This window comes from Pleurodeles waltl, chromosome 3_1, assembly GCF_031143425.1.
Source record: "Pleurodeles waltl isolate 20211129_DDA chromosome 3_1, aPleWal1.hap1.20221129, whole genome shotgun sequence".
NCBI lineage: Eukaryota > Metazoa > Chordata > Amphibia > Caudata > Salamandridae > Pleurodeles > Pleurodeles waltl.
The window spans coordinates 1,131,795,945-1,131,868,033 of record NC_090440.1 but is presented as its reverse complement, the minus strand read 5'-3'; positions in this window follow the sequence as shown (position 1 = coordinate 1,131,868,033).

The window sequence follows — 72,089 nt, the reverse complement described above, 5'->3', positions numbered from 1 at the left end:
TAATGGCGAATCCTAATGTAGTGAATATAGCGCTTAATATGCACCAACCGCTCACAGGACATCTGATAGCACATGGTCTGACGAACCAGAGGGGTCCGGTCATGTTTGTGGTGGACGCCCATGCAGCTTACAGAACAGAGCTTTTTTCTTCTTGGGTCGTATTTCCAGCAGTTGATGGGGGTACAAATACTTTTCATGAATACACTATTGCGAATGTCCCTGGACAATACAGGGCATATGCATACTTAGAGATACCTTTATCTTATCAAGAACACAATAATTGGCTTGATGGCGCCCTCCCACACACAGTTGCACAAGTTAGGTTAGGTCCACTGAGTAATGATGGTCCCACCTGGCCTTTATTGGCTACATACACACCATATCCTGCGGTTGCTAACTTGACGGTGGCTGAAGTTCGTCATTTATATTTAGACTTAGCTACTACATACAGAAGACTGGTTCAATTTGTGATGTAGACTTTAAATACTAACGCAGCGCATGTTGCTCCGGCGCACCCACATGTAGTGGTTCCGGGTATCAATCCGGCCACTGTACACTCAGTTATGGGTAAAGTACCGGCTAAATGAGAGGAAACTCCATTTTGGCTGGCGCAAAAAATGAATACGCTGGAAGCAGTATTTCCCCATACGGGACCTCAGGATAAACATAGAATATTGACGATGTGTTTGCCGTATGGAATGGTTCCTACTGTGGATCATTGTAATACTTGGGGCACGGTGTTTGCCGCGCTCTACACTACAGCACACGGTACACCAACATTGGCTAATCTACCGGAAGTGCTAAAACAAATTCAAGATGAATATGGGGCTGCCCCAGCTTTAGATTTAGGGATGCTGCTGATGGGCAATTTTGCCGCGGTTTCTTCTATTATTTTGAGTAATCTCAAAGGAGAGGCAGTAGTGCTAGCGGTGCGTATGCTTCTTCGAGATGTCCCGCAAATTAATCAAGAGCGGGAGCTGCCGAGAATAATAGCAGAAACATATTTGAGTATCGGTCGTGATAGCCCAGGGGCTAGACCGCTAAAACCACAGTTACAGGGTAACAGTAGTAAAGATACTACTAAACAACAACAACCTGAGGGTACCAAAAAGCGCTAAGAGAAAAAACAACAGACACCTAAATAAGACAGGGGACAATCTCTGCAACCGGAGACCCCGCAGAATAGGTATAATCTCAGGAATAGGGATAATTTGAAGACGCCTGATAGATATCAATATACTGATACACGCCAATCTCGTTCCTTTCAGGGCTCATCGGAAAAGAGAAATGAGAGAGGTGGGTGGTCAGAGAGGAGAAAAGAAACCGAGACAGGAATCACAACGCTCAACGGAGGTTTCTGTCAAGACAGAAGAGAAACCGATCCAACAAAAACAGCAATTTAAAAAGAAGAAGGTGGCGGCAGTCTCAGTTAGACATGCCACTCAAGAAGAGAGTTCTCTTGAAGAACAAGACATGGGTGATAGCACTGTTAGACAGCGCGGCAGAGGTCACAATAGTTCGCTGGAATCTTCTAGAGCATCTGGAGGTGAAAGCAACTGATGACTTCATACAAGTCGAAACAGCAGATATGCGTGTCTCTGATCCCGATAGAGTTTATACAGTAACTTTACAATTAGAAGGGGACATTGAGCGCACTATAAACGCCATCTTTTGGGACCATGTGGTCAAATTGTATGACATTCTGCTGGCCGAACAGAATTGGCCCCCGGACTTTGTTTGTGACTGTCCAGTTGAGGAGGAGGTTATTAAACCTTCGTTCTCACCACTTGTTCCGGGAGAACTAGCAGAGTCCTATAGTAAAACATGGGCTCTGGCACAGGCACCCGCCTTGTATAGAAATAATGTGGGGTGGGATAGGGATTCACCTTATCATGTAATTCCGATAAAGGGCGACCCTCAGCCACAACCGCAATATCCTATCAAATTTGAAGCAAGGGCATCAGTAAGGAAAATACTTACACAATTGGAGTACCAGGGGTTAACTGAACCCTGTGTCTCGCCAATGAATAATCCCTTATTTCCAGTTGGTAAACCAGACCATTCTTATAGGATAGTAGTGGATTACAGACATCTAAATGGACATACACGCACATATGCAATACAAAATTCACACAGCGCAGCGCTCATGAATAACATTGTGCGTAAGAAGTACAAAACAACATTAGATATCTCGAAGGGATTCTTCTGCCAAAATATAGCGCCCGAAAGTAGGGACTATACGAGCTTTAGTGCGTTTGGTTCTCAAAAAAAGTTTTGTCGTCTGCCTCAGGGGTATTAGAATAGCCCAGGACTATTTTCGGCTTGTGTAACTGAAATTCTGCACGAGTTGGACCCTGAAGCTTTATCATATGTTGATGATATATATCTGACGGACGATGAGTTACTGCAACATTTAAGGTGGGTTGCGCGCATTGTTGTGGGATTTGCTGAAATTGGCTACAAATTTTATTTAAAAAAATCGAAGATTGCCTTCCTCAGCGTCATTTTCCTGGGATATGAGTTGTCGAATGAGGGCAAGAGCTTAGCGCCACACTTTTTGGAAAAACGTGCACAGTTGCAACCTCCTTATACGATTCGGAAACTCCAGTCATTATTGGGGTTTCTTAATTTTGGCAGAACTTACATTCCTGATTACGCTACACGTATAAAACCATTATACGAGTTGATTCGCCCGAATTTTTTGGGTAGATTTTGGACGAATGAGCATACACATATTCTTCGCGATTTGCAAATTGATCTCTTAGCAGTAAAGCATTTACACACACTGGACAATAAGACGCATCTAGTCATCAGGGTAATACCTGGGGCCGTTGGGTTTACATATGTCACCTTTAATGAGGGTGAGACAGTCCCGATAGCATACAAGTCCCACTTGTATTCGGCTGCAGAACAACGTTTTGCACAAATTGAGAAAATACTCACTGCTGTACAGATGGCTGTGATTAAAGAAAGACCTCTTGCCCAGGTCCAACGCATCATTGTTGTTTCCCCGATTCCAGCCTTAGAGGCTGTTACAAAAGCGAGTGTTCCTAATTCGAAAGCTTTACACCCGCGATGGATACAATGGGCAACGTCTTTGACAGCCACTGATGTAGATTACGTATTTGACCCTAAACTGCAGACTCAAGAATTTCTTCAAAATGAAATGGAGTACCCAGTTCCCGCTGGCACATTGCCTATTGACCAATATCAGGTGGTCATCTATACCGATGGCTCTGTGCAACCAGCAGTTGGACTAAACAACAGTATTCTGCTGTATGTGCGGTGGTGAGCAGCTATATGGAGGGGGAAGTGTTCTGCCCCAACATACTCACACACAGACCTTGGGAGATTGTACAGCACAGTTGGCTGAGCTAAAAGCTCTATTGTTAGCCTTGGAACATGCGGATCCAGTAATATTTACATTGCTGGTTTGTGATTCCTATTACTGTGTTCAGTCTTTCAATTAATATTTACACTACTGGAGGTTGAATGGGTTCAGAGATTCCAAAGGTAACACCATTAAACACAAATTGCTGTGGGGGAAGGTTGCGGATCTGAAGGAAACGCTTCCTAAAGTTCATGTTGTGCATACACTTGGACACCAGCGCATTGGAATACACGTTGCTGGGAATACTTTGGCTGATGAAGCCGAGAAATCAGCAGTGGCAGTTGCCACTGTGGTCACAGTAACTCGTTCGAGTTCCAAACCAGACACGGAGATTTTGGCTACCATAAAGGCTACGGCTGATGGCACGCCCTTTCCTAAAGGATTCCCTTCTAAATATAGTTACAGCATGGGGGGTATACTAAACGCTGTAGTTAAAATCCCAGGCGTTGGTGTACGTGAAATGCCCAATAAAATTGAGCGACCTCGATTAATTACTGCAGCACATGAGGGAGCGGCATCTGCACATGCCGGCGTGGCAGCCACCATTTCACTGTTACAGGCTCGTTATTGGTGGCCTGGTCTCTATAAGGAGACAAAGCAGTATGTCCTTTGTTGTGATGTCTGCCAACAAATTTAAGTTTCAACGGCTAGACGCCCGCAGCAGACGCCCCTTCTGATATCAAATAAACCTTTACAGTGTGTGTACTTGGATCATTGTGGTCCGCAGACACCAGATAGCGCATACAAATATATCTTGGTTGCTATAGATTTGTGCTCCAGATTAGTGTGGGTCTGGCCACAGCGCTCGGCTGACGCTCGAACTGTTATTAAAGATTTGTGCATCTTTGTCAATACATATGCAGTTGCGGCTTTTCATTCGGACCAGGGCCCTGCTTTTGCCTCTAAGGCATTTAGGGAAACCATGGCTTCGTTGGAGGTCCAGCTCCAGTTCTCGTCTCCATTTCATCCCGAGGGAAATTCTGTCGTGGATCGTTTAAATCGTGATTTAAAGCAATCCTTAACGGCCAGAGTTATAGGTACGGGTCGTAGTTGGCTAGCCCACCTGTATGGAGTACAGAGAGCACTTAATAACTTGCCTAGAAGGTCCCTGGGGGGTCGTACTTCATATGAGTGCCTGTTTGGAACACAAATGTATGTTTCTGATCTAGATGGTCCTGCTGTGGAGACGGCAGATACGCCCTTTGACATAAATGATCGTGTCACTATTTTGCAGGATTTACAACAATTCCGTGAAGATAACTCTTCTGCCAGTGCTGCCTCCACAGGAATTAAGGATGAACAAGTAAGGCCTACTGGTTGGATTCCCAGGATTGGGGATCTTGTGCATGAAAAGGTTGCAGTGAAAAAAGAATTTGGTCCATCCTATCGGGTGCCTGTCCCTGTGCTAGGGATCCACGGCACAAGAACTGTAATTTTGCCACCGTTGCAAGGGGCCAAAGGAAATCGCTTTGTTTCCATTGAAAATGGAAGTTACAACATGTGGCCGATTCTGCACAGCAGACCAAGAGGGACGCCCAGTAGTTCCGGAATCCCTATCACTACTGGGGAAGAAGTTCCGCTGCAGGTGATTTGCATCAACGCTATTTCCTCTCCGAGCTTGGGGAGGGTGGAAGCTGATCTTGTGATTGTTCCACTGACGGCACATAATTTGGAATCTTTTGATCAAGTTGCTGTAAGTTCTACTGATATTGCTGAACATGTGGTTTACAGTGTGCCAAGGCGAGAGCCACCATCTGCTTCTTTGTTTACGGTTGCACCTTTTGTGAGAACTACCACTGGCTGCTTTAACACCACTGAAGATACGGTGTCGGACTCCTCGTCCTCTTCAACATCAGCCCTGGGTCCACGTACTCTGCTGTGTTGGCTCAAACTTACATATTTTGTTGTTCCTTGGAACTATCTGTGGCTTTTTATGACTGTGATGACTCTTTTCCTATGGCTGGGGTTTGTAGTTACCTTTTTTCTGGTAATACATGGTCATTTTCTTCCTGAACGATCTGAAATTGAGCACGTGGAGAAGGTGTTGAAACCACATTTTTCATCACATATGGTTCGAAGAGACTTGTCCTTTGTGAACATTTCTGCTGTACCGATTCCGGATGGGATTGTGTGGGATAGAGTAATGTTTGATATATATGGTCCCACTGAGATGATTCAGATACCGCATGTTCTCAAATTGTCAATGAATGATATTGTTATTCCAGGCATTGTTTCTGATTATTGGGACGTAAAGACAGTAGATTCTATGTTGACAGAATTGCAATATTATACTGTCTATGAAAATGAAGATGCTTACCAATTTAGAGATAATTATGGTGACATGTTTTGCTACAATTATTATGGACACCACTTTATTCATAAAGCTAGTAGCCCTAAATCGATATTTGAGTATATGCAATGGGAACATTGCCCGACTCCTCCACAGGTGAGTTCTAAAACTTATTCTGATAAATTTGCATATTTTTCTGGGCATAATCAACAGGGTGCTAAGCCTTACTATTATAAGGTTGCTCCGCATACTAATAAGCAAATGTTATTGACTGATACTAAATTACTGTATTCAAATTTGCTTGTATCCAAACTTTCAGTTGAGGGGTATGAATACTGGTCCAAAACTGTTGATTTGAAAAGTGTCTGGAGAACGAAGAATTGGCAAATGCAGGGTAGGGACACATTGTTTAGGGCATGTATTATTCCTGTCCAAATGATTTTCCTAAATGACACTGTACAACAGACTAGTTGTTTGGGCTTAGCAACAATTAGAGATTAGAATTTTCCTAGCATACCTGTCCCTTCCAAATTGAAAAAGTGGCAGCAATATATTAATGCCACGTTTAGTGAGCTTACGGACTGGGTCCAGAATGGTACGCTTAACACTTCGTTGATACGTCCGGGCGGGTGGTTATTGTGGCACATGGACACTAATGGGTGTCATCAGCGTTTTGTCACCTCTTCGGGGGGGTTCAGGACTAGTAGGGCAGACCCTCGCTATATAACACCAGAACATGCTGATATCATTACTACATACAGCGCACGCTGGATGCAGTTAAGACACATCTCACGTTACTGTCTAATGATACTGACTTGCAAGATTTTTTGTCAGGACCAAGTGTACCACGGAAGAAACGTTTTTTGTATGAAGTATATAATGAGATATGGAAACTTTCACAACAGGAGGCAGCGGCCCGGTTGAGGGAAATTGATCAGGAAAATTTGATACACGCTTTGTCTGTTGTGGATAATGGGATGCATACTCTATCAGACCGTGTATACACAATTGACAACATTGTTTCCTCTGCTATAGACATTATTAGATCAGATATGTCTTCTTTATATCATGGGCAGATTCAAACGTGGTCCATCATGCAGTTGGGTTGGACTCTACAGACATTGAAGGCAGGTCGCTTTCCGTGGCAGCACATTCGAGCCAGGGAGATATTTATTTCCTTTAATTTGACAAGTCAACAACAGCTGATGGCTAAGAAGGAAGCAACGCATGTTATGTTAAATATTGAAAAGTTGGAGAAGTTGCCTTTTACTGTAGCTGAGATTCCGTCAGCTGAGTGGTTGATTCACGGGATTATTAATTTGCCTATCTCCACTCTGAAATGTACTTCTTGTTTAAAGCACATTCCGGTGGGCAGATATGAACAGTTGGGAGACAGTTACATACATGAGGTGTGGGAGCTTCCCTTTCTATACAGATGTCTTAGTGGTATGAGGAAGGTTTTTCTTAAAGGTAGCGAATGCGAAACTTCTGTCAGCCATTTGATGGTTTGTAAACAGCTGTCTTTGCACGGGCCGTGTAACGCCTCGATTGCTAACTTAGCTTGTTATCTTAAGGGAGTTCCAGTCCCGGTAATTAAAAACACTTTCCAGGTGCTTTCACACGGCAGTTACGTCCTTCTTAACAGTGAACCCTGTTGTGGCATGCGTGCCGGAATAGTTTACGTAGTCATTGTCACCAAGGCCGTTACGTGCTGCGGGAATGTGTTGTTTCCCCCCACTCAAATTAGGGAGGTAGCGGACATCTGGCCTCAAATTGCTACTTCCAAGGTGAATTTCGACAAGTTGAGTCAACTGAAAGCTCTAATGTTTTGAAAGCATGTGGCCCTTACATCTGCAAGCGAGACCTACGCACTTCAGGCGGCAAGGTCATCAGCGGAAATACAGTCCCTATTAAATACTAACTTTCCGAGCCACTTTGGTGAACTCGTGGGAAGTATATTTAAGGCATCCAGCACTGCTGGAATGCACATTTTTTTAAAGCCGTTGGTGTTGGTTTTGCTCATACCTTCTCTTCCATATTCGGTTTAATACCTTCGGCTATTCATTCTATTTTCTGAAGCATTTTTGGGGGATTTCCGATTACTTTGGCTTTGTTGGCTGGTGTTTTGCTGTTGCTGTTGTTCTTCCGCAGTGGCTGTCCCACCGCGATGAGATCCCATATTGGCGCTCCCGTCAGCGCAGATGTGTTGTGAACGCATGATGCAGCATTTTGGAGCAACACTCCTAGGACAGTTGGAGTGTGACTGGTCTCTGTCATTCCGACCGGTTTTGGATTGTGTGCAACCCGTGTTTCGGTGCATTTGGTGCTCGTTTGAACATGCACTGGCTCTCTGTCTCTCACTGCAGCGCCCCCCAGTGGTCGATACTGATCTGTTGGAGTTCCCGATTAGGGCTCATTCCCAGACTTGTGCACTACAGTTGCGTTTGCTTCGTGAGGCAGTTTATGAGATTCCCTTCCTGGAGGAAGATGGTATTGTCTCATTCATAGGCCCTGCACGGGGTGCTGCGCTGGATGGTTTTGGGGCTTTGGAACACACCTGCTCCATGATCATTTTTGGTGCAGATTTTCCGATATTGACATCTGTCGCAGTGGAGGATCTCCTGCTTTCCGTGGCTTCCGTCTAAGAATTGGATGTTTTTTGTTTGTTTTTTCAAATTGACATTGTATCAAATTTGGCTTTAACATCACATGCTTCCCAATTTAAATTAGTTTTCTGCTTTGCTGTCTTCTGGACTTGTCGAAATATATTTGGTGTATTTTTTGTATCTGGGGCATATTTTTATATTGTTAGAACCACTTGCTACCGACAAGGGGAGGGTGTAGTGTGGTCAGTTTTATGTATCCTTTGCGCGTTAGCTTCAGGCTTTAGGCCTTTGTGCACTTTTCCCTGAATGTATTTTATTCCTTTGCTCGCAGCTTAGAGCCTCTGTGCACTTTGCTTTAAATGCCTTTTATTCGGCTTCGTACTGTTATTTTTCAAATAACCAGTTCTACGGTCTAGTTTTATTTTTTATATCACACTGTTTAGCCTACTTCAGCACTGGAGTTCTCAATAACACATTCTTGTTCACTCTGTGCCTCAGTCAAGGATACAGTCTGGTACATTGCCGATAGACGTGGTAGGAGTTTAGTCTTTGGCATTCTTGCGTAGGGACATTTTGTGATCACACTGACATGTTGGTTATAAAAACACTTCCTTGTCCTAATACAGGCAAGAGGGAGATTCCGACCAGGGAACCACAACTAGACGCTGACTGCCTTGTTGCAGATGCTGAACCAGATCATAGGCCTTTGCTCAGGTATGAGGGTTGATGGCTTCCTAGGGAATCTGAAAGGCAAGTTAGAAGCTTAACATGCTGTGCTCGAAATAGAACTAGCTGAGAGAGAGAAGAAATTATTAACACCATGATAGCGTTATTCTTATGTTTCACGCTCCTCGTGACTATTTCAATCCTACTGTGTTGTATGGTTCTGGTTATTGCAGCTCATGCCTTAATATCTAAAATGCAGTCATTTTATTAAAACAATCAATAAAACTCAAACTGCCTTTGTCATTTGTATATGAGATCATACTGTAAATGAGAGAGCTGGTTTGGATCTGAGTGACCACGACTTCCCTGAGAAGTTCCAAAGATGCCATGCGCTTGGCTGCCCAATCATCCCTTCCCCTTGGGAGAGATGAGGCACTGCTAGTTAGCCGGAGCAAAACCAGATTTAGGGTGACAGAGGTCCTTCCAAGTGGGTCAGACTCAGTCCCCCACACCGTGAACGATCCTGCTATCTGGAAATCCAGTAGTCTCATTTAGGATAATGAGAGCCCACGTGACACATCCACCCCCATACCATCACCGCCCTCCCAGTTGCTCCCCACTGAGTTGCCAGTGCCCCTCTCACCCAGAAGGGTGGGCGACTCCTTCACCCCAGGCACCTCCTCCCCTGCACCAGTCAGCCCTGCTGCCCTCACGGAGGAGGCTATTGACCTCCTGAGAACCATCTCTGTAGGGCAGACAACCATCGTCAATGCCATCCAGGGGCTAGCATCAGAGGTGCAGCAGACCAATGCCTATCTGGATGGAATTCACGGTGACGTGTCTGGTCTACAGAGATCTTTTCAGGATCTGACCTTCTCTTGGATGGCAGCCAGTGTCCCTGGTCATTCCGTTCCCCCCTCCAACTATCTCTACCCCTTCCAGCACCCCACTTCCTTCACCCGTCCAAAGCACACATTCCGACACGCAGGCACACACCTCAACACACAAGAACCACACTTCAAAACACAAGCACCACACCTCCAACCACAAGCATACCCACAGCCAACATTCACATGTGCACACACCAACATCTACTTCCCCCACTGTGTCCACCTTTTCTTCCTCCTTGTCTTTCCCCTGTTCATGCACACCCACAGGCACTGCACCCACATTCTATTTCTCCAATTTTGTCACATCTTTTCTTTGTGGCAAAGAAATCCGGAGATTTGCAGGCTTGTATTGATTACAGAATGGTTAATAAAGCGACCTTCTAAAATTATTACCCCTTACCTCTGATACCAGTCCTGTTGGACCAAGTCCGGGGGTCCACCATTTACACCAATCTAGACTTGCACGGTACATATTACCTGATCCGTGTCAAGGAAGGAGACGAATGGAAGACCCCTCTCGAACAAAGTTTGGTTTGTTCAAATACACTGCAATACCTTGTGGGCTTTGCAATGTCCCAGTGACATTCCAGTACTTTATCAGTGATGTGTTACATTAGTTCCCAGATGTCTGCGATGTTGTCTATATAGCTGACATCTTGGTATTCTCTAAAAATAAGCAGAAACAAACTCAGCACATTAGGGTCATTCTGCAATGTCTACATGAACAGTCCCTGTATGGCAAATTAGAAAAATGTACCTTAAACACTGACTCAGTAGAGTTCCTTGGATATTACTTATCACAGCATTACCATGGACCCCAAAAAAGGAAGACACTATTCTTTTGTTGGACAACCCCTGCATCTGTTAATGATGTTCAAAAGATTCTTGGTTTCACCAATTTTTACAGGAGCTTCATCCACCAATTCTCGCAAATAGTGGTCCCTATAACCGACTTATTAAAGAAGGGACAACCATTTATCTGGTCTCGAACAGATGGTCAAATGGAAAAAGTTCACCAGACATTAGAAAAAACACACAGGTGCCTCCTGTCCTCACTATCAGGGTCTTGGGACCAAGCCCTACCATTGGTAGAATTCACATATAATAACTCGATGTGCTCAGTGTTAGGGTGCTCACCGTTTTATTTTCTCACCAGCACCCATACCCTTAATCTCCAGGTAACCCTGTCAGAGTTAACCCTATCATCCCCTCCGCCAGTGAAAGATTAAATGTTTTACAGGACATCCAATGTAAAGATAAAAACAAGCCAGCTAAACACAAGACCTAACTAAAATTACAATCTGACAAAACACAGAAGCCCTGAACCCATGTACCAAAATGGAGATTTAGTATGGCTCTTGTTAGACCTGAGAGCCTGAGAATGGTCATCCCCCAACCTTTTGCTTGCCTCCCTCCACCTTTTTGACACTGTTTTTGCTGGCTTTAGGACTCTACACTTTACCACTGCTAACCAGTGCTAAAGTGCATATGCTTGCCCCCTTAAACATGGTTACATTGGCTCACACCCAATTGGCACATTTAGTTTACTTACAGGTCCCTGGTAACATGCACTACATGTGCCTAGGGCCTGTAAAGTAAATGCTGCTAGTGGGCCTGCAGTACTGGTTGTGTCACCCACATATTTACCCCCTTAACCATGTCTCAAGTCTGCCTTTGCAGGACCTGGGTGTGCAGTTTCACTGCCACTTTGACTTGGCATTCAAAAGGACTTGCCAAGACATAAACGTCCCTTTTTCTACATATAAGTCACACCTAAGGTAGGCCTTAGGTAACCCATAGGGCAAGGTGCTGTGCAGTTAAAAGGCAGGACATGTACATGTGTGGTTTATATGTCCTGAAAGAGGAAAACTCCTTAATTGTTTTTCTGCTACTGTGAGGCCTGCTCCTTTCATAGGATAGCATTAGGGCTACCCTCATATGCTGTTTGAGAGGTAGATTCAGATCAGAAAGGGGTAACCAGGTCAAATTTAGTATGGCCATAGTGGTAATACAAAATCCTGCTTATTGGAGAGGTTGGATTTTATATTAATATTTTGGAAATGCCACTTTTAGAAAGTAAGTACGCATTTCTCTGCACTTAAAATCTATCTGTGCCTTACATCCTGCCTCCAGTGTATGCCTCTGCTGGTTGACAGCTCCCTAGTGCATTTCACTCAGACAACCATAAACAAAGGATACTCAGTCACACTTGCGCTCCTCTGCATACTGAATGGGTCTTCCTGGTCTGGGAGGGAGGAAGGCCTGACACTTACATTTCAAAGGCTAATGGCCTGTCCTCACACATGGAGTGCCAAACCCCCTACTGGGATGCTGGCAGACAGACCTGTACTGAAAGGGGACCTTGTGCACTTCAAACCCACTCTTTGAAGACTCTCCCACTTCAAAGGCATTTTGGGGTATGTAAACTGAAACCCTGACCCCACCAAACCAGACACTTCTGGACACAAACCTGCAACCTGTCAAAAAGAACTGCCTGGCTGCCCAAAGGACTCATCTGGACTGCTTTGCTGAGAAGGACTACTGCCCTGCTGTTGCCCTGCTGCTTTGCTGCCCTCTGACTTTGCTGAGAAGTGCTCTCCAAGTCAGAAGGGGAAGGACTCGGGGTGGGGGGTGGGGGAGACCCCTATCAGTGCCAGGGAAGGAATTCCCTGGCACTGATAGTGCTCATCGCCATGGATTTCATGGCGGTTCCCAACCCCATGAAATCCATGGCGGTCAGCCGGGTCATGATACCGCCGGCGGTATTGTGATGGCCGCCGGGCTGAAGACCCAAGTCTCCAGCCCAGTGGTCATCTCCGCCCTGGCGGTCTGATTGGAGAAGGGGCGGATGACCATTTTCTTTACCGCCACCCTCTTGGCAATAAGACCGCCGCTTCTCCGCCAACCACCAGGGTTGTTATGAGGGACTTAATGTCTGCATACATGAAGTTCATGTGGGATGCATGTGGGGTGACCTATAAGCTCACCACACCCTATCATCCTTAATCCAATAGTTTTGTGGAGAGATTTAACAAGACCTTGAAAGGCATGATCATAGACCTCCCTGAGGCCATGAGGCATAAATGGGACCTCCTCTTACCATGCCTTCTCTTTGCTTACAGAGAGGTAAGGGGGTAGGGTTCAGTCCCTTTGGGCTTCTCTATGGATACCCTGTCAGGGGACCCTTAAGCATTGTAAAAGAGGGGTGGGAGAAAGCTCCCAAGTCACCCCCTCAGGATGTGGTTAGCTACATGATAGGCCTCCGCAACCAGATCCAAAGCTTCTGGAAGACCCCCAAGAGCAACCTTGAGGCCAGTCAAGAGGTCATGAAACGTTGGTATGACCAGAAGGCCACCCTGGAGGAGTTTCAGCCTGGAGACAAGAATTGAGTAATGGAGCCAGTAGAGCCTAGAGCTCTCCAGAACCGCTGGACTAGCCAATTTGAAATTAAGGAATGTAAAGGGGACGCCACTTACTTTGTGGACCTCCAGTCCCCTAGAAACCCCTCAGGGTGCTCCATGTGAACCGACTAAAGCATCATTTTGAGAGGACTGAAGTCAGCATTATTCTGGTGACAGATGGGGGTGGGGAGGAGGAGAGTGAACCTCTCCACGACCGCCTCTCTCCCAAGGGAGGTGATGTGTCAGTGGACGGTGTCTCTCTCTCTGACTCCCTGACCCTGGATCAGAGAGGGGACGTCTACCAGTTACTGTAACAGTACTCCTCCATGTTTTCCCTCACCCCTGGACTCACACACTTGTGTGTCCTTGAAATTGACATGGAGACAGACACCCTATAAAGAAAAACATTTACCGGTTGTCAGACAGGGTAAAGGCCAGCATCAAGAGAAAGTTGCCAAGATGCTGGCTCTTGTGGTGATTGAGAAGTCCAGCAGACCCTGGTCCAGCCTGTGGTGCTGGTTCCCAAGGCTGCCGCACCCGGTGTTAAGCCAGAACGTAGGGTCTGCATGGACTTCTGAGGTCTCAATTCTGTCACAAAGACAGATGCTTACCCCATCCCCGACCTGATGAGCTCATCGACAGGCTAGGTGCTGCCAAATTCCTCAGTACTTTTGAGCTCACATCAGGGTACTGGCAGATCGCATTGACTAAGGGGTCTAAAGAGAGATCCACTTTTTCTACTCCTGAGGGACATTACCAGTTCAGAGTAATGCCCTTAGGATTAAAAATGTCCCAGCTACGTTGGTTAACGGGGTCCTAGCTGGTAAGGATGTGTTCTGTGCAGCCTACCTAGACAACATTGCAGTCTACATTTCTAGCTGGGAGGAACACTGATGCACCTCAAGAGGTGCTCTATGACGTGCAACAGGCTTGCCTGACAATTAAGGCCAGTAAGTGCCAGATTGGGCAGGGTTCCGTGGTGTACTTGGGACATCTAATTGGTGGTGGCAAGGTGCAGCCCCTCCAGGCAAAGATAGAGACAATCATGGCCTGGCAACCACCTAGAACCCAAACTGAGGTGAGAGCCTCACTGGGTACTACTGCAGATTTGTTTAGGGCTATGGCACCATAGTGGCCCCCTTAACATAACTCACTTCTAAGAAACAATCTAGGTTGGTGAATTGGACAGAGGCTTGTCAGAAAGCCTTTGACTCTCTAAAGGAAGCCATGTGCTTGGCACCCATCCTCAGGGCTCCTGACTACTCCAAGGAGTTTATTGTGCATACAGATGCTTCAGAGCATGCCAAAGGGGTGGTTCTAGCACAGCTGAATGAGGATGGCCTAGACCAACCAGTAGTCTTTATTAGCAAAAGACTATTACCATGGGAACAGAGGTGGAGTGCCATAGAAAGAGAAGTATTTGCTGTGGTCTGGGCACTGAAGAAGGTTAGACTCAACCTCCTTGGGACTCACTTCCGGGTTCAGACAGACCACAGGCCCCTCAGATGGCTTATGCAGATGATGGGTGAAAATCCTAAACTCTTGAGGTTGTCCATTTCCCCACAGGGGATGGACTTTGCGGTGGAGCATCGCCTGAGGACTGATCACGACAATGCCGATGGTCTCTCCAGCTACTTCAGCCTTAGGGATGAGAGCTCCCAAGGGGTTGTGTTGCTCTCCCCACTTTCAGCTGGGGGGCACATGTTAGACCTGACAGCCTTAGGGTGGTTATCCCCCAACTTTTTGCCTGCCTCCCTCCACTTTTCCGACACTCTTTTTGCTGGTTTTAGCACTCTGCGCACTTTACCACTGCTAACCAGTGCTAAAGTGCATATGCTCGCCCCCTTAAACATAGTAACATACCCAATTGGCATATTTAATTTACGTATACGCCCCTGGTAAAGTGCACTACATGTGCCTAGGGCCTGTAAATTAAATGCTACTTGTGGGCCTGCAGCAATGGTTGTGCCACCCACATACGTAGCCCCTTAACCATGTCTCAGGCCTGTCATTGCAAGGGCTGAGTGTGCAGTGTTACTGTCATTTGGATTTGGCATTTAAAAGTACTTGCCAAGCCTTAAACTCTCCTTTTTCAACATAGAAGTCACCCCTAAGGTAGGCCCTAGGTAACCCATAGGACAGGGTGCTATGTAGTGAACAGGCAGAACATGTACATGTGTGGTTTATATGCAGTGGTAATGGAAAACTCCTAAATTGGTTTTCTACTACTGTGAGGCCTGCTCCTTTCATAGGATAGCATTAGGGCTACCCTCATATACTGTTTGAGTGGTATATTTTGATCAGAAAAGGGTAACCAGGTCATATTTAATATGGCCAGAATGGTAATACAAAATCCTGCTTATTGGTGAGGTTGGATTGCATTTTATACTACTATTTTGGAAATGCCACTTTTAGAAAGTGTGCATTTCTCTGCACTTAGAATCCACCTTACAGCGTGTCTCCAATCCACGTCTGGGCTCGGCTGGTTAACAGCTCCCTTGTGCATTTCACCCACACAACCACAAACACAGGATACTCAGTCACACCTACACTCACCTTTATACTGAATGGGTCTTCCTGGGCTGGGAGGGTGGAGGGCCTGACACTTACATGTCAAAGGCTAGTGCCCTGCCCTCACATAATGGAGTGCCAACCCCACCACGGGGATCCTGGCAGACAGACTTGTACTGAAAGGCAACCTTGTGCACTTTCAAAACCACTCATTGAAGTCTTTCCTACTTCAAAGGCATTTTTAGGTGTATAACTCCACCAGACCAGACACCTCTGGACCTGAACCTGCAACCTGTCAAGAGGAACCGCCTGGATGCCCAAAGGACTAATTTTTACTGTTATGCTGAGAAGGACTGCTGCCCTGCTGTTGCCCTGCTGCCTTGCTGCCCTCTGACTTTGCTGAGAAGTGCTCTCCAAGGGCTTGGTTTGAGCTTGCCTCCTGTTTTCTGAAGTCTCAGGGCCAAAAAGTCTTAGGGGGTCATTACGACCCCGGCGGTCGGTGTAAATGTGGTGGTAGTACCGCCAACAGGCTGGTGGTACATACCACCACATTATGACATTGGCAGGTTGGCTAAACCTAACCCGCAAACATACCACACCAACACCATGGTGGTAGCAGCCGCCTGCCGGCGATAACAATCTCCAATCCGGCGGCCGCCAGTGTACCATCGGCGGAATTTTGACCCTGCCTACCTCCATGGTTTTTATGGCGTTCGTAATGCCACCAAAACCATTGCGGTGTGCCCTACCAGTAACAGGGAATTCCTTCCCTGTTACTGGTAGGAGGCCCACCCACCCCTTGACACTCCCCAGGCTCCCTCCACCCCCCTCCCATCCACATTCCCCTCTTCAAGTCCCCCCTTACACGCACACTCGCAGGCACACACTACGCGTTCACACACTTACTCAAACAGGCATACACGCATTCATATACACATACCTCCATTAATTCACGCATGCATGAGTACACACATTCATACTGACACGCAGACATGCATTCACATCTCCATGCATACATGCATTCTCACACATGCACACCCACATGCAAACAACACTACACACACATTCGCATTCACGCACACACTCACACATTCATGCACATACACCCACACACACGCACACACAACTCCTTTCATCCTCCTCCACTATCAGAAACCCGACTTACCTGCATCCAGGGAGTCTTCTGGCAGGGTACGGAGCGCTGCTTCCGCCAGCAGCACCTGCCAGCAGAACACCGCCAGGCTGTATTATTTTTCATAATACGGCTGGGGCGGTCTATTGCCGTGGTGCTGCTGGTGGTAGAAGGGCCACCTTAACACCGTCCCCCAGCATGGCCACAGCCGAATTTCCACCCTTCTTGTGGCGGGAATCCGGCTGTGGTCATATTATGGCGGATGGATGTTAGCCGCGGTGACGGTTTTTTGGTGGCTGTCGCCACGGCAGTAGACGGCACTTACTGCCAATGTTTTAATCAGGGCTTAATCTCTTGAGGAAACTCCTTTATGCACTGCAAATTAGTGCACAGCCTGCTGGAAATGATGCACATCCTGTCTTGTGACTAGAAAATCACTGCACAACCAAACTGGAACAACGCAGCCCAACTTCCCGAGTGAAGATTCGACACAGCTCCTGCCTTGCAGCCGGAAATTCGATGTACAGCTAACCGGATTGACGCACCGCCGAACCAGAACAACACAGCTTGACTTCCTGAATGAAGAATCGGCTCAGCACAGCACCTGCTGTGCACAGAAAATTAGACGCATCGCCTACCGGATCAACGCAATGCCTGTGACTTCTTTCCACACACTCAGGATTTCCACACATTATCCCTAGACGTAAAAAAGTTCCCCGCAGTGAGGAACCAAGTCTTTGCACTGAAAAACGACGCAAAGCCCCTTGCAGCGTTTAAAGAAATAACACTTTGCCTATGCCGCACTGGAAAATCCGACCCACACCCTATTTTTCCACACATCTCCTCCTCTGCGGTCTCTGTGCGTGTTATTTTTCATGCGAACCAGATACTTTTGGCAAACAAGAGACAACTGTTGATTTCTAAGATTTAAGACCCTTTTTAATCTTGCAAAAGTGATATCTCAACTTGTGCTTATTGAATCTTTATCGTTTTTACCTTAATTTAACCAGATAAACATCATATGTTTTTCTAAACCTGTGTGGTGTATTTTTGTGGTGCTTTCACTGTGTTGCTGTATGATTGTTTGCACAAATACTTTAAACATTGCATTCTAAGTTAAGCCTGACTGCTCAGTGCCAACCTACCAGAGGGAGGGCACAGGATAATTTGGATTGTGTGTGACTTACCCTGACTAGGATTATGATCCCTATTTGTACACAGGTGAATTCCTCTGCCAACTAGAGACCCCATTTCTAACAGCTCTCAACTTGTTACATTACCAGAGCAGGTCCCAGAAAACTGCTACCATGTTATGTAGGGCCATTCAATATCACACAAGTCTTAGGACCAGTTACGATGAAGCTGCAACCTCCTCCCAAAAATAAGATACACTGAGTATTTCATGTATCTTGGTTGAAACCCTACCAGCCAAACACCATACCTGACTCACCATCCCCTCTAGTCACTGTCAAGGGGCATCAGGAATACAAGGTATGTTGCATTTTAGACGCTAAGCGAATCCATGATAAATTACATTATCTGATAGACTGGGAAGTATATGATGCTTCGGAGCATTCTTGGAACCCGCATCAATCATTCATTCCCTTCGTTTGGTGTGACAAAGTCATCTGTTAAATCCTATGAAACCACGCCCAGCACATCAGCCTTTTGAGGGGAGAACTGTTGTGGGTAAACTTGCACATCCAAGAGCTTGATTATAGTAAGGTGCTGCAACATTCAGACGTATTTGGGTACATTCATTACATCCTTGAATATCAAGTTTGCAATAACTAATGCTTGTTAAATGTCTCAGTTATTATAACCAATGCTTATTGATTATGTACATTGTATTCCACCTGCTCCAACTGTAACTGCAAAAACATGTGCTCTTCACAATGTGATCTGTATTGAACATGTGCCATAATCAAGAGGATAATTGCTCATTTCCTTAACAAGCAACCAACTGTCTTTCCACCTGCTTCAACTGTAACTGCCAAAACATGTGCTCTTCACAAGGTGATCTGTGTTGAACATGTGGCACAATCAAGAGACTAATTGTTAATTTCCTTAAAAAGCAATCAACTGACAAAAGGCACATGTGCACATTTGATTATTTAAGGATGCGTGGGAGCCTATGGCCTGGCTTGGCTTCATACCTATTGCTCTGCTTACTTGTTTCCAGTCAAGTCAAAGTCCCTTGTCCTCCAGCCTGCCTCCAGTCGAGCTCCAGTGCATGTCAGTTTCCCCGTTCTCCAAACTGCCTCCACTTGAGTTCCAGTGTTCCTCTTTCTTCGGCCAGCTTCCAGTCGAGTTCCAGCACTCGTCCTCCGGACAGCCTCCAGTCAAGTTCTGGTAATCCTTGCCATCCAGTCGGCTTCCTGCGGAGTCCCGGCTCTTCTCTTCCATCTTCTGATGACGATCATCTATTTCCTGTAAAAGAGAGAAAATAAGAAAGGTGAAAAAACCCAGTTTGGGTTCTTCTGAAATTTTCAAGCAAGTAACTTCATTTCAAGGTAAAGAAAGATTAATTGCTTAAATGAAAAAAAAGAGAGCTCTGTCTTTTAAATAATTTATGAAAATAAGAACTACCGTGATCTATCATTTGGGTGTGAATCTAAGATATCGCTAAACAGACATTAAGGCGAGACGTATTTCCTGTAACAACCACTCCTTTGGGAATTAGGAGATTGGAAATAGAGCAACTTTATCAAAACTATTATTGGCAAGAGATTACGCAAGAACACAAAGAAGCCCTTCAGTCAAGTTGATTGTTTTTTAATTTGGAGATTACTTCAGATACTCTGAAAATATTGTAAAAAGAGGAAGAGACTTTCTCAGCCTTATAGAAACATATGCACAATGTGTCAACAATAACTAACATCATGCAATGTACAATAGTTTATGCTAGCTCAATGTATTTATGGAGTTATTTTTTTGGAGCTAAGAACCCTAACAACCAAAAACCCAGCATTTTGAAAAATCTGAAATACTGACGCCCAACACAACACACAGTCCAGGGTCCAGCAATCTGATTCTGTAGTACATGAAGTAGAAGATGGCATTTTCTCTTTTTTCTGATCTCAAAACCCCCTTCCACTTGAAAATTTGAGAGAGGACAATGTACTTTTCATTGCGGTCATGTGAGTCCTCACCGGGATTGGGGAATTGTCATCCCCCCATCAGAATGCCTGGAATTCTGGTGAGTGGCTCACAAGGAACAAGAAGTCTCAGCGACATCAAAGATTTAATCTGCCAGCTCCTGGGCTCTCTTGCTGAGACCCCCTGACTTGCGAAGTGGTGCCACATTCAGTTTCTGGGTCCCTGGAAGAAGACGCTGGCAGAACCAGAGTTAGAATCCACACACCAAAGGCTAGCAGCAGAAAAATCGACACAGCGCCTGCACTCAGGCTAAATAATTGACACAGTGCCGGGGGATCGACCCATGGTTGGCTAGGCACACATTCATCGCTGTTGTGCATCCGGATTTACCACACATCGTCCCTGGGTGTCAAAATCTCAAATATCACCGCACAGACCATAGGCTGCTTGTCTGGAAACTGAAGCATCGCTTACCCGGAGGAGAAAGAATCTACCCACGGTCTCACTTGTGAGTAAGAAATCGACGCAACAATTGCTTTTCCGACTCACGCTCATCCGTGAGGCTTTATTTCTTACGCACATCAGGTACTTTGTGCTAAAACAATGCATCAATTGATTTCTATGGATTGAGACTCTTTTTACTTTAAAAAATCATGTGTATGTTGGTTTTTTGTTGGTTTGGTCTTGTTTGATTTAGATAAATATTGGGTATTTTTAAAAACTTCTGTTGAGTCCTTTTTTGGTGTTTTTAACTTTGTTACTCTGTGTGTCTGTGCAATTACTTTTTACGTTGCCTCTGTGATAAGCCTGACTGCTTGTGCCAAGATACCAAGGGGATGAGGAGGATTATCTGAGCTGTGTATCTCTCTTACCCTGACTAGAGTGAGAGGCCCTACTTGAACAGGGTGTAAACCAATTGCCAACTAGAGACCCCATTTCTAACACTGGTGATCAGTGGTGAGGATAGAACTTGTGTTTGTACTTGACATACAGTGATTGGTGTACACAACTGTTTCAGTGCAGACAATTATACAACCACATACAGTTTTTTTCTCTTGGATTTGTGCTTTTCTTTTTCCTTCTTGATTTCCCTTGCCTTCTGAATCTTTGCCACTTTGTTCAGCCTTATCCACAAATATGTCTAAGTCAGGGGAGCTAACAGATGTCGCTACAAATGTGATATGTGGGCTGGAGAAGTTGGAGGATTACACAGTAGCCCAGCTCAAATAGTTTTGTAAGGAGTTCAAATGTCCAATCAAAAGCTCCACCAAGAAAGCGGAGCTGTAAAAGGCACTGATTGCCTGGTTTGTGTCAAAAGAGGCTGAGGAGCACACAGCAGAGTAGAATATGGCTGTGGATGAGGAGATGCAGGGCCTGCATGAGGTTCTGCTGGATGACCAGCACCTACATGGATGGAGGGCCTCCAGGTCAGGCAGCAATGTTTCATCTAAAGGACTGATATAGGAGGAACTGGAGAACAGGTGGGAAAACAGAAGGCATCAAGTAGAAATGGAGAAGCTCAGATCCCAGCTTGAGAGGGAGCTGCAGCTGGCTAGAATAAGAAGGGAAGAAGAAAAAGATAACCTTTTCATGAAGGAGAAGCAACTAATCTTTCCTCAAGAGCTGAGTTTGAATCAGCTGGATCTGAAGGGAAAGTCCAGCACATATGGTGACATTAGTACCACAGTGCAATCTGAAAGGTGGGTGCATATTCCCAAAGATCTAGGGAAGAATGTTAAGAGGGAGGATGACATATACTTGTGACTGAAGGGTTATGAGTCAGCTCTTCACATGAACATGGTCCCTAATGTATACTGTGGGACAGGTCTGTGGAAGCACTTTGAGGCAGAGGGTAGGGACACCTTGACAGCCCTAGGGGATCCTCAGGGGCTCACTTACTCTACCATAAAGGACACCCTATTCACTAGATATGGTCTCACTCCAGAGCAGTACAAGGAAAGGTTTAGGTCTTACAAGAAGGGGGATTCTCAATCTTGGTTGGAATGTTGAGATTCTTTGTGCAGAGCACTGGATGGGTGGGTGAAGGGCAGCAAGGTAACAACGTATGAGTGCTGTACAATTGTATTGCATGGGAGCACTTGTATAGTCTTTGTTTTCTAGAGCTGTGCCACCACCTGATTGACAGCAAGCTCACTGACCCCCAGGAAACTTGCCCAGGAGGCGGACAATTGGGAGAGTTCCAGGGTCCAAAAGAGGTATGGAGGAGACTCAGACAATGGTGGGCAGGGTCCCCATCAGAAGAAGTGGGGGAGCAAGGGTAAACAGTGGGAGTTCTCTAAAGGGCCCCAACCTAGTTCCCAGGGTAAGGATTCCCACCCCCCTGTGAGAAGAAAACTTGGATGTCTACAAAGAAACCTGCAGAGAAGCATCCCTGCAGGTGTTATGCATGTGATCAGGAGGTTCTCATGTCTACTTGGGAACCAAAGTGTCCCAAGTAGACACCGGCACCCACTGGTACACAGTCTTAAGGTTTGGCCAGTGTAGCACTTGGGGGGGAGTTGGTTCCAGGAGAAGGGTGGGAGCCAACAGAGATGACTCTTGTTTCACTAGGGGATAGTGAGATGGTGCAGAGGACTCTCCTGCCTGAGAACACTAAGAGGTACAGGCCATGGGTGACCATCAATGGACAGAGGGTGGAAGCTCTGAGAGACAATGGAGTCAGTATGACTGTTGTCAGGTGGCACTTGGTGTCTGAAGAGCAAGTGGTCCCCAATGTCCTTCACCAAGTAGATGCTGTAGGCAACTCTTAGTGCCTGTATAAGGTAGAACAGGTTACCTTTGAATGGAGGGGGGACTCAGGTTCCTTGAGGGTAGCTGTGAGTCCAACCATGCCTGTTGATTGTCTGCTAGGTAACAACCTGGAGGATTCCCCTTGGTGTGAGGTGGAACGCCAGGTGCACTTGGAGATGTTGGGTCTGCCTGGGCGGGCATGCATAACCACATGCTCTCTAGCAGCCAGTTAGGGTGATCAAGAGGCCCTGGAGCCTGAAAGAGTGGCCCAGGTGCCTTCCAGGAAGAGGAGGGTCAGGGGTGCAAGAAACCCACCACAGAAGTTACCATGGTCCGGGAGGGGGCTGAACCTGAGGGGGATGCCTCGAAGCCTACAGGGGAACAAGTGGCTGAACTTGGGTGCTTGACTGAGCTGGGCCATTGGCGACAAGAAGGGGGTCCCACCAGGGAGGACTTCTGGGAGGTGCAGAAGATGTGCCCTACTCCTGAGGGTCTGCTGCTGCAGGCTACAGACCAGGCAGCTAGCAAGGAGTCTGGATAACACTGGATTTACTGGAAGGATGTCCTACAGTATAGTGAGCCTTAGGATGCTGAGCCTCAGGCAGCATGAGTGCTGGCGGTACCCGAGCACTTCAGAACCTTCCTACTGGGTCTGGCTCATGATGTGCCTTTATTAGGACATTTGGGGCAGGATAAAACGTTTAAGACGATTGTCACCCACTTTTACTGGCCCCAAATGTGGAGGCACTCTGATGCATACTGTAGGTCTTGCCAGACTTGCCAGACAATTGGCAAGAGCTGGGGGAGATGCAAGGCTCCTCTCCAACCATTCCCTGTTGTGAACACCCCTTTTGAGCGGGTGGAAATTGACATTGTGGGGCCTCTGGATCCTAAGACAGCCATGGGCAACAGGTTCATCCTGGTCTTTGTGGACCATGCCACCCAATAGCTCCCCAGTAGCTCCCCCCAGGACATATTTAGCTACATGCGGGCCTTTGAAAACCAGACTGCATGCTTCAGGAAATTCATTCAGGCAAACCTAGAATCAAGCCAGGAGGACATGAAATGATGGTATAACCAGAATACCACTCTGGTTCAGTTTAACACTGACCAGAAAGTGTGGGTTATGGCCTTAGTGGAGCCTCATGCTCTTCAGAACAAGTGGACTGGGCCTTTTGAGGTGGTGGAGCGCAAGAATAATGTCACCTATCTGGTGAATTTGAAGACTCCCAGGAACCCTCCCAGGGTCCTACATGTGAACCGCTTCAAACCACATTTTGAGAGGTCTGAAGTGGCCATGCTCTTGGCAACTGATGATGAAAAGGAGGAGGAGAGTAAACCTCTTCCTGACCTCCTGTTTGCCCAAGAAAAAGATTGGTCTGTGGAGGGTGCCAACCCCTCCCCCACACTGACCCTGAAACAGCAGAGGGAGTGTCACCAGTTGCTGGGACGGTTTGTCTCCCTGTTTTTCCTGACCCCAGGGTCACTCATGTGTGTACCTATGATATGGACACTGGTGACAGTCCACCTGTGAAACATAATTTCTACAGGGTGACTGACAGGATCAAGGATGAGGTTTCCAAGATGCTGGCCTTAGGGGTGGTAGAGTCCTCCAACAGTCCTTGGGCCAGCCCAGTGGACTTGGTCCCAAAGGCTGCTGCCACCGGTGCTGCTCCTGAAGTTAGGTTCTGAGTGGACTACCATGGACTCAATGCATCACTAAAACTGACACACACCCCATCCCCGCGCTGAGCAGCTCAAAGATCGGCTAGGAGCTGCCAAATTCCTCAGCACTTTTGACTTAACATCTGAGTACTGCAGATTGCCTTGACTGGTGGGGCCAAAGAGAGGTCAGCATTATCACCACCAGAGGAGCACTACCAGTTCAGGGTCATGCTCTTTGGGTTGAAAGATTCCCCAGCCACCTTTCAGAGGTTGGTCAACCAGGCTTTGGCTGGACTAGAGGATTTCAGTGCAACCTACCTTGATGACATTGCAGTGCTCAGCTCCAACTAAGAACTGCAAAGTGCTGGAGGCCTTGCAGAAGGCAGGCCTCACTATTAAGACTAGTAAGTGCCAAATAGGGCAGGGATCTGTGGTTTACCTGGGACACCAGGTGATGAGTGGCCAGGTGGCCCCGCACAACCATAATTTGATGCCATTTTGGCTTGGGAGCCCCCCAAGACCCAGACAAAGGTGAGAGCCTTCAGTTAGTGCTGGAGATCTGACAAAGGGTATGACACCTTTGTTGCCCCTTGACAGAGCTGACATTCCAGGGAGCAGCCCAAGAAACTGATCTGGACTGAGGCTCGGCAGACTGCTTTTGATGCCCTGAAGGCAGTCATGTGCATGGCACCTGTGCTGAAGGCGCCAGACTTCTCCAACAAATTTGTTTTGCAGACTGACACTTCAGAGGATGGTTTGGGGGCAGTTCTAGTACAGCTAGATTAAGAGGGCCTCGACAAGCCTGCAGCATCCATTAGTAGGAGGTTACTCCCCAGGGAACAGAAGTAGAGAGAAAAGCTTTAGCTGTGGTCTGGGCACTGAAGAAGCTAAAGCCCTACTTGTTTGGGACTGACTTCCGGATACAGACAGACCACAGGCCCCTCAAATGGTTAATACAGATGAGGGGTGAGAACCCAAAACTGTTGAGGTCATCCATCTCCCTACAGGGAATGGACTTTAAAGTGGAACACCGCCCTGGTACCGAACATGCCAGTGCTGATGGTCTGTCCAGATTCTTCCGCCTTAGCAATGAGAACTCCCATGAGGTTGGGAAGTTCTCCCCACTTTCAGCTGGGGAGGATGTGTTAGACCGGGCATCCTTGGTGTGGTTTCCCCTTGGTTTTTGCCTCTGCTTCCTGTATTTTTGACTTTGTGCTGGATTTCGTTTTTGCTGTTTTTGGTACTCCCTGTGTAAATTGGGATTATGATTGGTTATTCCTGATTGGCATATTTGATTGACTGAGTAAGGCATATTTGATTTATTAAGTAAGTCCCTAGTAGAGTGCACTAGAGGTGCCCAGGGCCTGTGCATCCAATGCTTCTGGTGGGCTTGGAGCACTGATTGTGCCACTCACATGAGTAGCCCTGTAAACTTTGTCTCAGACTTGCCACTGCAGTGTTTTTGTGTGCGGTTTTACACTGCCAAGTCAACCTGTCAAGCGTGCCCATTTGCCAGGCCCAAACCTTCTCTTTTATTACATATAGGTTACCCCTAAACTTGGCCCTAGGTAGCCCCCTGGACAGGCTGCAGTGTATTTAAAAGGTAGGACATGTACTGGTGTGTTTTTCATGTCCTGACAGTGAAATACTGCCAAATGTGTTTTTCACTTTTGCAAGGCCTATCTCTTCCATAGGTTCACATAGGGGTTGCCTTTAAATATCTTTTAAGTGCAGGTTCCCATTGGGAGCAGATAGAGATTTAGAATTTGTGGTGTCTTAACTCACAATTTAAAAATACAAATTTTAGTAAAGTTTTTTTTTAAATTGTCTGTTTGTAAATGCCACTTTTTGAAAGTGGGTATTTTCTTGCTTAACCATTCTGTGCCTCTGCTTGGCTGCTGAATACACATCTGGGTCAGACTGACAGTTGGGCTGTTTGTGAATTCCCAATGGACAGTGACACAAAGGGAGCTGAGGAGTGTCCTGCATATCCTGATGAGTCTCCTGGGCTAGAGTTGGAAGGGAGGAGCTGACACCTGCACTTGAAAGTGCTGTGCCTGCCCTTACTTTCTAGACAAAAAAGGGGCCCTGAAAACAATATAGTAGCTAGTCCAGGGAATAGAAAGCTAAATCTAAACACAAAAACGCTACTCTATAATTGTACGTTGTGTATAAATATACAACAAAGAATCACAATATATAAACATTCATATAATAATGTATGTCTACATTTACTGTGATAGCTACATGCCCAATCCTAGGCTCCATTCAACTCATAGTCTTCATATAAATCTATCTAATTTTGTGAAGGCATTTGATAATTGTATTCATATCTTGTGATATTGTATCAAAAACATTGTTAACAATGAATTAAATCAGTCATACCACATACACACACAGTTCCTATATATAAAAATAATTATACAGATTTCATACAAAAATAGCTACAAAAAATATTATAATAACAATATGATATATTATAAATCTATATACAAATATATAAATAGCAATAGTTTCCAATACATCATGGGTTTGATACACCGTTACAAAACACCTAGTAGGAACCAAGAGCCTACGCGCGTTTCGAGGATCCTCTCATATGGAGGCCACCTTCATCAGGGCCGATCCCAACTTTTCGTTCCCAAAAATAGATACGACTGCCTTGGGGTGGACACTTATATTGCACCAAAAGTCGATTCCTTGTTATTTGTCAAATAGGATGATACCTGACGATGTTTTTACATAAAGGTAATAATGGTAAATAGGCGGTCTTTCAAAAGGAAAAATCTGCGGACTGCGAGACATCCACCATATTGTCCATTACAGTGTTGTATATATTGGATTGCCTTTTTAGTTCTATAGCTCATTAGATGTAGACCTTCTGTCCCCAAGTGGAGTAATAATTTAACTCCATCGCTTTCATATAGACAGTATCTAGATGGATCGTGCTGAACGAAAAAACATGTGCACGAATGATTCTAGTCTGTGCGTCTTTCTTGTGCCCTTACACAATACAGACTTCAACTCCCTAGTAGGTGGATGGGGCAGGGTAATGAAGAGGCAGAGTTGTGTGTACTGCAAAGACTTTCCTTTGACATTTGCCTACTTCATTGGACTGCTGACCCCATAACTTTAGAACACTGCTAAATCAAGAGGAACCTCTGCCAAGGAGAAGAGCTGAAGAGCTGTGAGGAGTACTGCCCCTTTCCTGTGTGTGCTTTGCTGGGTTGGCCTTCAGTTGCTGCTTTTGCCTTAGACAGGACAAAGACTGGACTTTGTTGTGTATCCTGCTTGTGAAGATTCTCCAAGGGCTTGGACTAAGCTTGCCTCCCCTTAAGAAGTCTCAGGGACATCAAAAATTTAGGGGAATATTTAAGAAGCACCTAGTGCTACCTTGCGCCACATTTGAGTAATTTCATTTTATTCAAATGTGGCGTTAGGTGGCATTCCCCCCACGCCATAGTTCTAAAGTGGCGCAATACTTGCATTGCGTGACTTTATAAACCCTTGCGCCTCATTATACCTGTGTCAGGCAAAATGTATGCAAGGGGGTGTTCCGGTGCTAGGAGGCCCGAAAAAATGGTGCACTGTAACCTAGTAGATTTCACTGTGCCATTTTTTCGGTCATTTTTAACTCCCAACAGGTGTTAAAATAATGCTCTCATTAAAATCAATGGGCCTCCTTGCACTTTGCTACACTAGTGTCAACATTTTTGATGCTAGTGTAGCAAAGTGGCATAATAGCATAACAAATGTTGATGCTATTGTTCTAACTACCATCATGGTGCACCGTATGTTAAATACGGCGCAACCATGGTGTTATTAGGTGCCGGCAGAGGGGTGCAGAAAAAGTGGCATATCAGAGCTGATGCACCACTTTTTCATAATTCCGGGTCTTAATCTGCCAGCACATGGGCTCTCCTGCTGAGAAGTCCTAACTTGTCAAGTGGTGCCAAATCCAGTCCCTGGACCTCTAGAAGAAGAAGCTGGCTTAATCAGAGTGAAAATACATGCACCGGAGCCAAGCAGCAGAAAAATCGATGCAGCACTTGCACTGCTGCTGAAAAATCAACAGTGCTGGGGAAAATGAACGCATCCCCAGCTAGGTGCAGATTCATCACTGCCGCATGTCTGGATTTTCCACACATCATACCTGGGCGTCAAAATCTTCAACATCCCAGCGCAGAACTGAGGCTGCTTGTCTGGAAACCGACGTATCGCTTACCCGGTGGAGAAAGAATCGACCCACTGCCTCACTTGCTAATAAGGAATCGACACATTGCTTTCTTTTCTGACTCACGCTCGCCTGTGCAGCCTTCTTTTTGATGCATACCCAGTACTTGTGCTAAAAGAAAGAATCTATTGATTTCTATAGATTAAGACTCTTTTTACTTTAAAATTTCTTATCTTTGCTTGTGTATATTCGAATTTTGTAGCTTTAGAGGGTCATTCTGACCGTGGCTAGCGGCGGGAGCCGCACGCCTGGCGGGAACCGCCCAATGGCCGCTCCGCGGTCAGAAGACCGCGGATGCCATTCTGGCTTTCCCGCTGGGCCGGCGGGCGACCGCCAAAAGAGCGCCCGCCGGCCCAGCGGGAAAGGCCCAGCAACAAGGAAGCCGGCTCCAAATGGAGCCGGCGGAGTTGCAGGGGTGCAACGGGTGCAGTTGCACCCGTCGCGATTTTCACTGTCTGCTAAGCAGACAGTGAAAATCTTTATGGGGCCCTGACTAGAATGTCCTACTTGGACAGGGTGTAAGCTAGAGACCCCATTTCTAACAGTGTCCTTCACCGAACTTACACTAATCACAGTGCGAACCTTCACCACCGAGCCAATAACAGCGCAGCACCTTACTATATCACAACTTACTCCCTGCAGCAGCTACCCCTCCTTTACAATTCTTTTCATTCTCAGCAGAAAAACACTAATATACATGAACTATACTAAATCTTTGTCTGCTTCTCCTAAAGAAATCTGAAGATAGTTTCTCAACCTCTCAGAGCACGATCTCTTTAAAGGAATATACCAAGTTTTTGATGTCTAACTCAATCAAGTGAGTTCTCACCCTGTGGGAAATCACCCTATTTGGGCAAAGTCACATTTGCGCATCAGGTTCCCCAATCACCAATACCTATTAGTACATTCACATAAAAGACATAAGTTTGCTAATTTTGTACATTTGACAACAATGCCATGATTTATACTGCAGTGTAGTAGACAAAACACTTCTATTATCTATCCTGGGATCAGAGACTACTTCTTAGTCCGATAACCTCTTGTCATGTTAGAACAGCACAATCATTCAAAACTGTCTATGTTAATTGACACAACGACCAAATTTATACTTACATCCACCAAAGGACTTCTTTGGTTAGGCAGCTGCCTCTTGTGACCACCATCGACCAATCGTTGTTCACTCACTGAAGTCAGCCTTCGAGCATTACTTTCTATTCTATCTCTCTTCTCCGAGCATTACTTTCTCTTCTATTTCTCTCACTTAGCTTCTAACATCTTTTTAATTGGTTGCAGCTTAATTTTTCCTTTCTAGCACTCAACCATTCCCTCTGCTACCAGAAATACTGCTGGATGCACCACCCCTCTTCAGTATCTTTCTATCTGGACCATCAATATGGACCTTTGTCTAAGAGTGGCAAAAGGAATTACAATACTACAACAACAAGTATTTAGCACACTAGAGCCCATATTTATACTTTTTTTGCACCACATTTGCATAATATTTTTACACAAAAGCGACACAAACTTACAAAATATAATTGTATTTTCTAAGTTTGCGTCGCTTTTGTGTCAAAAAGTGACACAAAAGCAGCGCTAAAAAAAGTATAAATATGGGCCTAGGTTCTTAGAGTCAACAAACAGAGTTTTAATAGTTTGAAATATTTATTATCAAAAGATTTAGAATGATTTATTAATCAAATAATAGCAGGTTACAGAAACACACATGAAAAGTGCCCTGAATCTGCCCCTTCTCGTTTCATCTAAATCCCACAAAATGCAGTAAGTCTGCATTATACTGTTTCTCAGCCTCTGAAAGTTGTAAAAGAACACTCTGTCTATTACATTACACAATATTCTTACAGTTACCTGTCTTGTGTGCTTACAGCTATTATGAGGTACTGAAACAGTCTATCAACTCTCTCTAAGGCCTAATTCAATCTTTGCAGTGGAATGAATCCCTCTGTCGTATATAATAGCTCAATAAATCGAAAATTCTCACAAGATTTTCTCTAGACTCAATTTTATTTTCTGAAACTAATGTAGTCAGCCCAGTATGATTTACCTCTCATATTTGTAATCTCTCTGTAATTCATTTGTCTATGTAGTCCCCAATACCTCTCAGCTCCAGTGGCAGCTGCAGCATAGGAACGGTGGCTCGAGGGGCACAGTGCTCATCTCTCAATCTCTCCCCAACTGACTCAGCATAGCCCCGTGTTGTCTCATCTCTGATTCAGGAACCCCACTGCTTTCCCTAGGAAACATTCCATAATAAATTGATTGATACATTTATTTATGATGTAAAAATATTCAGGTGATGTTACAGCATTGGACAATGCATTGTCTTGTTGGATGGCAAGGTTGGATACATTCTCATCAGTTCTCATCCACTTTATTTCTGTAAGAACAATTTTGCATACATAAGTATGACACCCACATAATTCATACCACTCATGCAATATTAATGTTTCCAGTCATGAAGCAATGTTACTTTTAAATACGTCAGCACATTTCAAAGCAGAGTATCAGGTGGGTAAGAGTGTAAGTAATACTTGTTCTATTGTTTTAAAGAACAATATCATTCCACAGGTTCGGGAGAGGTTATAGTAAAAACATTTAGGACAAAACATTTTTTTTTATGCCAACCTAGTGGGTTTTGCAGGTCATGCAGCATGAGTTAGGCAAAGTTCAGAGTATTCTTTTAAACATTCAGGCAACAACAGTTTTGGGCCTAGCAGTTCATTCTCATGTTAATGATTAGTACTTATGATTCTTATTATTCAAATTTTCCACTGCAGCCTTATCAGAGTCTATCGAATAAGGAGGCATAAGGGTCTCCTATCTGTGCTTGTAGTTTTTTAGAACCATATATGGTTTCTAGTCCAATCTCATTGGTTTAGAAGAATCAGGCATTTCCCTGTAATCACACTTTCCTCAATGGTACAATACCTCCTTTTAGCGCCTACTTATGTTTCCCTCTGTTGCATTGGATCCATCCGAGTAAGGACAGCACACTGCCCACTCTATTAAGAGCAGATGGTCTGATATAATTTTTCCTGTTCATCACCTCCAGAAAAACCTGCTGGTCACAGACAGAAGAATATTAATAGAAAAACACCCAAGGTGGGTGGGGTCTTCAGTTATTTTTTTGGTTCAGAAACAAACTCCAGCTTTTGGAGTTTGTGTTTGAAAATAAAAACGTTTATTGAATGGTTGCCTAATGGGTGACAGCTATCCACGAAATGTGTAGTGTCTTCAGAGGAACCACTATGACACAAGTTCCCTTGATGACATAGAGATCAGCACAGTGAACTCCAAATTGGTGGGCAGTAGTCCATTCGAATGAAAGATGTAATGCCTTCTACTACCTTAGAGGACAGCAGGCTGTCCCCCAAACATGAAATCATGTTTTTTGTCTTTAAGTATTCAAAATGGAGAATAAAGGGCCATATGTATGAAAACTGGGGTTTGCAAATCGCAAATAGCGATATTTAAGAAATCGCTATTTCTGTGTCGCAAGTGGCCATGTAACAAACTTGCGATTCGGAATTAGCGATTTCTTAAAAATCGCTATTTGTGGTTTGCGAGGCCCATTTACCGAATCGCAATTTGCATTCTTGCAATGTGCGATTTTTTTGCATTTCGGTAAAAAATCGCACATTGAGAGAAAGTTCGAGAATGCACACCTGGAGGTGCCTGATGACATCACCAGCAGGAAATGAGTCTTTCCAGGCAGTTTCAGGTGCCACACCCAAACCAGCATCCTGAGAGAGAGCAGCCCAACCACATAGAGTAGCACTCAGCAGGAGCAGAAACACCAGAGCCAGGATGGAGACCCCAAGAACATCACAGGAGAAGCAGGAGAGGAAGCACAAGCTCAAGTTTAGTGAACAGGAGCTGGAGTTACTGACTGAAGAGGTTGTGAGGAACCACAACCGCCTGTTTGGGAAATCTTCACTCCAGGTTCCTGAGAGCAAAAAAAGAAGGTTATGGCTGAACATCTAGGGAAAAATCTGCGCCATTGGAGTGGCCCAGCGCTCCATAGAGGAGATTAAGAAAAGATGGTACGACCTGCGCTCCCGGGCAAAGGAGAGGGTGGCAAGGAGACTTGCGGAGGCCAGGTGTACAGGTGGCGGACCACCAACAGAAACACCATCCACACCACTGGAGGACCTGGTGGAATACACACTCCTCCCCGAAGCTGTGATATCGACACCTCCGATCAACCGAGTACCAGCCAAGGCAAGTGCAATGTTGTTTTTGAACCCAATATGTGTATGCACAAAAGCCCCTTAGGAATTAGCATGTAATGTGAAGTAGTGTGTGAAGTAGTCCAGTCCACATCTTAGAAGCAGCACAACAATGCATTATGGGAGTTGCGGTCCACAAACTAGTACAGACAGTAGTATAACAATGTAATGAAGCATAGCGACACCCAAGGTAACACAACACCATGTAGAGCAGTACCTGTACCTTTATTGTCATTTTCAGACAGATAATGTAACATACAGAACTGACATGCTTCATATTGTTGTTGCAGGTGGGCCAGGCCCAGCAGCCATACACAGTCCATGTGTAGGGGAGACGGACACCCAGCAGCCCTCTGACACCAACACCAGTGGGTCCCTCCACATCACTGTACGCCGCAGGCCCAGGGCACTACCACTGCTAGACTTCAGCGGCGACTCGGATGTGCAGCAGGAGGGGCCAAGCACACCGTCTACACCAGACAGGCGCAGCCAGATACTGGAGGGCAGGGGTCAGCCAGCACAACGCAGGAGTGCCACAGTGTCCCAGCAGCAACCTCATGAGGCAGGTGAGGGTCCGTCCTTGTTCGGGGGCCTTGAGGCTGCTATGTTGCAGCAACAGCGCCTGCAAAACAAGCGAATACTTAGTTTGGACCGGAACCTGCAAGTCCACAATAGACACATGATGGGCCTGCATCGGCAACTGGACACACTGAACAGCAACATCACACAGCTGTGTGAGGGACAGGTGCAGGCTTCTGAGGACACTAGGGACCTTACTAGTGCAGTGCGTGACCTTTGCCAGGAGCTGCGCCATGAAAGGGTTAGCCGGCACAGACAGGAACACCGATTCAGGACAATGTTTGGCAGCTACTGCAGGTCCTCCAACAGGATGGCGAACTCCACAGCACTCATCGCCCGTCGCGCTGTGGTGGCACAAGTGGAGGCTGCACACACCAGCAGGGACGTGGTCCAGGGCCTTGTGCACATCACTAATGTGATTGAACATGTCATGGGACAGAGATCTGCCACTCCCAGTGAGGTAGCTTTGGGGGACACTGAGGACAGTTCTAGCCTCAGTAGTGTGGCCATACCTGCAGCAGACACCAGACGGTGCAGTGCCAGACGCAGCACTGCCACTGAAGGTGACATTCAAGGTGCCAGTGAGTTAACCGGGCACCAGAGTGGTGTGCGTGGGAGGAGAAAGTGACTCTTGCCGCAATTACACTGGTGTTGCCACTATGACGTAATAGTGCGTGACTCAGTTCTTTTGTTAATTTTAGTTTTTTACATCACCTGTTTACTTTATTTATCACTCATTCATTACCTGACGTAAGGTAATACATTTCTATCCCTACAGGTACAGTTGTCAGTGGATTTTTGTCATTCATACTCACGTCTGAAATGGTTGTGTGTGATGTCGGCACGCCTTTGCCTTCCCTCTGCTGTACTGGTCCTGTCTGCTGGCGGTAGAGGTGGTATGGGATCGTCATCCTCATCTGATTCAGTGTCACTGATTTCTATAGGTATGCCCCTGGTTGTAGCTATATTGTGCAAGATTGCACAAGTAGCCACTATTCTACATGTGGTTTCTGGACTGTAGGGTGGTGCCCCTCCACTTTTGTGGAGGCAACAGAAGCGACTCTTCAGCAGGCCAAATGTGCGCTTCACAATGTTGCGGGTTGCCCTGTGTGCTGCATTGTATCTCTGTTCTGCTGGTGTTGCGGGATTGAGGTAGGGCGTCATCATGTAGGTGCGCATTGCGTAGGCACTGTCTCCTGGAAGGGACAGAAGGTGTGATGAGTAACTCAGCCATCTGACATGGGTTTGTCATCTATGCGCCAGTGTACAGAGTGACGTTACCTAGTAGATATCCTTCACCAAACTCCCCAGCTAGCAGTCTTGTGTGAATGCCTCTGTGGCGAAAGATGTAAGAATCATGTGTGCTCCCTGGGTACCTGGCCACGAGATCAGTTATGATATAGGAGGCATTGCATATCACCTGTATATTCATGGAATGTTGGTATTTACGGTTTCGGTACACATACTCTGTGACTGATGGTGGATATATTGCCACATGTGTGCCACCTATGGCACCTAGGACATGGGGGAACTGTGCTATCTGGTAAAACTCTATTTTTGTCTGCTGTATTTCCTGTGGGGTGTGGGGGAATCTGATGTACTGTTGGAGTTTGCTTAGCATGGCGTTGATAAATGCATTGAAAAATCTGGAGAGGGTACTCTGTGACACCCCCCGCCGCTGCTATGACCCATTGATAGCTCCCAGAGGAGAGTAGGTGTAGGGAGTATAATACCTGCACATGGGTGGGTATGCTGTGAGTCCTTAGTGTTCTGTGCTGCAGTATGGGTTGTAGCTCAGCTATCAGGTCAAGTATCATGGCTGAGTTCAACCTATACCTCTCAAATATTTCCTCCTCTGTCAGGTCAAATAGTGTAATGCGCACTCTGAAAATGCGCTCCTGTCTTCTCCTCCCTCTCCTCAAACCTGCCAAGATCCTCATCCTCCTCGCCATGACGTAGAGTGCAGCCATTGTGGAAAAGAGTCTGAGGCATTCTGGGCCTCTTTATATAGGTTGCACCTGGTTATCACCTGGTTTCACTTAGCGGTATTTTGCATGTGCAAAATGCCATTCTGCGAAAAATCGCTAATTGCGATTTTTTGATGCATCTATTTGTGATTTGGATTTTGCGAATCGCATTTTGTGCCTCACAATTTCCTACTGGAAATACCGAATCGCAAAATGGGACTTGCAAAACCAGGTCGCACCGCAAAAAAAATTAAATTTTTGCGATTTCCTAATTTTGGTCTGCGAATGCCTTTCAGGCATCGCAGACCACGTTTTTGCACTCGCAGACGGCCGATTTTTGCGTTTCGCACCGTTTGCGAGTGCCAAAACCTTTCATACATCTGGTCCAAAGTCTCAATTGCTTGGTTGCTTGAAAGTTAGAATTTTTATCTAATGTGAGATTTTATCTAATGTGATATTCCCTCTGCTCCCAGAAATACTGCTGGGTGCACCACCCCTCTTCAGTATCTTTCTATAAGGACCCTCAATATGGCCCGTTGTCTAAGAGTGGCAAAATAAATTACAATGCTACAACAACAATTATTTAGCACACTAGGGGCCACATGTACGAAATTCAGGTTTTGTGTCTCGCAAATTGCGAGTCATAGCGACTCGTAATTTGTGAGTCGCAAAACCTGATGCACAACAGTGTCAAAGACACTTTGCGATTCCCAATGGGGTCACAAATGACCTACCTCATGAATATTCATGAGGTAGGTCACAATTTGCGACCCTATTGGGAATGGCCGCCCTCAAAAGGATGGTGGCCTGCTGGAGACAGAGGACCACCATGTCTGTGACTGCTTTTAAAGAAAGCTGTTTTTTTTTAGTTAAATGCAGCCCGTTTTCCTCAAAGGAAAACGAGATGCATTTCAAAAACAAAAAATGAAAGGTTTTCTTTTCATTTTTTCAGAACAGGCAGGACCACTGCCTGCTCTGAACAAAATATTTTCGCTACCATTCACAAAGGGAAAGGGGTGCCATGGAGACCCCTTCCCGTTTGCGAATGGGTTAGCACCAGTCTAAAACTGGTGCTAACTGCGATTGTTTTGCGATCGCATTTGCATCACCAAACAATCATACCCCTTCCTTATTTCGACTCTCAAACCCTTTTTGTGATTCGGTAAATAGATTACCGAATTGCAAAAATGGGTCTGTACATCCCAAATTGCATTTTCAAGTCGCAAACGGCCTGATTCTCTAATTGCGACTTGAAAAATGTGTAGTACATCTGGACCTAGGTTCTTAGAGTCAACAAAGAGAGTTTTAATTGTTTGAAATATCAAACGATTTAGAATTATTTGTAAATTAAATAAGAGATTCTACAATGGCATCTGTGGCCATGGCTGGTGCTAGATGAAAATGAGGGCTTGGAAAGTTGAAGTGGTAAAAAGTTGTCTTTCACTATGCTTTTTTATGGGAACAAACTGTGGAGAACAGAGATGTTAGAAAGGTGGTCTTTGGTTGGCAGTCAGGTTACCCCCTGTCATAGCAAGGACCCTCACTCTAGTCAGGGTAAGTCACACACATTCCAAATTATTCTGTGCCCACCCTTTGGTAGATTGGCATTGATTAGTCAGGCTTAACTTAGAAGGCAATGTGTAAAGCAGTTGTGCAATAAATCACACAATAACACAGTGCAAACACCACAAAGATGTAGCACACAGGTTTAGAAAAATGTAGAATATTTATCTGAGTAGATTAAGGTCAAAACGATCAAGATTTGATAAATACAATTTGAAATATCATTTTTGTAATGATAAATAGAGTTTTTAGCTCTTAAAAATAACAATGGTCTCTTGGAAGCGCAAAGTACCTGGTTTGCCTCTATATTATATGCACAGGCCCGCAGAAGAGAAGATGCGTTGAAAACGGGGGTGTGCGTCGGTTTCCCTGGGCACACACTAGCGATACAGTGATGCTTTTCCACGCAGCAAGGGCTTTGCGTTAATTTCCCTCGAACAGACTTGGATCCTATTTGGGTTGCAGGGTATTTGGACACCCCAGGGATGATGTGGAGAAATCCTGGGCGTGCAGGGCGAAGTCACAGGAGCTGCGTTATTCCGGTGATCGATGCAGGGAAATTTCTGTTGTACAGCAGGCGCTGCGTCGATTCCTCTTGCAGGAAGTCGGGCTGCGTTGTTCTGGCTCGACGATGAGTCGATCCAGGGGGGCGTGCGTCGAAACTCTGGTCTCAACGCTGGTGCTGCGTCGATCTCCACTCGGGTAGCCGGGCTTTGTCGTTCCGGTTCGGATGCAGTGATTTTCTCTCCGCAGGGCAGACTGTGTGTCGATTCCAGCACGCTGTGCGTCGATTTCGCCGCATAAGGAGTTCTTTGCAGAGACGAAGTCTTTTTGGCCCTGAAACTTCAGGAAACAAGAGGCAAGCGCAATCCAAACCCTTGGAGAGTACTTCTCAGCAGAGTCATAGGGCAGCAAGGCAGCAGGGACACAAGGCAGCAGTCCTTTACAGCCAAGCAGTCAGGTGAGTCCTTTGGGCAACCAGGCAGCTTTTCTTAGCAGGTTGCGGGTTCTGGTTCAGAGTTTCTTTCCCAGGAGGTATCTTGTCAAGAAGTGTCTGAGTTTGTAGGGTCAGGGACAAAGTTTAAATACCCAAATGTGCCTTTGAAGTGGGGTAGACTTGAAAGAGTGGCTTGGAACTGCACACGGTCCCCTTTCAGTTCCATCCTGTCTCCCAGGGTCCAAGTAGGGGGTTTGGCAGTCCATTGTGTGAGGGCAAGCCACTGTCCTTTGACATGTAAGTGTCAGGCCCTCCACCCTCCCAGCCCAGAAAGACCCATTCAGTATACAGATGTGTGCAGGTGTGACTGAGCATCCCGTGTTTGGGGTTCTCTGAGTGAAATGCACAAGGGAGCTGTCAACTAACCCAGCCAGATGTGGATTGTGAGGCACAGAACGATTTGAGTGCAGAGAAATGTTCACTTTCTAAAAGTGGCATTTCTGAAATAGTAATATTAAATCCGACTTCACCAGTCAGCAAGATTTTGTATTACCATTCTGGTCATACTAAATATGACCCTTTTACTCCTTTCAGGTCAAAATCAACCACTCAAACAGTATAGGAGGGTAGCCCAAATGTTAGCATATGAAAGAAACAGGCCTCACAGCAGTGAAAAACGAATTTATGAGTTTTACACTACCAGGACATATAAACTACACATATATATGTCCTGCCTTTTATCTACATAGCACCCTGCCCTTTGGGTTACCTAGGGCCTAACTTAGGGGTGACTTATATGTAGAAAAAGGGGAGTTTAAGGCTTGTAAAGTACTTTTAAAGGCAGGTCGAATTGGCAGTGAAACTGCACACAAAGGCCTTGCAATGGCAGGCCTGAGACATGGTTAAGGTGCTACTTATGTGGGGGCATAATCATTGCTGCAGGCCCAATAGTAGCTTTTGATCTACAGGCCCTGGGCACATGTAGTGCACTTTACTAGGGACTTATAAGTAAATTAAATAAGCCAATTGGATATGAGCCAATGCCACCATGTTTTAAGGGAGAGAGCATATGTACTTTAGCACTGGTTAGCAGTGGTAAAGTGCACAGAGTGCTAACACCAGCAAAAACAGTGTAAAAAAGTGGAGGGAGGCAGGCAAAAAGATGAGGGTGACCTCCCTAAGGCTGTCAGGTCTAACAAGAGAGATATTCCTTCACAAATCCTTTAAAAGACAGAGACACACCAAAGCTTTCCGCCATCAACAAAGATTGTCAGATAGAAAAAGGAAATATGACCAGAATAGCTAAAAAAGATACGACTTGACTCTCAGCAGATACCTTTTTCAAGAAAAAGGATCTAATGGAAATGTTTTTTCTCACCAATCTTCAGGGAGAAAGGAAACCCAAACAGCGCTCCTAAGTTCGGGCATAGTTGGGGATCACCTAGCTCTTTGTAGGAATCTAATTTTAACACACAGACGCATTGTCCAACAGACCTGATGAAGAAAAAATAATTTCATGCAATTGTATGCTCACTAGTAAAGAGAGAGGCATCCCTTCAGTTCTCTTTCAAGAAAGAGGGTTAGATTACTCCTATTCTCACCCTTCTGGGGGAGATGGAGAGGGCTTTGGGCTCCTGTAGCAATCTGAATATACAAACGAGAACAAATAAAAAGAAAAGGCTTAGATTGTTACTCAATAGTGTTTTTGTCCAGATGTCCTCAGAGTTTTTAGAATTATTATTGACCTAGGTTTCGTCAACAGTCCATTTTAAACTGATATCTCTGCAGCAATGGTTCCCCATATCTTAAAATGGGATTTTCTAACCAAGATCAATCTAAAATATGTGTATCTAAACATGCTGGTTGCTTTCTCCCACCAGACGTTCTTCAGGTTCTGCATTTCAAGGGCTCGCCTTCACCTGGATAAAGTGCTTCAGCAAATCCTGCCTAATTGGATCCAGTCCTAAAGAATACCAAGCTTTTATCTGAGGGACTCATGCTCCTCAAGAACAGTTTGCTTTGTGGATTTCACCTGACACCTGTAACAATGAGCAAAGTTCACATATCTGGATCCAGGGATCTTGACCACAGATGTCAAAGGTGTGGACTGGGCGTTGTGTCTGTCCGCCCAGGCAGCTCAGGGACTCTGAGGTAACATAGAGAAGAGGAGATCCTCCAAGATAATGGAGGTCTGGAAGGCAATTATTGTTTTCCAGGCCAGCTTAGGGGGAAGTTGCAATTGATTCTCACAAACTACATGGTAAAATGTCATACTTAAATCACCAATGTGGCACAGGCCTCAAGTTCTGAATCTCCCAACTCATGAGATCTATACTTCGGTCGAGCAGAATATTCTTTATTTTAGAGCATTTCACATCCAGGTAATGTTTAATTCTGATGTAGAATATCTAAGTTGAATCTTTCTCTGCTCCTTGAATTTGTTCCTGATTCTTTCATTTTTCAGAAGATTTGTCTGAAATGGGGTGTCCCAAAAGAAGTTATTTTGTAACTGACTTGAACTTCCAGAAACCAAAGTACTTCTAGAGGTTTCAGGACCAATTAGCAATGGAGATAAATGCCCTATCTATCCCATTGCCAAGTACCTTCTGTATGCCTTCTCTCCTAGCACCAAAGGTGTTAGCCAGGATCCCCAGGGAAATGGCAGAGGCAATCATAGTTCTGCCTTATTGGACAAGGAAGACTTGTCTTCCCCTCCTTCGGTATCTACCCATAAATCAGAAATTGATTCTGTTGTTGTCCCCATCTCCTTTGATCCAACCTTCTCTTCTTCTAAACATTTTCAGGCACTTAAGGCTATTGGTTTGGAGGGTGAGAGAAAGGGATTCGTGGATAGAAGTATTTCTAATTAAGTCTCCAAATGTTTGCAAGTGTCTGGAGGATGTTTTATAAGTAGTTTGTGTTAGACCTGACAGCCTTAGGGTGGTCACCCCTACCTTTTTGCCTGCCTCCCTCCACTTCTTGACACTGATTTTGATGGTTTTAAGACTCTGCCCACTTTTCCGTTGCTAACCAGTGCTAAAGTGCACATGCTCTTTCCTTTAAAACATGGTAACATTGGCTCAAACCCAATTGGCCTATTAAATTTACTTGTAAGTCCCTAGTAAAATGCACTACATGTGCTCAGGGACTGTAAATTAAAAATTAAATGCTACTAGTGGGCCTGCAGCACTAATAGTGCCAACCCCATAAGTCGTCACTTAACCATGTCTCAGGCCTGCCATTGCAAAGCCTTTGTGTGTAGTTTCCCTACAACTTCGACCTGGCATTTAAAAGTACTTTCCAAGCCTTAAACTCTCCTTTTTCTACATATGGCACAGTTTCTGGACATCAAAAGAGCCTGCATCGCAAAGAGGATTTAAGCCTGTGCACCGGAATTCGATACAAAGCCCTTGCCGCATGCAAACTAATCAAAGCATTGTCTGTGTGTGTCCGGAAATCCGACGCACACCTTTCGTTTTCGTTGCATACCCTCCTCTACAGTCTCTGTGCGTGTAATTTTGACATGTACCAGGTACTTTGTTCTTGCAAGAGACACTTGTTGCTTTTTAAAGACTTAAGACTCATTTTATCATAACAAAAGTGATATTTCAACTGGTCCTTTTTCTAAACCTGTGTGGTGTATTTTTGTGGTGTTTGTACTGTGTTATTACATGATTTATTGCACAAAACCTTTACACAGTGCCTTCTAAGTTAATCCTGACTGCTCAGTGCCAAGCTACCAGAGGGTGGGCACAGGATAATTTGGACTGTGTTTGACTTACCCTGACTAGGATTGTGGTCCCGCTTGGACAAGGGTGTGTACCTCTACCATTCAGGGACCCCATTTCTAACATTGGTGGCAGCGGTAGGATAGGACTTGAGTTTGTGCAGTAACATACAATAGCTATGTGTACACTACCTACCCACAGTTAAAGGTCAACCGGATTTTTTTCTCTTTTTCTGAAATTTCATGTTTCTGCTTGACATTTAAAACCAAATCCTCAATCAACATGTCTCTGGCTGGGTCTCAAGTAGGAGCTGGAGAGTTCGACCTAGCCAAGTTGGAGACATACACAGTCAGCCAGCTGAAACGGTTCTGCAAGGGGATGGGAGTACCTACCCGGGGTGCCTCCAGGAAGGAGGAGTACCAAAAGGCACTGAGGGCGTGGGCAGAAGCCCGTTCACAAGAGGATGCTGAGGTGGAGGTGCTAGAGGATAGCCCCTCAGAAAATTTGCTACCAGCATTGGGGGAAGTTACCCCTGGAATTATGCCCCCTGCTAAACCAGGAAGCCATGTCTCTAGCCATGGCCTGACCACAGAGGCAAGGAGGGAGAAGAGAGAATTTCAATTGCAAATTGCAAGTTTAAACATGGAGGCAGAGGAAATGAAAGTTCAGAGAGAAGCAGAGGAGATCTGAGGTTGACGCTGAGAGAGCCTTGGCTGAAAAGAAACTTCTTCTGGCTCACAAACTGAGTCTCAAAGAGCTGGACTTCAAGTCAAGGCAGTCTGAGTCCAGCAGTGATGGTGGCATCATACATGCAGGTATAACAGAAAAGAGTACACTGTTCCAGAGAAGGCTGTCAATAAGGAGGAAAGAAGTCTCAGTCATATAGTAGGAGTGCCCTCAAGCATCAAAATGCGACGCAAGGCATCATCATTGGGCTAACTCCTCGTCAGACCGGCACTGCAACATCTGACGGGCCATCACACTGATGGTGGTGGCACTAGACCGAAAATTGTGGCGCAGATCCAGTGGAGTCTGCAGTACACGCTGACAAGGAAAGAAAAGGAGAGTGAAGAGTATGTTAAAATTGGCTCTGAATACCCAGTGTGTCAGTTTCATAGCTCAAAGTGAGGGTCAGGCCAAGATTAAAAATAAATAAAGGAGTACATAAGGGGAGTAATGTCCCCTGTGCTCCTAAAAAGGTGGAAAGGTGGAGATGTGCTCTATCCTATCAATAGAAGGTTGTCAGCGTGTACTGCAGACTCCACTGGATCTGCGCCACAATTTTCGGTCTAGTGCCACCGCCATCTGTGTGATTGCCCGTCAGATGTTGCAGTGCCGGTCTGACGAGGAGTTAGCCCAATGATGATGCCTTGCATCGCATTTTGATGCTTGAGGGCACTCCTACTATATGACTGAGACTTTTTTCGTCCTTATTGACAGCCTTCTCTGGAACAGTGTACTCTTTTCTGTTATAGGTTCACGTTTAGGGAGAACGTACACTGGACCATTAACCTCCCAGTCCCTCTTATCTTTTTTCATCATACATGCAGGACCTGCTGGAGAAAGGAAGTTTCGTATGCCCAAAGAAGTAGTGCCAAGTTATGTGGTGGGAGATGACATTGATGAATGGTTTGCTGCATATGAAGTTGCACTAAGGGCCCATGGGGTTTCTGAAGAGCAATGGGGGGCGGGTCTGTAGAAACATGTTCCAGTTGTTGGGAGAGACACACTCCTTATACTAGACCCAAAAGATCAGAACACATACTCACTCATGAAAGCCATTCTGATTGCCAAGTCTGGGCTGACCTCTGAGAAGTACTGTCAGAGGTTCAGGGACACCATAAAGCTTTCCATACAAACTTGGGTAGACTGTTTGGATTTCTCTAGTAAGACAGTGAACGGACGGGTGCAGGGCAGTTAAGTGAATGATTATGTGGAGTTGTATAATTTGATCATGAGAGAGCAGATGCTCAGTGTTTGCTTTACAGAATTGTGCCACCATTTGATTGACAGTAAGCTGACTGATCCCAGGAAGCTTTCTGAGGAGGCAGACCTCTGGGCCAGCACCAGAGTGTCCAAAAGGTATCTGGGGGGGGACTACAACAAAGGTGGTCAGGCTTGCCATCAGAAGAAAGAGGTGGAAGAAAAACTTACAAATAAGGAGTCCCCAAATGTCCCCCAAAATAATTCCAAGGGGGGTGGTGGTAACCAGTCAGCCTGATTTTGAAAAGAAGCCAGGGTTCTTTGACAAGAAGAAAGGGAAGTTTTTACCCAAATGCCCTAAATGCTTAGAGTGCACCAAGTTTGGTCACTACATGGGTGACTCCAAGTGTCCCGTGCGGGCACAGCACCCCACTGGAGGGCAGAAACCTGGGTTGGCTAGTATAGCGCTTGGGGAGGAGGTAGTCCCAGATAGTTGTGGGAAACAGATAGAGGTTGCCCTAGTGTCCCTGAGAGATGAGGAATTGGTGTCAAATATCCCACATGCCTGCAAATATTTCCAAGTATAGGAAGTGGGCCACCATTAATGGGCAAAGGGTGGAGGCTCTGCGTGACACAGGAGCCAGCATGACCACTGTCAGGGGTCAGCTGGTGTCAGCAGAGCAGGTCATCCCCAATACATTCCACCAGGTCATAGTCGCTCACAATCGTGAGAATCACCTACCGGTGACTCTTGTTCCCTTTGATTGGGGGGGGGGTTTCTGGTAGCCTATAAGTAGCTGTGAGTTCTGCCATGCCTGTAGATTATCTGTTAGGCAGCGACCTTGAGCATACTGCCTGGAAAAAGGTGGAGCTCAGGTCTCACCTGGAGATGTTAGGTTTGCATGAGTGGGTCTGCATGACCACACGGTCCATGGCTGCCTGGGAAGCAAGTCAAGGGCGTCTGCACCCTGGAACAATGGCCCAGACAGCTGCAAAAAAGAGGGGCAAGGGGCGTGAGAAACCAGCCCCAGAAGTTCCTGCAGTGGTTGAAGGGGTCCCAGAGAAGGAGGCCTTTGAGTCAACTGGGGAGGACATTGTCCCCCTGGGTAACCTGCCTGAGCTAACTGGCTGGCAAGGTGAGTGTGGGCCAACCAGGAAGGAGGTCCCGTGCTTGCTATGCAACCAGATTCAAGCTAGCCTGGCTGATGAAGGGTGATACATGGGGAACAGGGTCAAGACTGATTTGCATATGGCTGGGTCCAAACTGAAATGGCATGGCAAGCAACAAAAAAAACTGATGGATTAAACCCTGATCTGTGACTGGGGGTAAATGTTAGATTTGCTCTGCATTTCGTCCATCATCTGTCATTTTTGCACTAGTGGGCCTGCAGCACTGATTGTGCCATCCACTTAAGTAGCCCCTCAACCTTGTCTCAGGCCTGCCATTGCAAGGCCTGTGTGTGCAGTTTCACTGCCAATTCGACTTGGCATTGAAAAGTACTTGCCAAGCCGAAAACTCCCCTTTTTCTACATATAAGACACCCCTAAGGTATGCCCTAGGTGATCCCTGGGGCAGGGTGCTGTGTAGGCAAAAGGCAGGACATTTACCTATGTAGTTTACATGTCCTGGTAGTGTAAAACTCCTAAATTTGTTTTTGCACTGCTGTGAGGCCTGCTTCCTTCATAAGCTGTCCTCATACATTGTTTGAGTGGTAGCTGCTGATCTGAAAGGAGTTGGAAGGTCATATTTAGTATGGCCAGAATGGTGATATAAACTCCTGCTGACTGGTGAAGTTGGATTTAATATTACTATTTTAGAAATGCCACTTTTAAAAAGTGAGCATTTCTCTGCACTTAAATCTTTCTGTGCCTTACATTCCACATCTGGCTGGGTTTAGTTGACAGCCACTTGTGCATTCACTCAGACAAACCCCAAAAACAGGGTACTCAGCCTCACTTGCATACATCTGCATTTTGAATGGGTCTTCCTGGGCTGGGAGGGTGGAGGGCCTGCTCTCACGCAAAGGACTGCCACACCCCCTACTGGGAACCGGGCAGACAGGATGCTGGCGGCGGTGCAGGTGGCGGTGCTGGATGCGGTGCAGGTGGCGGTGCTAGCAGTGGTGGTGGTAGCCTCCAGGCCTTCACCTGCAGCCTCAGACAGCTGAAGTGCCATGGCTGGTGTTGTGTGCCCCTTCCTGCCCCTGGCAGATGGTGGTGCCTCCTTGCTTCTGCCAGCTGGTGTTTTTTTCTTGCTGACTGGTGGTGCCTCCTTCCTCTTGCTGGCTGGTGTCCCCTTCTTGTCCTTGGCAAGTGGTGCTGGCACACTGGCTGGGCTGACGGGTGCCTCCTTGGAGCCTCTCACACCTGCAGTAGCTGCAGAAACCACAGTGGCCGTGGACTGGGTGGCTGAGGTGCTGGGCTGGGTTCTGGCCACACTGGCCCGAAATGAAGGATTGGGGGAGGGGTAGGGAATAGGTCAAGGGTGGCAAGGAAAAGCTTCTTAGGGACACTGGGGCAGGAAGAGGGCAAAGGTTTGGGAGTGGAGGAAGAGGGAGTAGTTGTAGGAGGTGTCAGTTTGCTATGTTTGGGTGCAGGTGCATGGGCTGGATGCTAATGTGAGGTGGATGGCTGTTGGGTGTCTGCATGCTTACGTTTGTGTACTTTGGGAGGAGGGGTCAGAGACACGGCGGGAGAGGACACAGGGGACGTGTGCATAGATGTGATGACTGCCAGTTAGGGGAGTGTACTGATAGGCGTGCTGGTGATGGAGGTAGTGGATGAGGATGTAGTGCATGCAGGTGTGAGTGGAGACGCTACTGGGAAGGAGGTGGATGATGAGGAGGACACAGTGGAGGCAGTGGATGTTGGTGTGTCTGCATGTGGATGGTGCTTGTGTGAGTGCTTGTGAGATTAAGTGTGTTGCTTGTGTTTGCCTGAGCCACTTCTGTGTGTTGATTTGGGTGATTGCTCATCTGAAGGTGTGTTTGGGATAGGCTGGGGTTGAGGGGATTGGGACTGAGTAGAGGAAGTTGGAGGGGGAGGCTGGAGACAGGGACAACGGCTGCCATCAGTCCGTTGGCCAGAGCCTGGAATGCTTTCTGTTGGGCTGCCATGCCAGAGTGAATGCCCTCCTGGTATGCATTTGTTTGTTTCAAATGCCCTGCTACACCCTGGATGGCATTCAGTATGGTTGACTGCCCAACAGAGAGGGACCTCAGGAGGTCAATAGCCTCCTCACTGAGGGCAGCAGGGCTGACTGGGGCAGGGACTGAGGTGCCTGGGGTGAAGGAGATGCCCACCCTCCTGGGTGAGCAGGCACGGGAAACTCGCTGAGGGGCTGCTGGGAGGGCGGTGCTGGTACAGGGGTGGCAGCTGTACCTGTAGTTGGGGTGGTCACAGAGGTGTACACCACCGCCAGGAAGCTGCCAACGGAGGACGTGTCGCTGTCGGTAGTGTCCTTTCCTGTGTCCATCGTGGTGCTCCCCTCGCTCACCATCCCACTGGTGCCCTCACCGTCGGTGGATACGGCCTCCAGGCCCATGTGGGATACAGCTCCCTCTGTTGCCGGTGCCTCTGGTCCTCTACCAGATGATGCTAATGCACACAAGGACAGGATGACAAAACAAAAAGTGGGGGAAGAGACAGAGGATACACTTGGTCAATGCCAGCAACAACACTACCGTTGGCGTACACAACTCACGGGGAACAGCCCTATGCACTAGGCCATGCTCTTCCAGTTACAATGCTAGTCACCAGCACATGGGGTACAATGCCTAACGCCATTAGCTGCACACCTGAAATCCACAGGACCCTGCCCAGTAGTAGATGTCCACAAGTGTATCTGAGCTTGCCCATCATTGAACATACCCTGCCATGTTCGCCCTGGCCTAGGGGCACCCACAGACCACATCCCCCACCCAGGTAATACCTTAACGGACACAAAGTCATGATTCAGAATCTGTACTCACCCCCTTGTGGCTGCTGTGATGCCTTCAAGCACCCATCCAACTCTGGATAAGCATCTGGGGGGTCAGGGTATGACGGGCCCCCTTTCCTCGTTGGGGGCCAGCCCCAGCTGGGCCTCCGCTGTCTTCCTTGCCCAGCGGTGCAGGTCCTCCCACTGATGAGCAGTAGGTGCTCCGCCTGTCAAAGACCCCCAGGGTCTGCACCTCCTTGGTGATGGAACACCAAATATAATTTTTCTGATGGGCGCTGACCTGCAGAAAAAATATAGCAGAAAAGGTATTAGTCATACTGTCTGGACTGTTATACTCATTTCCCAAAATATCCCCCATCCCCTTATGCACATACATTGACCACCATACATGCAGCACTCTGCCCAGGACCCCTCAGACCCACCTACACAAGGCTTACACACAGCAATTCATACATTCATGGCCCATGGATCATGCTCACAGTGTACTCACCTGTTTATCTGGAGGACCATAGAGTAAAGAGTACTGGGGTAGGACCCCATCCACCAGTCTCTCCAACTCCTCCGAAGTGAAGGCAGGGGCCCTTTCCCCAGACACTCGAGCCATTGTCGCTTTCAGACACAGGTCACACCGGCACTTGCAGTGTTGGTCCTCTCCTGTTGAAGGTCAGGTAGCAAGTGAGTGCACAGACAGAAAATGGCGGTCATGTCCACGGCGGTGCGTACCTTCACCACCGGCATAAATCGCCATTGGCTCCTGGAACCCATAGGGCCCAATGATAACCAATGTGGTGTTGCACAGCGGTGGTCGACCGCAACGGCGCACACCAGCAGAATTACCTCATTGTCCCTCCTCACAGGTCAGGCAGATGCCATTTCAGGAGGGTACAGGCCATGGCACGTAACTGCGTCACAGCAGACATTGGCACATCAACTGACTTTTGAGTTCACATACTGTTTCTGTGAAGGAAAAAATGCATATTACGGTTGAAAACTGTGTGAATTTGATCTGACCTTCTGCTCACCGTTTTTTACCCTAGAATTCAACCACTGAGGATAAATAGGAGATGGAGACATCTCCCCGTGTACAGACCCCTGGTGGACCTTGCAACAATGGAGGACAGGCACATTATCCTGACCTACTGACTTCATTTGGCCACAATCCAAGAAATGTGTGCCCAATTGGAGCCAGACCTGATCTCAGCTATCCGCCACCCCACAAGTATCCCCCGTCTAGTGCAGGTCTTGTCAGCGCTCCATTTCCTGGCAAGTGGTTTCTTCCAAATGACAGTGGCCACGGCATCAGGGATGTCACAGACTATGTTCTCAAATGTGCTGACCAGAGTGCTATCTGCCCTGCTGAAACACATGCGCAGCTACATCGTATTCCCACAGGTGGAGGATTTGGCCACAGTAAAGGCTGACTTCTATGCACTGGGGCATATCCCCAACATCATTGGTGCCATTGATGGTACACATATTGCATTTGTTTAGAAATAGAAAAAGCTTTCACTCTCTTAACGTGCAGATGGTGTTTGACGGGCCAGTACATTTCCCATGTCAATGCAAAGTATCCTGGCCATGTGCATGACGCCTTTGTCTTGAGGAGTAGCAGCATCCCATATGTGATGTCTCAACTCCAGGGGCACCGGGTGTGGCTAATAGGTGAGCCCATGGTCCCCACCCAGTTGATGTAGGTATGTGGGTGTGGGTATGGCCCTAAGGGTGAGTGTGTGGCCAACAGGTATCCCTCGATTTTGCAGGTGACTCTGGTTACCCCATCCTCTCATGGCTACTGACCCCAGTGAGGAATGCCAGGACAAGGGCAGAGGAACATTACAATGAGGCACATGGGCGAACAAGGAGGATCATTGAGCGCATCTTTGGCCTCCTGAAGGCCAGATTCTGGTGCCTCCATCTGACGGGTGGATCCTTGTACTACTCACCCAAGAAGATGTGCCAGATCATCGTTGCATGTTGCATGTTGCACAACCTGGCCTTAAGACGTCAGGTGCCTTTTCTGCAGGAGGATGAGCCTGGGGATGGTCGTATGGCAGCAGTGGAGCCTGTGGACAGTGACGAAAAGGAGGCAGAGGAAGAAGATGTGGACAACAGAACCACACTAATTCAACAGTACTTCCAGTGACACACATGTAAGACACTGTAACTTCCACTTCCATTGCAGTTTTGTGTTGGACATTGAACATGTCAGCCTGATTTCCCTATTTCTATGGCCACTTACTATGTCCTTTGGCATCTCTATTTTCAGATCTCTGTGTCCCACTCAGGCTCCTGGTGTGTTTACTGTTGACCACTACAGGTCATACCTATGTAAATAGTACAGTACATTTGAATTGCAATGTTTACAGTTTGTGTAACTAATACATTTGTGAAACAATTGAAAGACTCCATATTCGATTTTGTTCCAAGGGTGTTTATTTAGGTGCTAATGAGTGGAGGGGGCATTGCAATGGGCTGGGTTGATGACGGAGGAAAGTCCAGGGTAGAGTCCAGTCTATTTTTATCACAGGTGCACTGTCCAAGGGGGCATAGGATGGGAAGCAATGGCAGTTGAAGGTGGACAGGGTGACAGAATGGGACACAAGGGTGACAATCAGGAGAGTCTCATTTCCTGGCGGGGGTCTTGGCAATGTCCTCTGGCTTCTGCCTGGATCGCAGGGACTGTTTGCATGGTGGTTCTCCTTCTGCAGGGGGTCGGTGCTGGTGGCGTGTTGTTCCTGTGGCGGGGCCTCCTGTCCACTAGCGTCGGCGGAGGTGGAGGGCTGTTTTTCGGTTTGGCTCGTGTCAGGGGCCCGTTGGTGTACCACTGCCTCCCTCATGGAGTTGGCCATGTCTGCCAGTACCCCTGCAATGGTGACCAGGGTGGTGTGGATGTCCCTTGGGTCCTCCCTGATCCCCAGGTACTGTCCCTCCTGCATCCGCTGGGTCTCCTGCAACTTGGCCAGAATCTGGCCCATGGTCTCCTGGGAATGGTGGTATACTCCCAGGATGTTGGTTAGTGCCTCGTAGAGAGTGGGTTCCCTGGGCATGTCCTCCCCTTGTCTCACAGCAGTCCACCCAGCTTCCCTGTTGTCCTGTGCCTCTGTCCCCTGAACTGTGTGCCCACTGCCACTGACCCCAGGTCCCTGATCGTCCTGTGTTTGTGGAGTTGCATGGGGTCCCTGTAGTGGTGGACACACTGCTGATTAACTTGTCCTGGGGACAGAGGGATGGGCCCGCTGGGTGGGTGCTGTGCTGGTGTTTCCTGAGGGGGGAGGCTCTGTCGTGGTTTGGGACTGTGGCTGGGTCACCGACTGTCCAGAGGACCCTGATGGGCCAGTTTGGTCATCGTGATCCAGGCGTGCAGAGCTGCTGTCATCACTGTGGGCCTCTTCTGGGGGGGGGTGCTGGATGTGGCTGGCACCTCTTCTCCGGTGACGTTGAGTGGGGGTCCTGTGGGGATGTAAATGCAGTATTATTGTTTCTGCATGTGCCATCTTGTGCATGGATATGTTTTCCTCTATGGTTGTTGTAGGAAGTTGGCTCTGTATTTACTATCTCAAAGTAAGAGATAGTGTGCACAGAGTCCAAGGGTTCCCCTTAGAGGAAAGATAGTGGCAAAATTAGATAATTCTAAAGCTCTTTTTTGTGGTAGTGTGGTCGAGCAGTAGGCTTATCAAAGGGTACTGTTAAGCATTTGCTGTACACACACAGGCAATAAATGAGGAACACACATTCAAAGACTTAACTCCAGGCTAATAGCTTTTATATAGAAAAATATATTTTCTTAATTTATTTTTAGAACCACAAGTTCAAGATTTGAAGTAAATACATAAAATACAAGGTACTCCACACAGGTAAGTTAGGAACTTTGAATTAGAGCAATAGCATATACAGTTTCTGTTAAAATGGCAATAAGCTATTTATTTTAAAAGTGGACACAATGCAAAAATCAAAGGTTCCTGGGGGAGGTAAGTATTGGTTAGATTGTGAGGTAAGTAAGACACTTACAAGTCTCAGTTCCTGGGCACAGGCAGCCCACCGTTGAGGGTTCAAGGCAACCCCAAAGTTACCACACCAGCAGCCCAGGGCCGGTCAGGAGCAGAGGTCAAAGAGGTGCCCGAAACACATAGGCGTCTATGGAGAACAGGGGTACTCTGGATCCAGTCTGCCAGTAGGTAAGTACCAGTGTCCTCGGGGGGCAGACCAGGGGGGTTTTGTAGAGCACTGGGGGGGACACAAGTAAGCACACAAACACACCCTCAGCGGCACAGGGGCAGCCGGGTGCAGTGTGCTAAGCAGGCGCCGGGTTTTGTATAGGAAACAATGGAGGGGCCCAGGGGTCACTCTAGCGGTGCAGGCAGGCACGGGGGCTTCTCGGGCCAGCCACCACCTGGGCTAGGCAGAGGGTCGCCTGAGGGTCACTCTTGCACTGAGGTTCGGTTTCTTCTGGTCTTGGGGGCTGCGGGTGCCTTGTTACAGTCGCAGTCAGGGGGAGCCTCTGGATTCTCTCTGCAGGCGTCGCCGTGGGGGCCCAGTGGGGGTGTCTCGGGCTACTCATGGGGTCGCAGTCGCGGGGGAGTCCTCCCTGTGGTGTTGGTTCTCTGGATCTCGAGCCGGGGGCGGCGGGTGCAGAGTGTGAAGTCTCACGCTTCCGGCGGGAAGAGTGAGGTCTTTGAAGTTGTAGAAAAGTTGCAAGTTTGCTGCTGGTTGTTGAGCAAAGCCACTGCTCACAGTAGTTTCTTGGTCCTGGAGTTCAGGGCAGTCCTCCGAGGCTTCAGAGGTCACTGGTCCCTGTTGGATGCGTCACTGGTTGCAGGTTTTTTAGTCAGGAGACAGGCCCGCAGGGCTGGGGCCAAAGCAGTTGTTGGTGTCCGTCGTCTCTGCAGATTTGTAGGTCAGTAGTCCTTCTTTTTAGTTCAGGTTGCAGGAATTTCATTTCCTGGGTTCTGGGGTGCCCCTATATACTAAATGTAGGGGTGTTTTTAGGTCTGGGATGTGATTAGCCAATGGCTACTGTCCTGGAGGGTGGCAATACCCTCTTTGTGCCTCCTCCCTGAGGGGAGAGGGCCACATCCCTATTCCTATTGGGGGAATCCTCCAAAACTAAGATGGAGGATTTCTAAAGGCAGGGGTCACCTCAGCTCAGGGCAGCTTAGGGGCGGTCCTGACTGGTGGGTAACTCCTCCTTGTTTTCCTAATTATCTCTTCTAGCCTTGCTGCCAAAAGTGGGGGCAGTGGCTGGAGGGGCGGGCATCTCCACTAGCTGATATGTCCTGTGGTGCTGTAACAAAGGGGGGGAGCCTTTGAGGCTCACCGCCAGGTGTTTCAGTTCCTGCAGGGGGAGGTGTGAACCACCTCCACCCAGTACAGGCTTTGTTCCTGGCAACAGAGTGACAAAGGCACTCTCCCCATGTGGCCAGCAACTCGTCTGGTTGTGGCAGGCTGGCAGAAACTGGTCAGCCCCACACTAGAAGTCGGATTGGTATTTAGGGAGCATCTATAAGATGCCCTCTGGGTGCATGTTACAATAATTTCTACACTGGCATCAGTGTGCATTTATTGTGCTGAGACGTTTGATACCAAACTTCCCAGATTTCAGTGTAGCTATTATGGAACTGCGGAGTTCATGTTTGACAAACTCCCAGACCATATACTCTTATGGCTACCCTGCACTTACAAGGTCTAAGGTTTTGCTTAGACACTGTAGGGACATAGTGCTCATGCACATATACCTCACCTGTGGTAAAGTGAACCCTGCCTTAGGGCTGTAAGGCCTGCTAGAGGGGTGACTTACCTAGGCCACAAGCAGTGTGAGTTTGGCATGGCACTCTGAGGGGAGTGCCATGTCGACTTAGTCATTTTCTCCCCACCAGCCCACACAAGCTGTGAGGCAGTGTGCATGTGCTCAGTGAGGGGTCCCTAGGGTGGCATAAGACATGCTGCAGCCCTTAGAGATCTCCCCTGGCATCAGGGCCCTTGGTACCAGGGGTACCAGTTACAAGGGACTTATCTGAGTGGCAGGGCTGTGCCAATTGTGGAAGCAAAGGTACAGTTTAGGGAAAGAACACTGGTGCTGGGGCCAGGTTAGCAGTGTCCCAGCACACTTTCAGTCATAACTTGTTATCAGCAAAGGCAAAAAAACAGGGGGTAACCATGCCAAGGAGGCATTTCCTTACAGTTGTTATTAGCAAGGCACCTTTGGGTTGTGTGAGCTGTGATTGGTTTGGCTACGTGATTGTCACTAGTGTGCATGCTGTGGTGATGGATGTCCATGCAGGTCTGTGATGGGGGTCCATGCATCGGTGTTCCATTCAGGGCTTGGTATTGGGATGAGTGAGATGTGATGGTGGGGTATATGTGAGGTTGTGGAGTGATGGGGTGAGGGTAGGGATAGGCGTTTGTGATGGCATGCAGGTGGGGAATGATAGTAATGGAGAGTTGAATTACCAGAGTTCAGTCATCATGCTACTCCTGCCATGCTCTCAGGATGCATGATCCCCAAGACGTGCTCCTCCCATGTTGTTAGTTGTAGGGGAGGAGGTGGGGGTCTACCACCAGTCCTCTGGACAGCTATCTGGTGTCTTGCAACCATGGAATGCACCTTCCCCCGTAGGTCGTTCCACCTCTTCCTAATGTCATCCCTTGCTCTGGAGTGCTGTCCCACGGTGTTGACCCTGTCCACGACTCTCCGCCATAGCTCCATCTTCCTAGCAATGGATGTCTGAGGCACCTGTGATCCGAATAGTTGTGGCTCTACCCAGATGATTTCCTCCACCATGATCCTTAGCTCCTCCTCTTAGAACCTGGGGTGTCTTTGTGGTGCCATGGGTGTAGTGTGAGTGGTATATGTGAGGGTGTGTGGGGTGATGTGTTGGGGTGTGTGCTGTGAGATGGGGGATGGTCTGTGGGTGATGGTGTTTTGTGGCTCAAATTCAATGGGTGCTTGTGGCTTGTCTCTCTCTCACTTGCCAAAATCTTTAGGTCGTAAAGGGTTGTGGGTAGTGTGTGTGTTTTATATTGGTGTGGGTGTGTGGGTGTGGTGTGTGTATAAGTGTCAGGTGAGTGTATTTTGTATTGTTTAATGTGTTGTTGTTTTGTTAGTGTGTGTGTATTTTGAGCGCGGCGGTGTGTACTGCCAATGGTTTACCGCGGTTGAATAACTGGCGTGGTGATTCGTGGGTCATGATGCTGTGGGCATATTTCTGTTGGCGTAACGGTGTGGGTTTTGGTACCACCAGTTTATCACTGACCTTTGGTGCATGGCCACTGCACATACCCACACACACCCCTAAACCATTATCACAGAAGGTCCCACACATGAATGCAAGCACTGGGGTACAGGGTCACCAACCCATTGCACACCATGGTACCTACAGATGCAATAATCATGCCTTTACTTCCCTGCAGGACTCCTACCCAACGTCACCGGACAGGAGGGTCCAGACATGTCCACTCCACCCACAGAAGAGGCCCACAGTGATGACAGCAGCTCTGTCCAACTGGATCTAGATTACCAGCCTGGCCTATCTGGGACCTCGGGACAGTCGGTTCCCCTCACACAGTCACAGGCCACTACAGAGCTCCCCCCCTCTGGAAACACCAGCACAACACCCACCCAGCGGGCCCATACCTCTGTCCCCAGGACACATCAAGCAGCAGTGTATCCACCACTACAGGGAACCCAGGCTAACCCACCACCCCAACAACACTAGGGACCTGGGGGCAGTGGTAGTGGGCACACGGTTCAGGGGACAGAGGCCCAGGAACAAGGGGGAACTGGGAGGGCTACTGTGCAACGGGGGAGGACAGGACCAGGGAACCCACTCTCCACAAGGCCCTCTCCAACATCATGGGAGCCTACCACCATTCCCAGGAGATGATGGCAATGGTACTGGTCAAGTTTCAGGAGACCCAGTGGCTGCAGGAAGAACAGTATGTGGGGTTCAGGGAGGAACTCAAATCCATCAATACCACCCTGGGCACCATTGTAGGGGTGCTGAAGGAACTCATCAACACCAGGAGGGACACTGTGGCACAACAAGGGGCCCCTGACACTAGCCTGGACGATGAACTGCCCACCACCTCCGCCGGCGCTAGTGGACAGGAGGCACCTCCACAGGACCACGACACCAGCACCCCACCCCCTGCAGATGGGGAACCACCCCGCAAACGGTCCTTGAGATCCAGGACAAAGACAGAGAACAATGCCAAGACCCCCGCCAAGAAATGATACCACCCTGATTGTCATCCTTTTGTCCCACTTTGACACCCTGTCCATCCTTAAATTGCCCTAGCTCCACTTCCTATGCCCCATTGGACAATGCACCTGTGAGACTAAGAGACTGGACTCTGCCATGGACATTGCTCCACCATCACCCCTGGGCAATTTACAACCCCCTCCACTATTTTGCACTTAAATAAACAACCTTAAATCACAAAACAATCTGGAGTCAGTCTGTACTTTCGAAAATGTGAATTAGCAATAACTGTGGAAAAATGCTATATCCAATGTATTGTCAACATACCTATGTCACACAGCTCTAGTCCATGCGGAAACAAAGCAGATGTCACACAGTGGGACCCACATCTGTGAAATTGAAAGGGCAAGTGACAAATCAGAGTCCATACACTGGGTGAAAGTGACAGACAGATGAGAGGTAGAATAATATATCAGATGTAGCAGCACGTGTTGTCTTCTTACCTGTGTTTCACTGGAAGTATTGCTGAATCACCGTGTTCCTGTTGTCTATGTCCTCTTCTTCTGCTTCCTCGTCTTCACTGTCCACAGGCTCCACAGCTGCCACAACACCTCGATCTGGACCATCCTCCTGCAGAAAAGGCACCTGTCGTCGCAAAGCCAAGTTGTGAAGCGTACAGCAGGCCACGATGATCTGGCACACCTTCTTTGGTGAGTAGAATAGGGAACCACCTGTCATATGGAGGCACCTGAACTTGGCCTTCAGAAGGCCGAAGGTCCATTCTAAAATCCTCCTAGTTCGCCCATGTGCCTCATTGTAGCGTTCCTCTGCCCTTGTCCTGCGATTCCTCACTGGGGTCAGTAGCCATGACAGGTTGGGGTAACCAGAGTCACCTGCACATGTAGAGGGACAACTGTTGGAACACTGTTAGACCGGACAGCCTTAGGGTGGTCACCCCTAACTTTTTGCCTGCCTCCCTCCACTTTTTGGACACTTTTTTTGCTGGCTTTTAGACTCTGCGCACTTTACCACTGCTAACCAGTGCTAAAGTGCATATGCTCTCTCCCTTAAAACATGGTAACCTTGAATCATACCTGATTGGACTATTTAGTATACTTATAAATCCCTAGTAATGTGCACTCTATGTGCCTAGGGCCTGTAGATTAAATGCTGCTAGTGGGCCTGCAGCACTGGTTGTGCCACCCACTTAAGAAGCCCCTTCTCCTTGTCTCAGGCCTGCCATTGCCAGGCCTGTGTGTGCAGTTTCACTGTCACCTCGACTTGGCATTTAAAAGTACTTGCCAAGCCTAAACCTCCTCTTTCCCCACATATAAGTCACCTCTAATGTGTGCCCTAGGTAACCCCTAGAGCAGGGTGCTGTGTGGGTGAAAGGCAGGACATGTAACTGTGTAGTTTACATGTCCTGGTAGTGTAAAACTCCTAAATTCGTTTTTGCAATACTGTGAGGCCTGCTCCCTTCATAGGCTAACATTGGGGCTGCCCTCATACAGTATTGAAATGGTAGCTGCTGATCTGAAAGGAGTAGGAAGGTCATATTTAGTATGGCCAGAATGGTAATATAAAATCCTGCTGACTTGTGAAGTTGGATTTAATATTACTATTCTAGAAATGCCACTTTTAGAAAGTGGGCATTTCTTTGCACTTAAATCTTTCTGTGCCTTACAATCCACGTCTGGCTGGGCTTAGTTGGCAGCTCCTTGTGCATTCACTCAGACACACCCCAAACACAGGGTACTCAGCCTCACTTGCATACATCTGCATTTTGAATGGGTCTTCCTGGGCTGGGAGGGTGGAGGGCCTGCTCTCACACAAAGGACTGCCACACCCCCTACTGGGACCCTGGCAGACAGGATTGAACTGAAAGGGGACCTGGTGCACTTCTTAGCCACTCTTTGAAGTCTCCCCCACTTCAAGGGCACATTTAGGTATAAAACAGGGCCTCTGCCCTACCTTATCAGACACTTGCTGGAGAAGAAACCTGAACCAGAACCTGAATCCTGCCAAGAAGAACTGCCTGGCTGCCTAAAGGACTCACCTGACTGCTTTCTACAAAGGACTGCTGCCTTGCTGTTGCCCTGCTGCCTTGCTGAACTCTTGTCTGGCTGTAAAAGTGCTCTCCAAGGGCTTGGATAGAGCTTGCCTCCTGTTCCCTGAAGTCTCAGGACCAAAAAGACTTCTCTTTTTCGTTTGGACGCTTCGTGCGCCGAAATTTTCGCCGCACAGCTGGTTCCGTGGTGAGAAAAATGCCGCACACCGACGCTGATCGACGCGACGCCTTCGGGACGAACTGAACTTCAACGCACGGCCTCGCAAGGACAACGCCGCCCGATCTCCAGAGGAGAAATCGACGCAACGCCTGCCGTGAGAGCGAAACTTCGACGCGCAGCCCCGCAGAACGACGCACAGCCGGAAAACAAGCAGGAGAATCCACGCACAGACCCGGGACATCTGTTAATCCCCGCGATCCTCAGAAAGAGACTGTCTGCGCGCCAGAAAGGACGCACGACTTCCCCGCGTGAAAAATAACGACGCAAGTCCGTGTGTGCTGGGGAGAAATCGACACACACACCATTTTTCCACGTATCTCTTCTTCTGTGGCCCTCTGAGGAGATTTTCCACTCCAAACCAGGTACTTTGTGCTTGAAAGAGACTTTGGGGGTGATTCTAACCCTGGCGGTCGGTGATAAAGCGGCGGCCAACCCGCCAACAGGCTGGCAGTCCACAAAATGGAATTCTGACCCTGGCGGGAACCGCCAAAACAGACCGCCACATTAACACTCCGCCCGCCACGGCGGTACAGACAAACAGCGCGGCGGTCACCGCCAACAGGCAGGCGGCAGACAATTTACCGCCCACAGTATCATAACTCACCAATCCGCCACCTTTTCCGGGGCGGGAGCACCGCCGATAAAAACACGGCGGAAACAGACTACGAACGGGAAAACGCGCACCTCTACGCACTCCACGAGGAAGGAGGACAGCATGGAACCAGAATTAAACATCCTACCTGCTCTCGTCTACCTGCTCATCTACCACGAGTACGAACTCCGGCGCAGACGACAACGGTGAGTACTGCACCTACGACACACGGGAGGGGGGAGGAGGAAAGCTTACGGGCACACACATACGCGATACACTCCCACCCACCCAATATGTACACACCAATGCAGAGCAACAAGTCACAGTGACACCACCCAAACCCCCCTGAAAAATGCAAAGACATAATTAAATTGTGAATAAACATTTATGTACAAAATAGCCTCTGAAAAGTATTGGTCAACTTGCCAAAAAATCAACATCAAAATAATTCTATATACAGTGCAATGGATAACCGAGGCAATTAGTCCTGCACACAAAAAGAAAATCGAAGTGTCCGTGGGCCAAAGTGTAACAACACAAGGGCAAAGCCCACACAGGAGACCTGAGTCCTTTGGAGAGAACACTGCAGGGGCATCTGATGAAAAAACTACAGGCACCTCAGGGGGAAGGGAAGGGGGGGCACCTCAGCCAGATGAATCCACGACGCCAGATCCACGAGGGGCCTCCATGGCCACTGTTCAATCCTGGGGAGTGCAAAGCCACAGTCTCTCAAGTCTATACAGTGGGTGGGTTGCCCACTGTCCCATCCTGGGGAGTGCAAAGCCACAGTCTCTCAAGTCTATACAGTGGGTGGTTTGCCCACTGTTCCATCCTGGGGAGTGCAAAGCCACAGTCTCTCAAGTCTATACAGTGGGTGGTTTGCCCACTGTACCATCCTGGGGAGTGCAAAGCCGCAGTCTCTCAAGTCTATACAGTGGGTGGGTTGCCCACTGTTCCATCCTGGGGAGTGCAAAGCCGCAGTCTCTCAAGTCTATACAGTGGGTGGGTTGCCCACTGTTCCATCCTGGGGAGTGCAAAGCCGCAGTCTCTCAAGTCTATACAGTGGGTGGGTTGCCCACTGTACCATCCTGGGGAGTGCAAAGCCGCAGTCTCTCAAGTCTATACAGTGGGTGGGTTGCCCACTGTTCCATCCTGGGGAGTGCAAAGCCGCAGTCTCTCAAGTCTATACAGTGGGTGGGTTGCCCACTGTACCATCCTGGGGAGTGCAAAGCCACAGTCCATCAGGTGGATTACAGTCTCCACTGGTCAAGGAGGAGGCATGGTGGGCACAGTGAACCGTTAACAGTGCATGCAGGAAGGGCCCAGCGGAGCGGTGTTTGACAGGAAGGGCCCAGCGGAGCGGTGCCTGAGACGGCGGGGCCCAGCGGAGCGGTGCTTGACAGGAAGGGCCCAGAGGAGCGGTGATTGAGACGGCGGGGCCCAGCGGAGCGGTGCTTGACAGGAAGGGCCCAGCGGAGCGGTGCTTGACAGGAAGGGCCCTGTTCAGCGGTGCCTGAGACGGCGGGGCCCAGCGGAGCGGTGCTTGACAGGAAGGGCCCAGCGGAGCGGTGCCTGAGACGGCGGGGCCCAGCGGAGCGGTGCTTGACAGAAAGGGCCCAGCAGAGCGGTGCTTGACAGGAAGGGCCCAGCGGAGCGGTGCTTGACAGGAAGGGCCCAGCGGATCGGTGCTTGACAGGAAGGGCCCAGCGGAGCGGTGCTTGACAGGAAGGGCCCAGCGGAGTGGTGCTTGACAGGAAGGGCCCAGCGGAGCGGTGCTTGACAGGAAGGGCCCAGCGGAGTGGTGCTTGAGACGGCGGGGCCCAGTTCAGCGGTGCTCTTCTGCACGGCGGGGCCCAGTTCAGAGGTGCCTATCTTCACGGCGGGGCCCATTTCAGTGGTGCTCTTCTGCACGGCGGGGCCCAGTTCAGCGGTGCCTATCTTCACGGCGGGGCCCATTTCAGCGGTGGTCTTCTGCACGGCGGGGCCCAGTTCAGCGGTGCCTATCTTCACGGCGGGGCCCATTTCAGCGGTGCTCTTCTGCACGGGGGGGCCCAGTTCAGCGGTGCCTATCTTCACGGCAGGGCCCATTTCAGCGGTGCTCTTCTGCACAGCGGGGCCCAGTTCAGCGGTGCCTATCTTCACGGCGGGGCCCAGTTCAGCGGAGCCTATCTTCACGGCGGGGCCCATTTCAGCGGTGCTCTTCTGCACAGCGGGGCCCAGTTCAACGGTGCCTATCTTCACGGCGGGGCCCATTTCAGCGGTGCTCTTCTGCACGGCGGGGCCCAGTTCAGCGGTGCCTATCTTCACGGCGGGGCCCAGTTCAGCGGTGCCTATCTTCACGGCGGGGCCCATTTCAGCGGTGCTCTTCTGCACGGCGGGGCCCAGTTCAGCGGTGCTCTTCTGCACGGCGGGCCCAGTTCAGTGGTGCCTATCTTCACGGCGGTGCCCAGTTCAGCGGTGCCTATCTTCACGGCGGGGCCCATTTCAGCGGTGCTCTTCTGCACGGCGGGGCCCAGTTCAGCGGTGCCTATCTTCACGGCGGGGCCCATTTCAGCGGTGCTCTTCTGCACGGCGGGGCCCAGTTCAGCGGTGCCTATCTTCACGGCGGGGCCCAGTTCAGCGGTGCCTATCTTCACGGCGGGGCCCATTTCAGCGGTGTTCTTCTGCACGGCGGGCCCAGTTCAGCGGTGCCTATCTTCACGGTGGGGCCCATTTCAGCGGTGCTCTTCTGCACGGCGGGGCCCAGTTCAGCGGTGCCTATCTTCACGGCGGGGCCCATTTCAGCGGTGCTCTTCTGCACGGCGGGGCCCAGTTCAGCGGTGCCTAACTTCACGGCGGGGCCCAGTTCAGCGGTGCTCTTCTGCACGGCGGGGCCCTCTTCAGCGGTGCTCGTCCAGTAAGTCAAGGGAGCCAGACCTGGCCTGGACTCCCTGCTCAGTCGCCCTCCGACCGTGCTGTTGCTGGACCCTTCGGTGACGGAGTCCTGGGCCCTTTGGTGTCCTCCCTAACACCCGGGATGGGGCTTGGGGGCCCTCCTGCTCTGCGCTCCTGCTGGCTGACTTCTCCACCCTGCTGCCCTTTCGCTCCTTAGATGGGGCTCTCGGGCCCTTGTCTCCCCTAGATGTTGTGGCTGGTGAAGTGGGCGAACTTTGCTCCTTGGGGGCAGCCGTGTCAGTCCTCTCACGGCGGCCCTTTAGTTTCCTGGTCCTCTTGCCTGGGGGGGGGCTGGCTGTCCCCTGGCTGCTGATTGAAGTGTCACTGCTGGCAAAGGGTGGACTCCAGAACCCATGCATCACAGTGACACTCGAAGCTGGGCTGGTGGTGGCTGAGGTGCTCTTGGGACTCTTTGCAGATGGAGGGGGTGGGTCAGTGGAGGGAAAGAGGTTAAGATTAGCGAGGAAAAGTTTTTTAGGACCAAGGTAAAGGGTAGGAGAAGTGGTGATGGGAGTGGAGGAAGAGGATGTGGTTGTAGGAGAGTCAGGTGTGCTGTCTTTGGGTGCAGGTGCTTGTGCTGGAGGCTGTTGTGAAGTGGATGGCTGTTGGGTGGGTGTCTGCCTGCGTTTGTGTGTCTTGGAAGAGGGGGTGACAGACACAGTGGGAGAGGACACAGGGGACGTGTAAATGGTAGTGGGGGTGGTGACTGCACGTGTGCGGACTGTACTGGAGGGTGTGCTGGTGATGGAAGCACTGGCTGATGGTGGTGTGCATGCAGGTGTGAGTGTAGATGTCACAGGAAGGGAGGAGGGAGACGAGGAAGAGGGGGACACAGAGGTGGTAGTGACTGTTGGAATGTCTGCATCTGGGTGTTGCTTGCGTGAATGCTTGTGGGTTCTGTGGTGCTTGTGTCTGGATGAGCTGCCCTTGGGTGTTGAGGTGTGGGCAGGCTGGTCTGATGGTGTGGATGGGATAGGCTGAGGAACAGGAGACAGAGACAGGGTGGAGGCAGTCAGAAGAGGGAGGCTGGAAGCAGGGACAATGGCTGCCGTCAGTGCTGAGGCCAGAGCATTGAACGATCGTTGATGGGCAACCTGACCCGAATGAATGCCCTCCAGGTAGGCATTGCTCCGATGCACCTCCCTTTCTACCCCCTGGATGGCATTCAAAAGGGTAGTCTGCCCAACAATGATGGTCCTCAGGAGGTCAATGGCCTCCTCACTGAGGGCAGCAGGGGTAACAGGGGCAGGGGCTGAGGTGCCTGGGGCGAAGGAGACGCCCGCCTTCCTGGGCGAGCGGGCACGGAGCGAAGGCTGAGGGGCTGCTGGGAGGGCGGAGCTGGTGCGCGGGGTGGCGGCTGTACCTGTAGAGGCGGGGGGCACGGATGTTGCCGCCACCGCTAAGGAGCTCCCATCCGAGGACGTGTCGGTGTCGCTGGTGTCACCACCGGTCCCCGTTGTGGTGCTCCCCTCGCCCTCCGTATCACTGGTGCCCTCAGTGTCTGTTCCTGGGCCCACCGGGGCCTTGTGACTTGCAGCTCCCTCGTGCTCCGATGCCAATTCTCCTCCGCCTGATGATGCTAATGCACACATGCACAAAAAGATGAAGAAGAAGGGTGGGGGGAGAAAAACGAAGACCAGGTTGAGTGCATGCAATGTCAACACCGTTGGCGGAGAGGACAGACACAGGAGCCTCATGCACTAAGCCGCGCATTTGGGGTACACTACTCACTACTTCTGACTAGGACAACAGGTCTAGAGACGACAAACGCGCACATGTGTGATGCAGGACCATCGATAGCTGTACTTGTCACCCTACAGAGGTGGGGGCCGGGAGCACAGGGCCATGCCTAAAGGAGAGGACTACACTACAGAAAGCGCCCTGGCCTAATGTCACCCACAACCCTCCTCCCCCACCCAGACGCCTCCACTGAGCATAAAGATAGCAGAATGTGCTGATACTCACCCCCTTGTGTCTGCTGTGATGTCCTCAAGCGCCCATCCAAATCAGGGTAGGCCACCGCCAGGATCCGGGATATCAGGGGGGTCAGGGTACGACTGGCACCCCTCCTAGGTTGGGAGGCCATCCCCAGCAGTGACTCAGCGGTCTTCCTGGTTCCGCGACGGATGTCCTCCCACCTCTTGCGGCAGTGGGTGCCCCGTCTGATGTGGACCCCCAGGGCCCAGACTTCCTTGGCGATGGCACACCAAATGTCCACTTTCTGATGGGCGCTGACCTATTTGACATGTACAGGGTGGGAAGGAAAAATCCATTAATTTTCTGCTTGTTAGATGTGATTGGCCCCCCCTCCCCAACCTTGCCATATGGCACATGCTCTCATCTGTCGTGCGTTGCACTCCTCATTCGCCCCCCACCCCACCAACTTACATCCACCCCACTCCACACAGGCATAGCCCATTCAATGTGCACCCAGTGTACTTACCTGTTGGTCTGGAGGACCGTAGAGTAACGCATACTGGGGGAGGACCCCATCCACAAGTTTCTCCAACTCCTCAGACGTGAAGGCAGGGGCCCTTTCCCCAGTCGCAGCAACCATTGGCACTTCCAGACCGAGGTCACAGCAGCACTTGCAGTATAGCTCCTCTCCTGTGGATGATCAGGTCTCGAGTGATTAAGCAGATAGAAAATGGCGGTCACGCCCGCGGCGGTGCGTACCGCCGCGGTGCGTACCGCGACCCCCGGCGCACCTCCTCATTGGCTCCTGAAACCCATAGGCTTCAATGTTAACCAATGCGGCTTCGTATAGCGGTCTTCGACCGCCTACCGCCACGGTGTGCCACGCCAGCGCATTGACCTCACATCCCATTGTCCCACTTCACAGGTCAGGCAGCCGCCATTTCAAGGGCCCACATGGCATAATTTGTACTGCGTCACACAGGCCTAGGCCTTGCATTGCCACACATACACGCCTTTCAATACATAGATAATCGTGTGCTAGGCATGCTGTGGTTACGTACCTGTGATTTGCTTGACTCTGTGCTCCATGTTGTCCTTCCTAGGCACCGTCCGCTGGGACTTGCGAGGAGAAGGATGAATCCTCGCGTGTACCGACCGCTGGTGGACCTGTCGACAATGGAAGAACGCCATATCATACTACGATACCGACTTGACCGAGCCACTATACATGAACTGTGTGCCCAGCTGGAGCCAGCCCTGATGTCCCCCATCCGCCAACCCACAGGAATTCCCCCTCTAGTGCAGGTTCTGTCAGTCCTCCATTGCTTGGCAAGTGGCTCATTCCAGACAACAGTGGCCATGTCATCTGGAATGTCTCAGCCTATGTTTTCAAACATTTTGTCTAGAGTGTTGTCTGCCCTGACGAAACACATGCGGAGCTACATTGTATTCCCTGAGGAGGTTGATTTGGCCACTGTGAAGGGTTTCTATGCCCTTGGACTTATCCCCAACATCATTGGTGCCATTGATGGGACCCATATGGCTTTAGTCCCCCCAAAAGACGATGAGCAGGTGTACAGAAACAGGAAAAGTTACCATTCTATGAACGTCCAGGTGGTCTGTTTGGCTGACCAGTACATCTCCCATGTGAATGCCAAGTTCCCTGGGTCAGTGCATGACGCGTATGTGATGCGTAATAGCAGCATCCCTTATGTGATGGAACAGCTACAGAGACAACGTGTGTGGCTAATTGGTGACTCTGGTTACCCCAAACTGCCTTGGCTATTGACCCTAGTGAGGAATCCCCGGACCAGGGCAGAGGAACGGTACAATGAGGCCCATGGGCGAACTAGGAGGGTCATAGAAAGAACCTTTGGGCTCCTGAAGGCCAGGTTTAGGTGCCTGCATATGACAGGGGGATCCATGATGTACTCACCAAAGAAGGTGTGCCAGATCATCGTGGCCTGCTGTATGCTTCACAATCTGGCATTGCGACGTCAGGTGCCTTTCCTGCAGGACGATGGTCCAGATGGTGGTGTTGAAGCAGCTGTGGAGCCTGCGGAGAGTGAAGAGGAGGAAGACGAAGAGGACGACACAGACAACCGGGACAGAGTTATCCAACAGTATTTTCAGTAGCACACAGGTAAGAATCACCCACGCCATTTAACATTTCCTGAAAGCCCCCTGCATCTTTACTTTGTGTATTTCCCCCAGTTCTTTTATACTAATGTTTGATTTTTGCTTCCCTTTTCAGTGCTGTATGACCCACTGCGTGACTTCTGCTTGGTTAGCCCATGGACTAATGCTTATTCACATCGGTATGTTGTCATCACAAAAATAACAGAACATTATTGATCAGTAATGTGTTATACATTTGTAAATAATACAGGCTGACTCCTGAATGATTTCTGTGCAATGAGGGTTTTATTTTTAGTGCTAGATATTGGTACATGATATTAAAACAGTGATGGGTGAGGGTGGAGTTATGTCCATGGCAGAGCCCTGTTCTCAGTTTCACAGGGGCATTTTCCATATGCCTGTGGAAGGATGGAGCAGGGGCAGTTCAAGGTTGGACAGGGTGACACTGTGGGACAGTGGGATGACATCCGGGGGTATCTTATGCTGGCGGGGGTGTTGGCATCCTACTCTGTCTTCCTGTGAGATCTCAGGTTCCTCTTGCGGGGTGGTTGTTCTTCGGCAGGAGGTGGGGTTCTGGTGGCCCGTCCTTGTGTGGGGGCCTCCTGACCACTAGCGCCGGCGGAGGTGGTAGGCTGTTCCTGGCTAGTGACAGGGGCCCTTTGTGGTGCCACAGTGTCCCGCAATGTGTTTTCTATCCGGTTGAGGGCCTGGACTACGGTCCCCATGGCGGTAGCGATGTTCCTGAGTTCATTGCTGAACCCCATGTAGCGTTCCTCCTGCTGTGCCTGGATCTCGGTGAACCTGGCCAGTACCGTCGCCATCGTCTCCTGGGAGTGGTGATATGCTCCCATAATGGTGGTGAGGGCCTCTTGGAGAGTCGGTTCCCTGGGCCTGTCCTCCCCCCCTGTCGCACAGCAGCCCTCCCAGTTGCCCTGTTTCCCCGGGCCTCTGTCCCTTGGACGGTGTGCCCACTACCACTGCCCCCAGGTCCCTGTTGTTGTTGGGGTGTTGGGTCAGCCTGGGTGCCCTGTAGTGGCGGACACACCGCTGATTGACGCGTCCTGGAGACAGAGGCATGGGCCCGCTGGGTGGGAGCTGTGCTGGTGTTCCCAGAGGGGGTTGGGTCTGCTGTGGCCTGTGTCTGTGTGTGGGGAACCGACTGTCCAGAGGTCCCCGATGGTCCGGGCTGGTCATCAGGTTCTAGGTCGACAGAGCTGCTGTCCTCGCTGGGGGCCTGTTCTGGGGGTGGGATGGACAAATCTGGACCCTCCGTGGCGGTGTGTTGGCGTTCGGGCCCTGCAGGGGTAAAGGAGTATGGTTATTGCTTCTGTGTGTGCCATGGCGTGCATTTTGAGTGCCCTTGTCCCCCAGTGCTGGCATTCCCTTGTGGGAGGTGTTGTGAGGGTGGTGGGGGGGGGTGTATGGGTATGTGCAATGGTCATGCTTTGGTGGTGGCTGTCTATGGTTTGTGTTGGCATTCAGGGGTTGGTGTGGTTTAGGGTGGGTTGTGCTGGTGAGACATTGGCAGGGAGGTTGTGTGCTGGGGGGTTGAGATTGGGGGTGAGGGGGGATGTGGGTTGGCATGCTGGTGGTGGGGGGGGGGGTGAAGTAGTTGAGATTCGACTTACCAGAGTCCATTCCTCCGTGTACTCCAGCGAGGCCATCAGGATGCATGATGTTTACTACCTCTTGCTCCCATGCTGTGAATTGGGGTGGAGTGGGTGGGGGTCCGCCGCCAGTCTTCTGCACAGCGATGTTGTGTCGCGACACCATCGAGCACACCTTCCCCTGTAGGTCGTTCCATCGCTTTCTGATGTCTTCCCGGTTTCTGGGATGCTGTCCCACAGCGTTGACCCTGTCTACGATCCTTTGCCATAGCTCAGCCTTCCTTGCTAAAGTGGTGTGCTGCACCTGTGTGCCAAAGAGCTGGGGCTCAACCCTTATAATTTCCTCCACCATGACCCTGAGTTCTTGGTCCGAGAACCTGGGGTGTCTTTGGGGTGCCATGGGGTGGTGTGGATGAGGTGTGGGGTGGTGTTTGTGGTGATGTGTGTGGTGATATGTGGTGATGTGTGCGTAAATGTGGTGTGGGTGATGAAGTTGGGTTCCTTTGTGTGTTGGGGTATTCGATTGCTGTGCTCGCTCTCTCTATCTCTCTCTCTATCGCCTTCTCTCCAATTTCCAACTAGTGGGGGTTTGTGGGTGATGTGGGTGTGTGTTTTATAGTTAATTGGATGTGTGGGAGTGTTGTGTGTATGTGTATCAGGTGTGTGTAATTCGATTTGGCCAATGTGGCAGTGTTTTGGAGCTGTGTGTGTATTTTGAGCGCGGCGGTGTGTACCGCCAATGGAATACCGCGGTTGAAAGACCGCCGCGTGGATTCGTGGGTCAGAATGGCATGGGCGTGTTTGTGTTGGCGTGACGGTGGAGGTTTGGTCATCTCCAGTTTTCCGCGGCCCGCTGATGAGGCGGCCTTCCTTGGATGTCGGGTTTTTGGCGGTTTCACAGTTGGTGGTCAGAATGACCGTGGCGGTTTACCGCGGCCGCGGCGGTAGAATGGCGGACTTCTGACCGGCGGTAAGGGCCTTTTACCGCTGAGGTCAGAATGACCCCCTTTGTTTGCTTTTTAAAGACTTAAGACACTTTATATCACTTTTCAGTGATATCTCCACAAATTCACATTGCAACTTTATTCGTTTTGACCTACCATTATCCTGATAAATAATATATATTTTTTTCTAAACACTGTGTGGTCTATTTTTGTGGTGCTATATGATGCTATTGAATGATTTATTGCACAAATACTTTACACATTGCCTTCTAAGTTAAGCCCGACTGCTCGTGCCAAGCTACCAGAGGGTGGGCACAGGATAATCTTGGATTGTGTGTGACTTACCCTGACTAGAGTGAGGGCCTTTGCTTGGTCAGAGGGTAACCTGACTGCCAACCAAAAACCCAATTTCTAACACACAAACTAACTCCTAGGGACATCCCCAGACCCAGACACCTAGTCACACTGTATTGGGTCCATGTCCTCACCTAATAGCCACACACAGTGCCTCTGGAGTTGCCCCATCACATAAGGGATGCTGCTATTTCTCAAAATGTAAGCGTCATGCGCTGAGCCAGGAAACTTGCCATTCACATGGAAGATGTACTGGTCAGCCAAACACACCATCTGCACATTCATCGAATGGTAACTCTTCCGGTTTCTGTACACCTGTTCACTCCGGCGGGGAGGGGACCTAGGCCACATGTGTCCCATCAATGGCACCTATGATGTTGGGGATATGTCCCAGGGCATAGAGGTCACCTTTCACTGTAGGCAAATCCGCCACCTGAGGGAACACGATGTAGCTGCGCACGTGTTTCAGCAGGGCTGACAACACTCTGGACAACACGTTGGAGAACATAGGCTGGGACATCCCTGATGCAATGGCCACTGTTGTTTGAAAAGACCCACTTGCCAAGAAATGGAGTACTGACAGGACCTGCACTAGAAGGGGGATTCCTGTGGGATGGCGGATATCTGGCATCAGGTCTGGCTCCAACTGGGCACACAGTTCCAGGATTATGTTACGATCAAGTCTGTATGTCACAATTACATGTCACTCCTCCATTGCCGACAGGTCCACCAGCGGTCTGAACACCGGAGGATACCGCCATCTCCTCACCTCCCCCAGCGGACATGCTCTATGGAGGAGAACAGCGAGCAGAGAGTCAACCAACACTGAGGTACATAAACACAACTTTATTCCATAATTTATTAAAATCGATATATGCCTGTATTAGTGTTTGTGCAAGGCCTAGATATGTGTGACGCAGTCAAAATTAATGCCATGTGGCCCCCTGAAATGGCAGCTGCCTGACCTGTAAGGTGGGACAAGGGGATATGAGGTAACTGCGCTGGCGTTGTACACCGTCGCGGTAGGCGGTCAAAGACCCTGGCGCAATCCTGCATTGGTTAACATTGGACCCTATGGGTTCCAGGAGCCAATGACGATGTACGCCGGTGGTGAAGGTACGCACCACCGCGGACGTCACTGCCATTTTCTGTCTGTTCACTCACTTGATACCTGATCTTCAACAGGAGAGGACCTACACTGCAAGTGCTGCTGTGACCTGAGCCTGGAATAGACAATGGCTCATGTGTCTGGGGAAAGAGCCCCTGCCTTCAGCACGGAGGAGTTGGAGAAACTAGTGTCTGGGGTCCTCCCCCAGTACACGCTACTCTACGGTCCTCCAGACAAACAGGTAAGTACACTGTGAGCATGCCGAATGGGCAAAGGCCTGTGTGGAGTGGTGGTGATGAAAGATAGGGGGGGAGAATTAGGCGTGCTTGAAACGACGGTGAGTTCATGTGCGTCATGGGAAGGGTAGGGATGCGGGCAATGACTGTGACGGTGCGGACGGTTATATCTTCTCCTTTTCCCCTGTACTATTCGTGTTGGTCAGCGCCCACCACAAGAAGGATATTTTGCGTGCCATCGCCAAGGAAGTCCGGACCCTGGGGGTCCACCACAGACGGAGCAACCAATGCCGGAAAAGATGGGAGGACATTCGCCGCTGGAGCAAGAAGACGGCGGAGGCCCAGCTGGGGATGGCCTCCCAACGTGGGAGGGGTGCCCGTCACACCATGACCCCCGTGATGTTCTGGATCCTGGCGATTGCGTATCTGGATTTGGATGGGCGCTTGAGGGCATCGCAGCTGCCACAAGGTGGTGAGTACACTCTCATTCTGCTGATTCAGCACACATTGTAGGTGTCTGTGTAGGGGAGGTGGGCTGTGGGTTCCCCTTGGCCAGGATGAGTTTAGTAGGCAAGGTCCCTTCTTCAGGCAGGCCATGTGGCACCCCACCCCACCGGTGTTCAGTGCCAACTACACCTAGTCAGGCTCCTGTGACTTCCATGTGTGCAGCAATCGGACATAGGCCTTGTACCCCATGTCCATGTGATTAATTAGGGAACTCAAAGTGCACGGCGTAGTGCAGGGGGCTTCTGCGTCTGTAGTGTCCGCCAACGGTAGTGGTATTGCATGCACTCAACATGTTTTTCTTCTGTCTTCCCCCGCCTTTTTGTGGTCTCCCTGTTCTTGTGTGCATTAGCATCATCAGGCGGAGAAGCAGTGGCACCGGAGCAGGAGGGAGCTGCATCCCTCATGGCCCTGTAGTGCGAGACAACGGAGTCAGAAGCCACCAGTGGGACGGAGGGTGAGGGGAGCTCCACGGCGCAGACAGGAGCTGAAACCAGCAACACGGACTCCTCCTTTGATGGGAGCTCCCTTGCGGTGGCAGGCCCCTCTGTGCCCCCCGCTTCTACAGGTACAGCCGTCACCCCCCTACCAGCACCGCCCTCCCAGCAACTCCTCAGTGTGTGCCTCGTGGCTGCTCCACTAGGAGGGTGGGCATTTCCTTCTCCCCAGGCACCTCAGCCCCTCAGTCTTGCTGCCCTCAGTGAGGAGGCCATTCACCTCCTCAGGTCCCTCACTGTTGGGCAGTCTACCATTTTGAATGCCATCCAGGGTGTAGAGAGGCAGTTGCAACAGACGAATGCATACCTGGAGGGCATTCATTCTGGTCAGGCAGCCCAACAGAGAGCTTTTCAGACTGTGGCCTCAGCACTGATGGCAGCCATTGTCCCTGTTTCCAGCCTCCCCCTCCAACATTCTCCACCCAGACCCAAACACCTGTACCTCAGCCTATCCCAAGCACACCATCAGACCAGCATGCACACACCTCAACACACAAGGGAAGTTCAGGCAAACATAAGCACCACACATCCCACAGGCACTCAGGTAAGCATCATACACATGCACACATTCCAACATCCACTGCCTCCAATGTGTCCCCCTCCTCCTCGTCTCCCTCCTTCCTCCCAGTCTCATCTCCACTCACACCTGCATGCACTACATCTTCAGCCACTACGTTCATCACTAGCACACCCACCACCACACCCAGCTCACTTGCACTCACCACCCGCACAACCATTCACACATCCCCTGTGTCCTCTCCCAGTGTGTCTGTGAGCCCACATCCCAAGGTACACAAACGCAGCCACACACCCACCCAATAGCCATCTACCTCACAACAGCCTCCAGCCCATGCACCTTCACCCAAAGTCAGCAAATGTACACCTCCTACAACACTACCTCTTCCTCCACTCCCAAACCCCCTCCATCTACCCGTCCCAGTGTGTCCAAAAAACTTTCATGTCCAACCTTGACCTTTTCCCCTCACCTCCCTCACCCCTTCAGTCCCCTACGGCCCGCCTTTCCAGGTCCCAACCCAGCACCTCAGCAACAACATCTGCGGAAACAGTGGTGCCAGTAGTAACCGACTTCTGGAGTGCGCCAAGCAGCAGGGCAGCCAGTGTGCCAAGGAGCCAGACCACGGACAGTCCCCCACCTCAAAAGCACAAAAAGTTGGCCACAGCCCAGCGTGAGAGAGGCAAAACATCTACCACCAAAGCCTCTCCCAGGAGTACAGTTGGGAGTGGGAAGAC